General features: G+C 43.3%; 2 protein-coding genes across 4 annotated transcripts in view; one reads left to right on the top strand and one right to left on the bottom strand.

Annotated features, from left to right (window-relative positions):
• The window catches only part of pola1 (polymerase (DNA directed), alpha 1), a gene marked incomplete at its 5' end in the record, with an annotated part of 231,094 nt that extends 217,672 nt beyond the window's left edge, over positions 1-13,422 (top strand). Inside the window, 1 exon segment of the mRNA XM_055645304.1 lies at positions 12,514-13,422. Within this exon segment, the coding sequence (XP_055501279.1) occupies positions 12,514-12,662 (149 nt within the window).
• Positions 13,423-23,302: 9,880 nt separating this feature from the next.
• On the bottom strand, positions 23,303-52,058 carry arxa (aristaless related homeobox a). 3 transcript variants are annotated; one of them, XR_008724413.1, is made up of 6 exons: positions 51,526-52,057; positions 49,521-50,067; positions 48,603-48,648; positions 46,803-47,131; positions 23,663-28,630; positions 23,303-23,533 (listed from the first exon to the last, which is right to left on the bottom strand). XR_008724413.1 is itself a non-coding variant. In XM_055644540.1 (6 exons), exons 1-5 carry the CDS (start codon positions 51,710-51,712, stop codon positions 45,326-45,328), a joined length of 1,155 nt encoding a protein of 384 aa, XP_055500515.1. In that variant the 5' UTR covers positions 51,713-52,057; the 3' UTR covers positions 42,334-42,463; positions 45,278-45,325. The 3 variants fall into 3 exon arrangements, 2 of the variants coding, with proteins under 2 accessions (XP_055500514.1, XP_055500515.1); XM_055644540.1 differs by lacking the exons at positions 23,303-23,533; positions 23,663-28,630 and adding exons at positions 42,334-42,463; positions 45,278-45,371; XM_055644539.1 differs by lacking the exons at positions 23,303-23,533; positions 23,663-28,630 and adding an exon at positions 41,130-42,463 and having other exon boundaries at positions 51,526-52,058.
• Positions 52,059-72,089: the final 20,031 nt, after the last annotated feature.

Genomic DNA, 72,089 nt, shown 5'->3' with positions numbered 1-72,089 from the left:
CGTATGTAAAATCCACATAAATCATCCCTAAAATTTTGGATGATTCTTGAATACTGTATCTTTTGAAGACTGCACTACATTGATCCAATTAAAACATGAATCTTTTCTGCACCGCAGATTAGGCGAGTTACCTTATTCTGTGATCTTCGGGGAGCCGTATGATGAAAATTTTAAAAGCTTGCTGTCTTCATATTTGCCGTGTGAAACCACTCAAATGTAACAGTGAAATGGCTCAAGTTCACTATCAACCCATTCTGCTTTGCTGGTGCATAACAAGCTGAATTACTCTTTCTGCGAGCAAAACACACACAGAGCATCGACTGGAATAAAAATAACCAACAACAATGTCAGGCCATTTAGTTATGTCACTGATTGCAAGGGCAAAGTGAAATGGGGAATCGAGACTTCAAAGGGGAATTAGTCCACATTTACTATTTCACTTTTCTTCTTAAAAGCACCTTTCCGTTTTTTATCATTTCTTTTCTAAACAGATTTCTCCTCCTGCTGTCATATTTCTGATTAAAGACAAGGCAACAAAAATAGATTGAAGCAGCACTTACTAGCAGTTGAATTATTGAGAGCAATGAACATAAAACAAATGTTACATTGAATCTCATGGAACAGAGGTCAGGCAAGACTTCTTCATACAGTTTAGTGAGTCTAGTAATCTCTGCCAGGGTGAACGGTTAGAGTTATGTCATCATTGAAGATTACATCAAATACATTGAACAAAACAGCATTAAACGTATATGGTAAATGTTAACTGTTTGCTGCTGATATCTATTGATAAAGTATGAATTGCTTTGCCACATTTAAATTGATTTGAAATTGTACAGAATGCATTGTGCAGAGTTGCATTGTACGTTCTCCCTGTACCGCATATTTTGCTCCGGGTGCTCCGGTTTCTTCCCACATTCGAAAGACGTGCAGGTTTGTAGGTTAATTGGTTTGTGTGAATTGCTCCTAGTGTGCAGGATGCGAAAAGTGGGATAATATGGAACTAGCATTCAGGTGATCAATGGTCTGCATAGACTTGGTGAGCCAAAGGACCTGTTTCCACACTGTGTCTGTAAACTAAATTAAATGTAGAAATTGGAGAAGGTTACTTAACTTTTCAAGACTATCAGCTGTTCTTTGAGATCATGAGTCTTCTCTGACCGAACTCCATACACCTGCCTTGACCCTTAATCATTTGCTATTTCAGCTCTGCAGCGGACAAAGTTTTCATTAACTTACAAATTGACAATCAATTTTCAGTTACTGAAGGGAATCCCAAACTTTTCCACTTTGTCAAGAAATGGTCCAAAAGTTACAATTCCAATTTTTGGACAGTGCTGCCGAGACTCCTCAATCTGTGAAAGTAATTCTACATCCACTCCAACAGATCCCTTATCAGCTTGAAAACTGATCAATGCAACTAAATCTTAGCGAGTACCATGCTAGGTTGAGTGGTCTCAACTTGAAAGATTACTTTTGCAGTCCAATTATCATTCTGGCCAGTGAATACTCAACTTCTTTCAAGTTCAATCCATTCTCCATAAAAGTAGGTGATGGTCGAAGCAAAGGCCAGAGTTTAAAAAATGGTGTGAGACAGAAGCCATGAGGAGCTACGAATTGTGAAGCTAAAGGAAGGAATGTGGGGGGAGGGAGAGGTCAGAAATAGGTGTGAGTCCAAGTGGGGCACAGATGAATGGTAATTAGTTGTTCTGGGGGACACCAGTTATTACATGCTGTTTATTATCCCTAGACTGTCTCTGCTGCTCAATCAGTTTCTCAACTAGATCAATAGTTTGTTCTCAGTTCCATGAACTTCAGTGTTATAATATGAAGGAGTTTATCAATTGAAAGTTCTTGCATTTATAACAAAAATCAATTTGTATTCAACAAAACAAATTGTCAAAATTGTGAGGCATTACTTGGAGATCCATGCAGCCTCACCTTTATTTGCTGAAATTTCATGCTGTTCAGTATTCTTAATTATATTCTTAATTTTTCCTTTGTTTGCTCTCACTGGACAGTGGTGGCAAGGCCAACATGTCTTTCGCAATTCTAAATATCCACATGAACGTGGTGGTAAGCCTCTACGCTGATCTTTAACAATGTTGGCAAAGTATTAGGCCATGTCACCCTGGACCCCTCTATTGTGTATTTTGTTTTAAAAATCTCTGGCATGACACTTGGGAACATCAAGGAAACAACGAGCTGCAGATGCTGGTTTATACCAAAGATAGATACGCAATGTTGGAGTAACTCAGCCCGGTCCTTGGTCTTTTCTCTCCTCCAGCTCCTCGCACCCCCCTCCCCAATTTCTTTCCTAAGGATTGACCCGACATGAAACGTCATCCATCCTTTTGCTCCAGAGATGCTGCCTAACCTGTTGAGTTGGATTAGGCCTGTTTTAGAGAGAAATGCAAAATGCAGCATCTCTGGAGAGAAGAAATGGGTGACATTTCGGGTCTGCAGAAAGGTCTCGATTGGAAACGTCACCCATTCCTTCTCTCCAGAGATACTGCCTGTCCTGCTGAGTTACTCCAGCATTTTGTGTCTGTCCCCTGAACCAACTTCCATTCCAACCGTAGAACCACAGCTGTTCCTTTCAGAACTCTTAAGGGCCTGTCCCATATAGGCGATTTTTTTCGGCGACTGTCACAGTCGTAGCAAGTTGTTGAAAAAGTGCCGACTGGACCCCCACGACAATGTCTACGACAAGCTATGACAACCTCCCACCTAGCTGACATCAAGCTCCGCCAAGCTACCTACAAGCGCCAACCCATTAGGATGTCCACCTACGACCACACCTACAACAACCGGTGACAACCAAAGTCAACCTACGTCCACCCGCGACAAGCTACGACAAGCAACGACCCTGTCGGTGACAACTGAAGACAATTCAGTCGCCGGTACCTGTTGACATAGGTAGTCACCAATGGAATTCACCGAAGTCAGCACCCAGCGACAACCAACGTCACCTGGCGACAACCTACGACAGCACCTACGTCAGGAGAAGACAAGCTACGTCAAGCCCACAGTCGGCAAAAAGTTTTGAGCATTTCAAAATCCAGCGGCAACCAGAAAAATGTTACGACTCTTTAGGCGACTTGAGGAGACTACTCACGACCATACAGGCGTCACCCCACGACCATGTGGCGACAACCTAGTCACCTAAAAAATCGCCTGTGGGACAAGGGCTTTAGCCACTCAACATGATCCAGACGTGCGTTAAATGGGAATTGCAATATCCTCTCTGCTTGGTGAACATTTATCAGTTTGCAAAACTGTCCCTATCACAGGTTCCACTCGACCTCCCAATCATTTCCAGCATTTACTCATTTCATTTCAGACCTCCAACATCTGCAATATATTGCATTTACTCTAACTTTGCCTGACGTGTTCTGTTGATAGAATTTTCTAATTAGTTGTCCTGCTTGATCCATTTTTGCTACCTATTAGCAATAAGGTTTTTTAAAAATTTGTATAATTATCTTTTCCTTTATTATTATGTGCTGACACTAACTACCGAGTTGTGTAAAAGCAACAGATTTCATTCCTCTTATTGGTCTACAGATGTTTTAAGCCCATATATCTGAATATTGTAAATATTGTAAAAATGCATACCTCCAGATTCAAGGACAGTTTCCTCATAGCTGTTGTCAGGCAACTGATCTGTTCTCTCAACAACTCGTGCAGTCCTGACCTCCCATCTACCTTAAGGGGCTGTCCCACTGATTCAAGAGCTCTCCCAAGTTAAAAAAAAAAATTAAACTCGTGGTAAGCACGTAGAATGGACGGAGCGGGTACGTCGGAGCTCGGGACGTCTGTTAGCGGCTCGTGACGCTAACGGCAGGTACTCTGGGAAACGCGGTAAGCTCGGGAAGACTCATGAAGATTTTTCATCATGTTGAAAAATGTCCACGAGAGCCCCGAGTACCTGCGAGTGGCTATTACCGTAATTCTCCGAGTTCGAATCAGGAGAAACTCGGAAGAATTCTTGAATTAGCTCGTACAGTGGGACAGCCCCATTATTGCAGTCTTTCAAACTATCTTTAATTGGATTTTACGAGACTTTATATTGCACTAAATGTTATACCCTTTATCCTGCCTCTGTAGACTGAACGGCTTGATTGTAATCAGGTGTAGTCTTTTCGCTGACTGGATAGCACAAGACTCAAAAGCTTTTCACCGTACGAAGGAACTGCAGATGCAGTTTACTCCGACCGACGATAGACACAAAAATACTGGAGTAACTCAGTGGGTCAGGTAGCTTCTATGGAGAATAGGAATAGATGTTGTTTCAAGTCAAAACCCTTCGTCAGACAGTCAGGGGAGAGGGACACTAGAGGTATATATTTTCATAATTAAAACGTAATGTGAACATGGTTTGAATTCTGTCAACAGCTCTTGTTGCTTTTTGTGGGAGTTTCATTTCATTGGAACAAACTCCTTTACAGATATCTTGACTGATAAGCATTATGCAGGCTGACCTTGGGGACATGTAGCTCCAGTGTACGGTTACCCAGCATTGTCAGTGGAATTGGATTTCAGTGGACCTTTTGAAGGTTTTGAGTCAGCCATAATTGGAACTGCAGTGTTTCCCTTGGTGATCGACCTGGGGTCAGTGCGCATATATTTTCTCCAGTACAGCAATGCTATCACAACACTGAGAAGCCTGGAGTTTGGATTATATCGTGCAAGGTTGCCTTCAGATATCTGTGGTACCGATCACCTTCCTTGTCACATTCGCTCGAATGGTGTCGCTCCATGTTTCTTCGTCACAGCGTAAAGTGTTTAAGGGCCATTACGGCAGCTTGTATGACCAGCTAGCATGCAGGGTATTAAACATTTTTGACTGCACTGTCAACAGTATATGTCGGAATAAGATGATACTCTAACACCGCTACTGCTATGGGATTGTCATGCAGAGCTAAAGAGATTGCAAAGGTAACGTGTTTTGAAAACTTTCTTTTAAACGCCACGTAAGCAAGGTGACATACGAGCAAAAATTATAGTTAGTCCTTCGAAGAAATCATCACAAAATGCAGAAATATAGGGGCAAGAGGCACAAAACACTAGACGTGATTCAAATAAATAGCTGTCTTGAAATTAAAAGTATTTTTATGTCAATTCGTACCACTTCTGACCGGGGAGCACAGACAAAATGCCATTGCAATTAAGCTGATTTTTTTTTTCATCCTTGCCTCAGAAGAACTTTCTCACCACTGCTGTGCCAGTGTGGTTTTTGTTTTCGACTGTTCACACCAGCATTTCTTAGGCCGTTCTGAATGACATTCCCAACTAAAAGTGAATTAGGAGGTCATTTATGCTGATTCGTAAGTTCCCCATCAACTTGGGTTGAGAGAGCCAATAGTCACTTTTGTATAGAACCTTACAAACACAGAGAAAACTTTAATCCTGTTGGTTCAAGTTGGATTTGGACGGCTTTCTCAAACTTAGAAGGACAATCTCAAAATGCCTTTGGCAGATTACCACGCGATAAAAACGTGAACAAATAAAAATCTATGTCAATAAAATAATTTTTCTGTCAAATATTGATATTTTAAGTATGATTCGAATACGTTGTCAATCAGCGTTCATTATCATGAGAGTGAATCCAAGAATACTTCCTAATGTCCACCTCTGAAATCTAATGAAGAATCATGGCCTTAAAGCAAATGAAGGATATGGTGTTGCAGTACCTGTTCTAGGTTATGCATGCAGGCAAGCTCTTTATGCATCCTCAGAACTTTAGTGTCAGGATGGGCGTCAAGCAGGGATGTCTATTGTCACCATTCCTGTTCCTCCTAGCAATTGACTGGATCATGGTGGAAACAACTGAAGGGAAAAAAATGGAATTCAGTGAACAATGTGGGATGATCTTGACTTTGCAGTCGACATAGCTCTCCTTTCACACACACAGATACAAATGCAGGCAAAGACGGTCAGACTCTCACAAGCTGCAACAAAACCTGGTCTTACCCCCAATACAGCAAAGACACAGGTGATGAGGATCCACTCCAAAACCAGCAACCCTATCCTTATGCACAGCACTGCTCTAGAGGAGGTAGGCAGTGTGTGGACATCACCGGAGGGGCAGAGGCAGACATAACAAGTAGAATCAATAAGGCTAGGGTGGTGTTTAACATGCTCAGGAAGATCTGGAGCTCAAAAACCCCCAAGGAAAAAGGAAAAGGCCCAAGGAACAGCTGGAGAATAGGTGTCCAGACAGAAATGTCTGAGAGTGTGCTCAACTGTGGAGATCTCGAAAGAACTACAGGTGCACAACCTTTTATCCGGAGTTCCGGAAACCGAAAAACTCCGAAAACCGGCCATTTATTCCAGATGTCGTCTGCGCACCAAAGCTCGCGTTTGGCGCCAAACTTGACCCGAAACGACCCACGATCAACCCAGGTCTGTACTACTGTAGCGGCTGCCTCCTCTCCGGAGACCGGGAGCCGCTTAAACATCTGTAAATCATTGCTTAAATGTTAGTCAGTTAGTTTGGAGGGCTTTTATGTGAAGGGGGGGGGGGTGAAGGGGTAAACTTTAATTCTTAGTCCCCTACCTGGTCGGAGAGGCGGGGAGCGGTCAATGCCTTACCGGGTCGCCGTGCAGTAATCTCCGCAGCGCTGTGGCCGGTGGGGCTGCGGGCGGCGCCGGTTGTAGCTCCGACACCGACAACGCTACCCCTGGCTGCGAGGCGCTCCAAATCCAGCGTGGCCCGCGGCCGGACGCCCCAGCTCCGCGAATGTTGGGAGTCGGCGGCATCGCAACGCTAGGATACCAGCGGGGAGCAGGCAATGCCTTACCGGGTCGCCGTGCGGCAAGCTCCAGAGCGCTGTGGCTGCCGACTCCAAACATTCACGGAGCGTCGCTGGATTTGGAGCCGCGCAGCCAGGGGTAGAGTTGCCGGGGTCGGAGCTCCAACCGGCGCCGCCCGCGGCCGGATGGAGCCCCCAGCTCCGCGAGGTTGGGAGTCGCCGACCAGGTAGGGGACTAAGAATTAAAGTTTCCCCCTTCACCCCTACTCCACCACCACCACATAAAATCCCTCCAAACTAACTGACTAACATTTATGCAATGATTCTCCCGGTCTCCAGGGAGGAGGCAGCTGCTCCAGACTTTTCAAGCCGCCCGCGCTACCTACCTAATCTACGCTAAAAATCTTCCATTCGGAAATCCGAAAATGTCCGAAATCCGACAAGTGTCTGGTCCCAAGGCTTTCGGATAAAAGGTTGTGCACCTGTACCAACAACCGAGTGAGGTGGAAGACATTTGTCAACGGCCTATGCTCCCTAGAGGAGCAAAGGGTTTAAGAAGAAGAAGCAGTACCTGTTCTAGCTCACTAAATGCAACATATTCACATGTTGGGGCGTAAATTAATTGTGAATTTTAATTACCACTATATCCTCTCTGGCATTAAAAATGAACTTTTACATGTGTGCTCTCATTCTTTCAGAGTTTAATTTTGTTGCATATTTAAAAGGTAAAGTAAAATTTGTTTTGCAGATAGATGTTGATACGTTGTAGGTGTAGTTTAACCAAATTGCCAGACAGGTTTTAAGGGCTGGATGTTCTACTTTCCCAATGCGTTGTGTGGTCCAATTGAGGGGTACCTCAGAGATGACCTTGGTTCCAATATCTGATGATGGATCTGATGAAGTTGCAAACTCACAAAGATGCATAGATCCATGGAAGAAATTTGTAATATTGTTGCATTTTTTTAGATCTTTTGAAAGTATTTTCCTACGAATATATCATTGTTGTAGTTCTGCGGATAAATATAGCAGCCTACAGACCTTGCAGAAGGGAAAACAAAGAAATGCGTGCCAAAACACACGCACAGAAGGAATTGCTACAGGTCAAGTAGCATCTGTGGAGGGAGATGGAAATGTGACATGGAAAGATGGAAGAGAGAGCTGGGAATTGGGCAAAGCCTGTCAAGTGATAGGTGGATGCAAGTGAGGGGAGGGGGGTGATTGACATAGGTGGAGATAGTAACAAACAAACGCTAGAGATGAAAATGAGACAAAGGGTGTCTGATAAGGGAAGATGAACTGGAGTGCAATATATAACCAATGAGAGGCGAGGGGGGTGGGAGAGGGGATAAAAGGAAATCTAGGACTTGGGGATTGGAGAGGAGTGCACGTTGTGGAAGGAGGGTGCAGGGTGACTGGGGTGATAGTGGTTGTTGGTGGGTGAGATGGGTACACATTGTGGTGGTGGTGGGGGACAGGTTGAAAAAGTGGGCTGAATTACTCAAATGGGTGAGCAAGTGATTTGCTTTTGTTGTTTAATTATCAGAAAACTGGTCCATGAATCTAATGTTCCACCACTGAGAAGGTGGTGGAGGCAGGTGTTCTCACAGCACTTTTGCCCGAGCCCAAGGTACAGCAGCTACACATCAAGTCTGGTAAATGGGACTAATAAATACAGATTGAACTTAATGGTCAGCATGGAGGGCTGAAGGGCCTGTTTCTATGCAGATGACTCTGTAGCAGTGTTTATATTCATTGGTGTAAAGGATTAAAGCTTCAATTTAATGTTTAATCCAAAATGTCATCGATCTAACAGCGGCACTTTTTAATTGCGGCATTATGGTGTCCGGCTGGTGTGTGCATGGGTAAATGTTTATAGGTTACATCAGAGAAAATGTGTCCATTTAAATGCTTAAAAGTGAGTATGTGTACAAAATCATGAGAGGAATAGTTCAAGTAGACGCACAGAGTCTCCTGCCCAGACTAGGGAAATTGAGAATCGAGAACCAGAGGACACAGGTTTAAGGGGGTGGGGGGGTATCATTTTCAGAGGATGGTGGGTATATGGAGCGTCTGCCGGAGAAAGTAGTTGAGGCAAGTAGTATTGGAACGTTAAAGAAACATTTGGACAAGTACATGGATCGGATCGGTTTAGAGGGATATTGGCCAGACAGAGGCAGGTGGGATTAATGTAGATGGGCGAAAGGGCCTGCTTCCACACTTTATGACTCTGACTGAGTTCTGTTTCAAGTGTAACTAAGTGTAAGTAAAATTAAATTATAATTATTTTAGCCTTAAATCATTTGTACAGACGTTGTTTTTTGCATTGGCCATTCCAATGGAACAAATGGGGTTAATTTTTTAACAGCCAGAGAGGCTAAGTCCCTGCATGTCAAAAGCAAAATTCTGCCCATTAGGCTGTTAAAGATTGCAGAGAAGTTGCCCGAGGTGGTGACTAATTTCACCCATCTCAAAATACGTGCAAAATGTGGGAGCTTACCCAGTAAAGAATGCAGTTCCCTCTGCAACAAAATTTGGGTAATCTTGTGAAAAAATGCCCGGGTCCCGACCGAAACGTCACCCATTCATTTTCGCCAGAGACGCTTCCTCACCTGCTGAGTTATTCCAGTATTTCTAGTCTATCTTCTGTGTTGAAGAGCTTGGATGTCAGCGTTGTTCTGCTCAGTGGCCTTGACAATCCAAAAATGTGTCTCTTCCATCTCTTTAATTTATTAATTCAATGAAATCAATAGATGGCTCTGCAGTTGGTAAGCTTTGGAAAGCTATTAGGTGTTTGCACAGACTATCGTTGCACGATTGAAGGAAGGCAGTGGATCATTCACTTCATTCACTTCTGCTGTAGCATATTTTACCCTGATTATGACAGGAAGATTATAGTACAAACAGCCTTTTCCAGCTCCGTAGTCAGTGTTCAGCTGAATTTTGGTACAAAAGTTATTAACTGACATCTGTTTACAGCAGATGGGAGAACAATTTTAGAGACTTTAAGCTCCTTTCGAAAATATACACTAAATGTTTCACATTTTCTTTATCCTGCTAACTCTGGAGGAATATTGCTTGACTAGTGATTGAAGTGTTCATTACTTTGTCTGCAGAGATATTTCAGCTTTGCACAAGATAATCAACGTTACTGGAATAAAACCAGCTACACCATGAATGCAGTGTAACTGGCGCACAGTTTAGTAATGATATGCAGGTTGTAATTATACGGTTCAGCCGCCGGATTTGTCCATGTGATTGAATATACTTTTCCATTGACAAGGAGCTAAAATTTCTTTCAATGGCAGCCTCGCACTGGAATCACTTCACTGGGACAGTAACCGACTGATGTACTTACATTTTTGTATGATTGTGATATTTACTGATGGACAAGTGGAAGATTATAGACTACAGGTCAAATAAAGAGTATTTTGACGTTATTTCTTTAAAAAATTGATTGCACTATCACCGTTGTTTCTTGAGCCAATATTCCTGTGCCATTGGCCTCGATGGCACCACCTATAGGATGTTGATTAAAAAAGACAACGTGCTGGAGTAACGTAGGAAGGAACTGCAGATGCTGGTTTACACCGAAGAGACACAAAATGCTGGAGTAACTCAGCGGGACAGGCAGCATCTCTGGAGAGAAGGAATGGGTAACATTTCGGGTCGACAAGATCAGTCTGAAGAAGGGCCTTGACCCGAACCTTCACCCATTCCTTCTATCCAGAGATGCTGCCTGCCCAGCTGAGTTACTCCAGCATTGTGTGTCTATCTTTGCTGGAGTAACTTGGCGGGTTAGGTAACATTTTGAGTCGGAGTCCTTCTTCATACGTGAAACATCACCTATCCATGTTGTCCAGAGATGCGACCTTGAAACATCACCTATCATGTTCACATGAGAGTTTACATGTTCTCCCCATGACCTGCGCTGAGTTACTCCGGCATCCCGTGACCTGTGCTGAGTTACTACTCCGGCATCCCGTGACCTGTGCTGAGTTACTCCAGCATCCCGTGACTTGCGCTGAGTTATTCCAGCATCCCATGACCTGCGCTGAGTTACTCCGGCATCCCGTGACCTGCGCTGAGTTATTCCAGCATCCCATGACCTGCGCTGAGTTACTCCGGCATTTTGTGTCCATCTTCGGTGTAAACTAGCATCTGCGATTATTTCTTTCATAATAAGTCATTGTCATCAGATTTATTGGGGCAACAAATGCAGTGGTATATACTGAACCATGTAGGTATGTATAAAATGCTGAAAAACAGAGGGCAAAGGATACACCATTAATGCGATTGAAATAAATTTGTTACAATGAATATTTTTACAGAGGCGAAATTGTATTTTTGTAGCTCCGGAAGGCTTTAATGGTATAAGAGCAACTGTTGAACGCACAGACTTGTCACTTTTTGTTTTACATTGTGGGTGTACTGTAATTGGCATTCCACTGCTCACGCATTTAACATTAAAATATTCGCTCCTCTTCTGACAAAAATGCAAGCGTTTAAATGTTTAAGGCTAATCTTACAAGTATACAGAAATGTATTTGAAAGGAAGTTAAACACATTTTAGATTGTGTAACTATGACCAGGGAAAGACTACTAGAAATAACCCAATCTGCCATTGTTTTAAATAAATGGGAGTCACCCTAATACAGTGTCACTTACCATTGTAGCCAAATTATCATCATCATCATAATAATTTCTATTGAGGCTTGGTCACTCTTCATCCAGAATATTTCAGTTTTCTGTTAAACATGGTTACGGCCATTGCTTTTTTGTCACTATGCGCAGTTGTTTATGTTGCCATTTCTGTTACCAGTGAGATGAATAATAATTTCCTGGCTTTCTTCCTTATGATTTGAGCGTTATTAACGATTCACAATTCACTTCGTAACCTCAGTTTCTCATTTCCCAAACAAGAGAGAAATCCTTTCCTAATGCCCAGCTGAAGTTCATTTAGTTAGATCCATATCTCTGCTCCATATCTTATTTAGAGGAATAATGTGGAGTATGCCACAAGAATCTGACCAACTGTCTTACGCAGATGCACAGTTTAAATATAGACTCTCATATCTAGTTTATATTTCTTGTATCGCTGCTTCATAGAAACATAGGTGCAGGAGGAGGCCATTCGGCCCTTCGTTGTGATCATGGCTGATCGTCCCCTATCAATAACCCGTGTCTGCCTTCTCCCCATATCCCTTGAATCCACTAGCCCCTAGAGCTCTATCTAACTCTCTCTTAAATCCATCCAGTGAAGGGAATTCCATAAATTCACAACTTTCTGGGTTTTTTCTCACCTCAGTCTTAAATGACCTCCCCTTTATTTTAAGACTGTAGCCCCTGATTCTGGACTCGCCCAACATTGGGAACATTTTTCCTGCAATAGATTCAAGAAATTAAAAATAAAATGTGTTTAAATCGATGAGATTGGCGTTGGTGGTGTTGAATGCTGAGTAACAAACCATTGTGAGATGTGGTTTTCTTTTTTTAAAATTGGATGGATATTGAACAAAGAATGAAAAATCTTCAAGTTGATTAACGTTTCATTTATTTCAGTCGCATTAATGGTGTATCCTTTGCCCTCTGTATTTTATACACACCTACATGGTTCAATATATACCATTTCATTTGTTGACCCAATGAAGCTGATAAGAATTAATTGCTTTTTTTCTCTGCAACAGATGAAACTCTGAAAAACGGCAAATGTTTTGGTTTGAAAAAAATTCATTTCTGAATTTTGTTTTTCCTTTTCCAGAGCTCATAAAGAAACGGTTTGACATTGCAAGTTACAGTAAAGTTTTCAAGAAATTCAAAGGAATCGTAGATGACGTGCTGAATTGGAGCAGCTACTCAGAGGTGAATCTAAGTAAACTCTTCCAGCCTTTCTGTGCGATCAATAAGTGAAGGAGATGTGGCTGCCTCACCTTTTCAAGCTGAATGAACAACAAAAAACAAGAACATTGATGACTTTGGGATTCATGAGAGAATTCCTCTTTAAATGTAATTCGTACGCGTGTAAGTGGACCTGGAATCTGACTCGGGTTATGGAGAAGCAAGTCGGAACAACCAAGATGTTAGGAAAAGTCTCAATTGTCATTATAGAAACTTGCTTTAATAGAGAAGCTGATGAAGGAGGACAACACAAGCAAGAACAGCAGTTAAACTCATGAAGAGATGCAAGCAATCTATTAAAAGGTGGCTCGGATGATGGTGTATGCCTAATGACAGTTTTGTTCTGAAAGGGTGTTCTTTGAACGCGATTGAATTCACTGTGCAGTCCCTTTGTAGTGGTGGAACACAGGTATCATTTAGTAAGATCCAGTCTATTGACGCGATTGATGTACATTGGATTGGGAGGCCCACAGACAAACACAGTGGGATCCAAGTAGGCAGCTGCCAATGCATGAGGCAAGTACAACAATTATTTGATGGAGTTCCTTTCAATTTAATGCTGTTTGTGATTTCTATAAATATTTCTTCCTTTTGTTTTAAAAATAGATGTTATTTTTTATGTATGAAAACATTTTACATGAATAATGTTATCACATTTTGAATAAACTCAACTCGATGCTATTCCTGAAACATTTGAAACAAGTAATTCCTGTTTAAATAAGTGGATATTATCTTTTGTTCTGAAGTATTCTAATAAAGTTTATTAAAAGTATTTTTATTCATTGATGAATGTGCATCTGTCTAGCATTTGTAAGTGACAAACGTATGGATGGTCCACAACTGTAATGTTTTTTTAAAGCATTGTGATATTTTCATTATTTTTCTGTTTTCCAACTGACCGATGCAAAAGATTAACTTTACAATGATGGACTCGGGCATGAATTTTAGCCTGAAATTGCGAGGGTCAGAGTGTGACCAACACAAGCCAGTGGCACCAGCCAGAAGCCAACCAGAGGTACAACCCAAGTCCCTATTCATTCTGACTGATCCCATTGGTGGCAAAGTAGGTACAATGAAGTCTTGGAGAAGAAGTAATTAATCATCTGCTTAATGTGTTTGCATGTGATGGACACTACTTGTCTCCAGCAATGCCCTGTAAGGATTCTAAGCTAAGGATATTGAGGATATGGTCACTCTGGCAATAGCAACAAGGACTTCCACATGCTCGTTTACACACAAGGACACAAATTGCTGGAATAACTAACACAAAATGTCAAAAATTACAGCAGGATCTTGATCAGAATGGTTGATGGAATTTAGTACAGAGAAATATGAGGTGTTGCACTTTGGGAAGTCTAACATGGGCAGGACCTCCACAGTGTGGTAGGTGTCTGGGAATATTGTGGAGCAGAGGGATCTAGGAGTGCAGGTACATACCTTGTTGAAAGTGGCAGGACAGGTAGTTAGGGTGGTCAAAAGGGATTTTGGCACATTGACCGTCATCAGTCAGAGTATCGTATATTGTCTGAAGAAGGGTCTCGACCGGAACATCACCCATTCCTTCTCTCCATAAATGCTGCCTAGACCATTGAGTTACTCCAGCTTTCTGTGTCTATTGTATATAGAAGTTGGGAGGTCATGTTGCAGCTATTCAAGACGTTGGTGAGGCTGCACTTAGGAGAGTATTGTATTCAGTTCTGGGCATCATGTTACAGGAAAGATGTCAAGCTAGAAAGGGTGCAGAGAAGATTTACGAGGATGTTGCGAGGACTCGAGGGCCTGAGCTATTGAGAGACGTTGAGCAGGCTTGGACTCTATTCCTTGGAATGCAAGAGGATGAGGGGTGATCTTATAGAGGTGCACAAAATTATAGGAATAGATCGGGTAGATGCACAGATTATCTTGCCCAGAGTAGGGAAATCAAGAACCAGAGGACATACAGTTGGTGTAAGGCGAAGGGGGGAAAGATTTAATAGGAACCCGGGGGGGGCAACTTTTTCACAGATAGGGTGGTGGGTGTCTGGAACTAGCTGCGGGAGGAGGTAGTTGTGCCAACATTTAAGAAACATTTGGACAGGTACATGGATAGGACTGGTTTAGAGGGATTTAGACCAAACACAAGCTGGTTGGACTAGTGAAGATGGGACATGTTGGTCGGTGTGTGGGCAAGATCGGCCGATAGGGCCTGTTTCCACGTTGTATGACTCTGACTGCCTAATCTGTTTGTATGTGGTGGGGGTCTCGAAACATCACCCATCCATGTTCTCCAGAGATAACGCCTCACCCACTGTGTCTGTTTTTTCATCACTGATGGTGGGATGGGAGATTGCAACCTTCACGTGGTCCGCCCTATTTTGACTAATGCAATCAACCCGACGTGCACAAACAAATAGATCAAATAAAACAAGTTGACCTTCAACTTTAGGATGTGCACGCCATACGCAAGAAGAAGATCGCTGGTAGTTTCCATTAAAGTGTGGACACCTAATGCAGAGGGTCTTGATGCATGTGGCTGCCAATATGTCCGCTGCAAACTTACAAACCAACCCACCTATGTTTAAGTCCAAGACATTTGTGTACATCACACAAAGAATTGGACCCCTAAAATGAACTCCTTTTTCCCAGTGGGTAAATAAGGAGTAGTCTGCTGAGCAGTTCCAGAGAATTCATGGTTCATATTTTTTTCCTCTTGCAGGTCCCGCAATGTAGCAGAATATTGTAACCAGTGACCAATGCTGCTGGCCGAGGAATGAATAAGTGGATACTCGCAAAGTTTTGAAATTGAACCGCAAAGTTTGCATAATAAGTTAGTCAGATTCCAATGAAACATTCCGCTAAGTTTGCTGCGCCACTTCTCAGCGTAACATCTGCGGAGAAATCGTGTTGCAGTCACCCAAGAAGGCATCTGTGTGCCTGCTCACTTGATTGGCAGATCTGTCTGTTTGCTCATTAGACACCATTCACTGCCACCGCTGTTGGCTTGGTTTCACTGCAAATTTAGAAAACCAGTCCCAAATTGCTGCTAATATTGCTGCTAATGAGCCATTTAACACGTTGAATTTGTCAGCAGAAAGGGTTTTCCCCATGAAAATTTCAGGACACACAGGAGACTGCAGATGCTGGAATGTTGAACAAGCAAACAATCTGCTGGAGGAACTCAGTGGGTCAGACAGCTTCCATGGAGGGAAATAAACTGACAATGTTTAAGGTCAGGGTCTTTCCAGACATCAGTCAGAAGAAGGGTCTCAGCCTGAAAATCATTTGTCCATTTCCTTCCACAGATTGAGTTGGAGTCAAAGAGTGATACAGTGTGGACCAACTCTCCCACACAGGCCAACTATGTCCCAGCTACACTAGTCCCACTTGTGTATGCTTGGTCCATATCCCTCCAAACCTGTCCTATCCATGTACCTGTCTAACTGTTTCTTAAACAATGGGATAGTCCCAGTTTCAACTACCTCACCTGGCAGTTTGTTGCAAACATCCACCACCATTTGTGTGAAAAAGTTACCCGTCGGATTCCTATTAAATCTTTTCCCTCTTACCTTGAACGTATGTCCTCTGGTCCTCGATTCCCCTACTCTGGGCAAGAGACTTTGTGCATCTACCCGATCTATTCCTCTCATGATTTTTTACACCTCTATTAGATCTCCCCTCTTCCTCCTGCACCTCATGGATTGGAGACCCAGCCTACTCAACCTCTCCCTTTAGCTCACAACCTCTAGTCCTGGCAACATCCTTGTAAACCTTTTTTGAACCCTTTCAAGCTTGATAATATCTTTCATATAGCATGGTGCCTAGAACGGAACACAATATTCTAGATGCAGTCTCACTATATAACTGCAACATGACCTCCCAACTTCTATTCTCAATACTCTGCCTGATGAAGGCCAAAGTGCCAAAAGCCCTTTGGCTCAACTTCAAGGAACCATGCACCTGTACTCTAGATCCCTCTGCTCTACAACACTACCCAGAGGCCTACCATTTACTGTGTAGGTCCTGCCCTTGTTCGCCGTCCCAAAATGCAACACCTCTCACTTTGTATTAAATTCCATCAACAATTCCTCTGCCCAGCCGGCCAATTGATCCAGACCCTGCTGCAATTGTTCACAACCATTTGCACTATCTGCAAAACCACTAACTTTTGTATCAGCAGCAAACGTACTAATCTTGCCCTGTATGTTCTCACCCAAATCATTGATATAGATGACAAACAGTAACGGGCCCAGCAGCGAACCCTGTGGCACACCACTAGTCACAAGCCTCCAGTGTGAGAAGCAACCTTCCACCATCACCCTCTGCTTCCTTCCATGGAGCCAATTTGCAATCCATTCAGCTATCTCTCCTTGGATCCCATGCGATCTAACCTTCCAGGACAGCCTACCATCCGGAACCTTGTCGAACACCTTACTGAAATCCATGTACGCACATCTGCAGCTCTGCCCTCATCTACCTTTTTGGTCATATCTTCAAAAAAATCAATCACATTTGAGAGACACGACTTCCAACGTACAAAACTATGCTGACTATCCCTAATCAGTCCTTGTCCATCCAAATGCCTGTATATCCTATCTCTCAGAATACTCTCTAGTAACTTTCCAACCACAGCTCACCGGCCTATAGTTCCCAGCATTTTTCCTGCAGCCCTTCTTGAAAAGAGGCACAACATTTGTCACCCTCCAATCTTCCGGCACTTCTCCTGTATTTAAGGATGACTTGTAAATTTCAACAAGGACTCCTGCAATTTCCACTCAATTTCCCGCAATGTCCTCGGATGCATCTGATCAGGCCCTGGAGATTTGACTACCTTCATACATGACAGTACCTTCAGTACTTCTTCAACTGTAACACTGACTGCTCTCAAGACACTTACATTGACTGCCCAAGTTCCTCCGTCCTACTGTCTTTCTCCTTGGTAAATGCAGAGGAGAAATACTCGTTGAAGACCTTGCCCATCTCCTGTGGCTCCACACAAAGGTGACCAATTTGATTCCTGAGAGGTCCCACTCTCTCTCTAGTTACCCTTTTCCCCCTTATCTCCATAATTATAAAACTCTGATCATGGATGTGTATGTGTTTATAATCACATATGCTCGAAAAAACAACGCTCTAACGGTAAAATTTGTACATATTCTTGTTGAGATTTACCCTGTGGACTCCAAAATCGTCTTACCTGAAAAATGCATGCTTTATATCGAGTTATTTATCAAAATGTTCAAAAATCTGAAAACTTAGAAAAAATACGCCTTGCTTTGGCTGATGACGGCACAATGGATCTGCTTCGCACGGCCTGTGCTATGTTCCACGTGCTGCAAGTGACATCACCCCCCCCGACCACTTCCCCCCATACTCGGGCCCTGGAGCCTGCAGCCTCAAGCCTGCAGCCGGGAGCCACCTGCTATGAGCGAGGGAGTATTGCGTTCAGGAACCTACCGTCTCCTGTGACGACCCCTCCCCCCGGGCTCTGGATTTAAGCCGCTGAACACGCAGTCCTTTGGTTGACCCGCTCCCCACGCCCTTCCTATCTCCCCCCCTTCGCCTCTCCCCATCCTCCCCCCTCCTCCCCTCCCCCCCCCCCCCCCCCCCTCCCCCCCCTCCCTCCTCCCCCCCCCCCCTCTCTCCCCCCCTCCTCTCCCCCACCCCTCCTTTCCCCTCCTCTTTCCCCCTCTTTCTTCTTCCCCCATCTTCCCTCCCCCTTTCCCCCCCCCCTCCCACCTTGCATTAAGGGGACGGGACCCAACAGGTCCCACTTGATCTAGTATATTTATTAAATCTTTTGGGATTGTCCTTAATGCTACTCGCCAGAGCTATCTCCTGGCCCTTTTTGCCCTTCTGATCTTTTTCAGTTAACTCCTTAGTTCCCAAAACTCCTCCAGGGATATACCTGTCCCATGCATCCTTCTTGTTTTTGCCCAACGCCTCAATTTCCCTCATCAGCCAAGCTTCCTTACGTTTGCCTGCTTTGCCATTCACTCTTAACGGGGACGTACATATCCTGAGCTTTCGTCAGCACACTATTAATCATTATTTCCTCTCAGGAATCAAAGCGGGCACCTCGTGTGGAGTCACACTATTAGTATTCCCACTTGGCCGATGTTCCTTTCCCCTCAAATAACCTGCTCCTGTCAACCTGAGCGAGACCTTCTCTCATATCCTCTAAGTTGGCCTTACTCCAGAGCATTTTAACACGTGGACTCTCTCTGTCCCTATCCATAACTATCTTAAACCTAATTGAACTGTGGTCACAAAGACTCCTCCACAAACATTTTATTAATTTGCCCTTCCCAATTTCCCAATAACAGATCCAGCATTGCCCTCTCACATGTGGGGGCCCCTACATACTGTTTAAGAAAACTCTCCTGAACACTTTTGTGGAATTGCACACCATTTAAACCCTTCACATTATGATTTTCCCAGTCTATATTGGGAAAGTTAAAATCCCCTACTACAGCAACCTTATTTGACCTGCAGCTGTCTGCATTCTCCTGACACATTTGTTCTTCTAATTCCCGTTGACTATTCAGGGGTCTGTAGTACACCCCCAACAAGGTGATCATCCCTTTCTTGTTCCTCAGCTCCACCCATATAGATTCACTAGACGAACCGTCCGTAATGACCTCTGATCAAAGCCGTGACATCCTCCTTAACCAACAATGTAACCCCCTCGTCTTTATCCCTCACCCCTGTCTCTCCTGAAGCTCCTGTACCCCAGAACATTGAGCTGCCAGTCCTGCCCCTCCCTTAACCAGGTTTCAGTCATGTCTACAACGTCCAAGTCACTCGTACCTATCCACGCCCCAAGCTCATCCGCCTTACCCGTCAAGCCCCTTGCACTAAAATACGTGTCGTTTAAACCAACCCTCCTTCCTTGCTCTCCACCTTTCACCTGCCTATTCTGTCCACTAACCTTTCCCACGCCACCCTCCATACCAACTTCTAGCCTCTCATGTGTCTCTGTCCCGTACAAGATCTCACCCCCCTGCCAATCTAGTTTAAACCCTCCCGTGAAGCATTAGCAAACCTGCCCGCTAGGATGTTGGTCCCCCTCCAGTTAAGGTGCAACCCGTCCCTTTTGAACAGATCACCCCTGACCCTGAAGAGATCCCAATGACCCAGAAATGTAAATTCCTGCACCAATTCCTCAGCCACATATTCATTTCCCATATCTTCCTGTTCTCACCTTCACTAGCACGAGGTACTGGAAGCAATCCTGAGATCACTACCCTGCAGGTCCTGCTTTTCAGTCTTCTGCCCAATTCCGTAAACTCGTGTTGCAGAACTTCCCACCTCTTCCGACCAACATGCACGAAAACCCCTTACTCTTGAGGATGCCGTGCAGCCGCTCCGAGACGTCCTGGACTCTGGCACCAGGGAGGCAACACACCATCCTGGAGTCTCACCTGCTGCCGTAGAATCTCCTGTCCGCACCTCTGACTATCGAGTCCCCCACCACTATGGCTCTGCCTGATGTCACTCTTCCCCGTTGAGATGCTGCCGGACCTGCTGAGTTCCTCCAACGGTTCTTTTCAATGCTTTTAGGAAATGTACCAAAGGGAAGGCCCCATAGCAGAAGCGTCCATGTCACGGGGCTGGAAACTGGAAGTATCCTGAGCTAATTCTGCTACCACCATCACCTACTGCGACAAGCGATGGCTTGCACTGATTGTCGCCGGAAGCTTGCGTCCTTTTCAGGACGGACGATGAAAGCGAGGTCAACATTTGTAACAAGATGGACACGAAAAGAAGAAGACTAAAGGGAAAAACCTGGATACGTTGAGCAGGTCTGCAGTGTCTGCGGGAAGAGAACTGAAGTGATTGCTTTGAAGTGAACAATCTTCAACGGAACTGAAGAAAGTGAGTTTTAAATTTAGTGTTTAGTTTAGTTTGGTGTCATTGGCAGGTACAGTGAAAAGCTTTTGTTGCCTGTTAACCAGTCAGCATAAGGACTATGCATAACGACAATTGAGACATCCACAGTGTACTGATGCATGATAAAGGGAATATTGTGAATAACGTTTAGTGCAAGATAAAGTCTGATCAAAGATAGTTGGATGGTCACTGATGAGGAGATAGTAGCTCAGGACTGCTCTCTAGTTATTGGTGGGGTTATTCAGTTGCCAAATTGCTGGAAGGAAACTGTCCCTGAATCTGGACATGTGTATTTTCACACCTCTATACTTCTTGTCTGATGGGAGGGGAGAGAAGAGGGAATGGCCAGGGGAGACTCGTCCTTGATTATGCTGGTGGGGCAGGGATGGCTGACACAAGGGGAATGTACCTAACAGGCCGAGCGAGGCCAGGGCTGCCGGTTTAACACTCTGTTTCGGAGGCCACCTGATTGAGAGGTTGCTGAGCACATTTGAAGAGGAGAGAAAAATACAGAGGGAGGTATAAAACCTGTGAGGTCAGAGTTGGTGCAGAGAACTGAAATCAAAAGGAGAATGTTGTAAATGCCCAGCAGATCAGGGAATGGCTGTGGAGAGATAGAAACTGATTTAATATTATAAATGGATAACCTTGCCACAAAGCATATTCCAATCCAGCATTTTTGTATTGAATGATCAAAATGTGGTCACTTCTGTGTGGTGACTTAAACTGAGACTGATGTATTTGCTCCACTGACAAGACCAATGGAAATGAAGAAGAATGAAATGGAGTTCTTGCAATAATCAAGGGAGGGAAGTGGAGTGAAGGTAGTGTTGGACGTTTACTGGATGCTTGTTGTTATCTTTCCTGTGCGACAGAGACTGGGAGATTCAGAAAGAGAAAGGGTAGAGTCACAGATGGGCCACAAGAAAGTGAGAACATTGGGGACATTAGCAGAACATATAAAGACATTTTCAAGTTCTGAATGAATGCAGGAATCAACACCGAGTCATCAATGTAGTTGAGGCTGATATAAAGGAGAGGGCCTGCATCGGGCTGAAAGAAGGGTTGCTTCATGCATTGCAGTATGAGGCAGCTTGGGTTCATGCAAGTTCCCATAGCTGCAGCTTTGATCTGGAAAATGTGCGTGAAGTTGAAATAGTTTTAGATGCTGGTTTACCGAAAAAGACACAAAGTGCTGGAGCAACTCAGCAGGTCAGGCAGCGTCTTTAGCGATACAGCACTGAAACAGGCCCTGAAGCCTTGTGAGTCCGCACCGACCAACGATCACCCCGTACACCAACCAGCACAATCCTACCTACACTCTAGGGGCAATTTACAATTTTTAACAAAAGCCAATTAACCGACAAACCTTTACGCCTTTGGAGTGTGGGAGACAACCGGAGCACCCGGAGAAAACCCACGCGGTCACGGAGAGCATGTACAAAATCCGTACAGGGAGCACCTGTAGTCAGGGGTCAGGGTCGAACCCGGATCTCTGGCGCTGTAAGGCAGCAACTCTACCGCTGCGCCACTGTGCTGCCTCAGACTTTTAACCATCTTTGAAGAACATTGATAGGTGAAGCTTCGGGTCAGGGCCCTGACCCAAAATATTGCCTATCCGTGTTCTTCAGAGATGCTTCCTGATCCTCTGTGTTACTCCGGCGCTTTGTGTCAAGTTGAAGAGTTGTTGTTCAGGCATTTCCTGATGTCCTGTAAGGTCTAGTCCATTTAATTTCCTGCTACCACATAATCCACTCCACTCCAAAGATCAACTGGTCACCAGGGTTAAAATTCCACCAGAATTCTCTGCAGTAACCCATTGATGAAAGACAGTTAACAAACATATTGAAAGGGAATTAAATTGTTGATGAGAAAATAGAGATTATTTAAAACATTTTGGAACTGAGCATGAGAGTGAAATTCAACTCAGAACATTGCGAAGTGGAGACCAGTACTAAATGGTTACAATATTGTGTGGCTTCTGTCTGTGGAATTGTGGGGATAGCCTTTACAAAAAGAAAATCAGACGTTCGAGTCGTGTTAGTCATTGTAATTCTGTTGGTATCTGTCTGGATGTACGTGACTCATGAGATAACATGCAAAGGTACCAATTTCACAAATGCATGTTACCAGCGGGGCGCCTCGCCCACATTTACAAAATCAATCCAAATATATTTGAGATTTGCATAGCGGCTGAATTAGCACACAATGAACATTTGCCTGAAAGTAAGCAGTTGAAGTTGGCGATATTGCAGCAGAAAACATCACTAATAGACTGCATCCACTGTAAACTTCCTGATTTTATTAAATAGTTGGAGAATTATTTTTTAGCCGAGACAGGGGCGTAGCTTTGAAGTCCATTTAGTCACAATGAATTATTGACTGCAACATGTTGCTAATCAACAGCTTGTTAAAGTTATGATTTTTATTGACAGCATCAAACACAAACTAAATTAGAATTTATAATTAAAATCTATCTCAAAGGTTGGATGTTGCCTATTGTTTAGAAATGCTTTTGTGGTTGCAGAATAAATTCTGGGATGTAATTAAAAGTTTGTCTTGAATGACACATGGCATATAATGTGCATAGAACAGCTTGGCTTGTTGACCAAACATTGATTTTCCTGTAGACTTTGAAATATATTGGCAGCAACAAGCTTCCTACTTGTAACCTAATTAGAGATTTGTTGTAGATCGACTGAATGCCGTAATATTGCTCAGATATAGCTTTGCAAAGATTGACTGTTAGTGTCAGAAGAATATAACCAATATGTTAATTCACCTTTAATTTCTTAAGCATTTTGTACAATAAGAATTAATACAATTTAATCCCTCAATCATGAATTGATTTTAAACAGTCAGTTGTGCTCCGACGTTCAAGATTCAAAAAGAAGACATTTATGCTCTTAAAAATATTTTATGGTTAAATAATTGTCATTATTAGTAATGCTGGATCTGTTGTATAAAACAACTCAACACTTTAGTAAGTAGACATAGCAACTCTTACTCCCAAACTTAGGAGAAATCTTAGGAGAAACCGCACGAGAAATCTGAAGAAGGGTTTCGGCCCGAAACGTTGCCTATTTCCTTCGCTCCATAGATGCTGCTGCACCCGCTGAGTTTCTCCAGCTTTTTTGTGTAACCTTAGGAGAAATCTTGATTGACCACAGTTACTGGAACAAGGTTCATTTTCATCCATTGTAAAGATTAATTTTCATCACGTGCATATACGTTTTTGAATTTCCACACAAGTAGGAAAAAGTTTTAAAAATCGATGCTTTGTATTTGTGCTATTGGGGAACCAAAGAAAGTTCCGCATGTAATAAAACGGAAATGCAGATGCTGGTTTATACCAGAGATAGACAAAATGTTATCCAGTCGGTCAGGCAGCAACTCTAGAAAATGAATAAGTAACGTTTTGGGTCGGGACCCTTCTACAAACAGCAAGGTTTTGCATGTATCTGTTCCAGTTGAATGTGGTTAAGGTCAATATAAAGTTTCAAAGTGAAAGAATAAAACTGTGGTTTTATATCAGATTCAGATTCAGATTCAACTTTAATTGTCATTGTCAGTGTACAGTACAGAGACAACGAAATGCAGTATATATATATATATTCCAGTCTTGGAAATTAAAGCTAAATGTGAGGAGTCACTAAATGGCTTGTCCCACGAGCATACGACTCCATGCGGCAAGCGCGACCTAATGTGCGACCACATTAGGTCGCGCTTGAGCCTTACGGCCTCGCGGGGCCAGTCCCACTTCGATTGCCAGAGCCGTATGGAGTTCCTCGCAGCACTCGACCTCTGCATGGCCCGCGCTTCCGGTTTGGTTGCGCTTGCCGCATGCAGGTCGCATGCTCGTGGGGCAGGCCCTTAATTGTATTATGAGCAATCTGGCACCCAATTAATGTACAGCAAGTTTGCTCAAGCAGCAGCGAGATAGACAGATAATATGTTGTGGAATGAAATTGGTTGAGGGGAGATATGTTGGAAAAAACATTAAAGTCTTTTATCACCTATCATTCTATTCACCTTTCATTCTTTAACTGGTGCTGTAAAACATTTCCAATCCACGGCAGAATGCACTGAATGAAATAACATCTGTAAAATACTTCACCGCTTCGACTTTGTATCGTCTGCAGTGAGACACGAGAAGAAAGATGCAAATACATACATTTCTGAATGCCGCACAGGAAAAGTAGTAATTGCTTAGTATTTGGAGACACAAGGAACTGTAGATGCTGGTTTGCCAAAAAAACACACAAAGTGCTGGAGTAACTCAGTGGGTCAGGCAGCATCTCTGGAGAACATGGTTAGGGCAATGTTTTGGATTGGGACCTTTCATCAGATGAATGAATCTTGAAATGTCGCTTGTCCATGTTCTCCAAAGATGCTGCCTGGCTTGTTGAGTTACTACAGCATTTTGTTGCTTTGGTATGTTCCCAATTTCAAGTATTTTGTGCGAAGTTGCTGCTACTTCCAGGTATCAGAATCTAGAGGATGCAACATACATCTAGACCCTCCCAAAGAGAGGGACACTGTTATGATCCACAAGCAGTTGTGAAGACATCAACAATCCAATCTGATGTTTACCTCCACAATTTTCTAACAAAAAGTATATATATCTTAGCTTTTCTCACATCTGAAACTGATGATCAATTAATTTGCATCATCAGACTTCCTCTTCATGATTTGTTGAATGGGATATTAAGTTTGTTCAATAATATATTGGGAAAATTCCCAAATACTTCTCACCTGCTTCATCGGAAAGACTCAAAGTGCTGGAGTCACCCAGCGGGGCAAGCAGCATCCATCCTTCTTCAGACAAACCTGCTACATCAACAAGTTTCCAACGCAGAGCAGTACAGGGAGCATTTCCAAATTTGCATAGGTAAAAAACATCTTTATATTGATCTGAATAAATGCACAAATGTGTTCCAGAGCATGAAGTCATGCAGTGATACTGCTTGTTGGAGATTCACGTCCGTGACTCAGATGGATATTGAGCAGTAATCTGTAAAGCAACAGTTACTACTGCACTTATCAAGTGAGGCACCTCTCTCTGAACCTGGTTACAGTCATACACAATTTCAAGCCAGCTTGTTCTTAGAGGCTTTAGAAATAAGATGCTGTTGCAGGTTATGCAAGGTTACTGTATATTTAAAGCCTGTACTTAGTAAGCATAGAGAATATAATTTTATTACAGGTTATATTTTATTCAGAGAGGTATGGATATAGCCTGGAGTTAAAGTTATGGTTATAACTAACATTTATTTTGTATTTTTGCACATGCGGAGGAGATTCATGAAACCCCACCCCTATAGAATCGTAGAATTATGCAGTATGTATACAGGCCCCCAGGGCACCACTCTAAATCTTTGCTTGGGACATGCAAGATGACTAAATGGAACATTTACATCCCATTATCTATCTGTATTGAGTGGTACCGTGGGCTCTTTGGTGGACTACCTGCAGCATCCAATATCAACTCTTTGTGTTGACTGCAGAACGTCAATGCTTTGTGATCCTATATTTGTTGGTGTGTGTGTGTTGGTGTGTGTGTGTGCGCATGTTTCTGTGCGTGTGCATATTTCTGTGTGTGTGTGTGTGCGTGCGTGCATGCGTGTGCATATTTCTGTGCGTGTGCATATTTCTGTGTGTGTGTATGTTAGGGTGTGTGCATGTTCATATGTGTGTGTGTTTACATCAACGGTGGAACAGGCGGAGGATGATGACTGACTTTAGTCAGACTCGTCACTGCGGTGGGAAGGCGGATGAAGGCTGCAGCAAAAAAGGGTCCCCGGCCATCTTGGACTCCATGCCACTGGATCCTGACCCAGATCTGTCAAAAACCATGTGGTGGCCGTCTGTGTACCAGTCTCCCCACGTTAAACAAAGTCACGCGCAAGCGTCCTCCCAAAAGAAGACAGTCATACTCGTTTCGAGTGACCGCCGATGATGATGATGCCAGGCCCTTCAGCCCACCTTGTCCGTGCCAATCTAGTTAACAAAGTGAGTTAGTACCATTTGCCTGCATTTAGCCCATAGCTCTCCAATCCATTCCTATCTATATATCTGTCAAAATATATTTTAAAAAGCCAGAATTGTATCTGTTTATATAGCTTCCTCTGGCAGCTCATTCCAGATATGGGCTACCTTCTGAGTGAAAATGTTGCCCAAGGTCTCTCTTAAATCTCTGTCCTCTCACCTTAAGTCTATACCCTCTAGTTTTACCATGAGCGGCGATCACATTATCTAGTGCCCCACATGATCTTGTACACATTGATAAGGACACCGCTCAGCCTCCTGTGGTCCAATGAAATCCAGCCCCTTCCTACAACTCAAACCCACAAGCCTAGGCAACATTCTGGCCATGGTTTGATACAGTGTGGAAACAGCCCCTTCGGCCCACCTTGCCCACACCGACCAACGTGTCCCAGCTACACTAGTCCCACCTGCCCGCGTTTGGTCCATATCCCTCCAAACCCGCCCTATCCATGTACCTATCTGTTTCATAAATGTTGGGATAGTCCCTCCCTCAACCACCTCCTCTGGCAGCTTGTTCCTTACACCCACCACCCTTTGTGTGAAAAGGTTGCCCCTCAGATTCCTATTGAATCTTTTCCCCTTCACCATAAACCTATGTCCTCTGGTCCTCGATTCACCTAATCTGGGCAAGAGACTCTGTGCATCTACCCGAGCTATTGCTCTCGTGATTTTATACATCTGTTCTGTGAATCTGTTCTGCACCTTTTCTAACTTAATGACATCCTTTCGATAGCTGACTGATCAGAACTGCACACTGTACTCCAAGTGTGGACTCACCAGCGACTCATGCAGCTGCATCATGATGTCCCAACTCAATACTCTTCCCAATGAAGGCAAGAACGCCTTCTTCACCACCTTGTCCACCTGACACGTCATTTTCAGGCAACCACGAGCCTGTACGCCCAGATCTCCCTGTCTAGCAACATTTTCCAGGGCTCCACCATTGACTGTGTAAGTTCTGCTCTAGTTTGCCATTCCAAATCACAGCACCTAACACTTGTCTCGAGTTCCATTTCATTTGCCATTCCTTTATCCACCTATCCAACTGATCTATATCCTGTATCTCACTGATTCAAACGCTCACCTGGTTTCTCCTCCTTTCAGTTGCCATTGGTTTCCTTCACGTTGTATTCTATTTTATGAGGGCATATGGAAAAGCAAGTTGTTGTAGTAATAGAAACAGCGGACATTTACTCCATAAAGCAGAGACAGCAGATGCTGGGATCTGAAGCAGTTCATAGAGCAGCTCCAGAAATACCTTTAAATCCTAGCACAACAAAATTTAATTTCATACCCTCAACTTTTAAATTGATTGGAGGAATTGGCAAACGTACAACTTCTTCTACTCTTTAAACTGCCCACAAACCTCCTGTGCCCCCATGTAGTTTATTCTTCAGACTGGCTTATCTTCCTGATCTTCACACCAGTGGTCTTTAAGGGTCTAATCACTCATGTACTCTACCTAAACTTTCCTTCCTGCTACTTTAAAAACCTGCTCCTATTCTATGGCATCAACAGTTAATCACCCCTTATTTTTCCTCGTCCCCCTGAATGATCCATGCGTTATGGGTGTTCGATGGATTCATAAAATAATCATAGACTTCACCTTTGGTTTATTACAAATGGGCAGATAATGATGCATACCAATTTTCATGAGGAGTACTCTATGCATCCGTCTCAAAGGATAGCTGAGATTTGGAGAAAACAACTTGTACTTAAGTAGCACTTAACATGCAGATAATGTCTCAAAGTGCTTTATAAAATGGAACTAGTAAAATACAATGGTTACCAATGTGTTGGAAGAATAAATATGAGCTTCAGACTGGTGACAGGAATATGATAGGAAGAATCGAGTCTTGAACTCCATCCAAACGAGATGAATGCGGTGATGAAAAGCAGAAAGAAAACACCAAAGGTGAGAAGGCGTGAACCAAAAAAGGAATTTCTAAATAAGAATAAAACTTTGCAGCAGTTTTCTTGACTCGGGTGCATTGTAGCAGTGGGACGGGACTTCGAACAACTCCTCTGATTGTCCTGTCCTTGATCCGCTTGTGGTCCAAAACCTACAAGGCAGAATTCAGTGGAAGTTAGCTACAAGGCTAAGTCAGTGAATTGTAATAGTCATCTAAAATCTCAACAGTCTTACGTGGTAATAGATCAGGATTCACTTTACAGAATGACATATTTACTTTACTTAATATTGTGTTCTGTGCTAAGCTAATCAGTTTTCTGAAAACAACCAAAGCATGAGAGAAAATACAAAAGGATTGGTTCCATTTAAAAAGAAAAACCCATTTTTTGTTTAGATTAGAGATACTGCATGAAAACAGGCCCTTTGTCCCACCCAGAGCGTGCCGACCAGCGATCCCTGTATACTAACGCTATCCTACACACTGGGGACAATTTATAATTCTTACCATAGCCAGATCAACTTACAAACCTGCATGTCTTTGAGTGACTGGAGAAAACCCACAGTTACAGGTAGAATGTACAAACTCTGTACAGACAGCACCCATAGTCAGAATTGAACCCGGGTCTCTGGTGCTGTTTTAGGCTTTAGAGCTACAGTGTGGAAACAGGCCCTTTGGCCCATCGAGTCTGCACCGACTATCGGTCACCCTATACACCAGCACTATCCTACACACAATGGACAATTTACAATTTTACTGAAGGATGTGACATCAAATGCTGGATTAACTCAATGGTCAGGCAGCATCTTAGTTTAGTTTAGTTTACTTTAGTTTTAAGATACAGCGTGGAAACAGGCCCCTCGGCCCATCGAGTCCATGCAGACCGGCAATAACCCCGCACGCTAGACAATAGACACAATTTACAATTTTTATCAAAGCTAACCAACCCACAACCTGCACGTCCTTGGAGTGTGGGAGGAAACAGGAGAAACCAGAGAAAACCCACGTAGCCACAAGGAGAACAGACAAACTCCATACAGACAGCACCCGTAATCGGGATCAAACCCATATCCCTGGCACTGTAAGCCAGCAACACTACCGCTGAACCACTGTGCCTCCCCTTTAAAAAAAAAATGTATTATTCATTATGATCAATGTTAATAACAGAAAGGAAACCTGAGGGGCAATAAATTCACTCAGATGGTGGTGGTTATATGGAACAAGCTGCCAGAGGAAGTAGTTGAGGCAGATACTATAATAACCTTTAACGGACATTTTGACAGGTACATGGATAGGATGGTTTTAGAGGGATATGGGCCAAACATAGACAAGTGGGACTATTGTAAATGGGACATGCTGGACGGCATGAACAAGTTGGCATCAGTAACCCAGGAAGTTATTATAAATTATTCATCCGCTGCAAAAGACCACTCAGAATGTCTGAGAACCACAGCTTTTGTGTCAAATTTTTAACATATTTGTCTTCCAGACCACGTTGAATTGAGTCATAATTTCAACCAACCTTCCAATCCTTAATGAACCATTATAAATGTCAAAGCTGGTATTGGCTGCGTCGATTTATATAAGTTGGCAATTAACAAACATTTTAAAAAAAAATCTAACGGACGACACAATAACTGGAATTTTTGTCAGGTCTTTTAATGAACTTATTTATGTGAATATGGATAAAAGTAGTAATATTCAAATTTAAATAGATTACTGCAAACACAATTATTTGGCAACAAAGTTGTGGCAGAAAGGCACAATGGTGATTCTTTTCATGAACTTAATGGCAGGAACGAGAAATGTTCATGACAAATTTCCATGTGAAAGTCAGCTTTGCCGTAATTATTTTCAGTGAAACAGTCTCCTGAGCAAGACAGCTGAATAACTTGTAGGGGGGTGTTTTTGAACTTCTGCTTCAGAAACATATTTTTGTAAAACTCCAGGATTGATTGAAATTGCTTCGTTTCTTTGTGTTGATTAAATACTTTGCTCATCTTCCTGGCCATCCATCATTCTTATATGATTTGTTTACCATGTAAAATTTCTGAAGTAAGCTGAGTATATAACAATATCATGGTTGGCTCCTTCTGCCCGTTCAATTTACAAGGACAAAGACAGTCCCTTAACAACTGAGAAAAGCAAAAAACATTCCTGTCATCTTTTAGACCAAAATGTTGACCAAGATAAATTTGTGCTCTGTAAACTTCCAGTTGGGGACTCTTACTCAAATTTCTAAATGGAGAATAATGGAAATTTTGCAGGATATATCTAAAGAATTGGGGTACATATAATCACAAAGGGTTAAGAATACTTCGTCCTCTTTGATGATAAACCTTCAGAGAAAGACATCACAGAATTCGTTTAATGCTGATCAGTGCTGTAAAGACTCATCTAGATGTAATGGCATCGAAAGGGTTAATGGTGCGGATTCATAACACTACCTACTGCCAATGTAAGCCTGACCAAAGACTTCCAGGTTTGGAAAGATTATCTCAATCAGTGCAAAAACAAAAGAACACTTTCATAGCATTTGTTCACCTTTATCGAAGGTGCATGAAGACCTGACATTGACGTATCTGGCCATATCTTACGGCTAGTGCATTTTTGTGATTCTTTTCCTATGTTGAAGATGTTTTACGCACAGATCTTGATGTGAATTGGAAGCAGGTCTGATATACATATGTCAATCCAAAACACATCGGCCACATGCTGTGCTGATCAACAATTGCATAGGTGCTGGAGCAGTTTGAATAGTGCTAAAGTAGGGGCTGATTAGGAATGGCTTTCATATTACAATTAGTTTTTACTATCTTAAAGGAAAAATCTAAGTTTAAACTGGTAAAAGTTGTTAGCATATTTCAAAAGTTAGTAAAAATACATTTAAAACAACAAAATCTTAATTTTGTCGTAAAAGTAGTTGCCTTATCTTGAGGAATGGTGATAAGCAGAGGGTCGCATAGCAATATTCATGCGAGTAATAGATTGGTATAGATGCACAGAATCTCTTGCTCAGAGTTGGGAAATCTAGGACCAGAGGAAATAGGTTCAAGGTGAAGGGGAAAAGATTTAATAGGAATCTGAGGGGTAACGTTTTCACACAAAAGATGGGTGTTTGGAACAAGCTGCCAGAGGGGGTAGTTGAGGCTGGGACTATCCTAACATTTAAGGTACAGGTACATGGATAGGACAAGATTGGAAAGATATGGACCAAGGGCAGGCAGGTGGGACTAGTGTAGCTGGGACAAGTTGGCCAGTATGGGCAAGTTGGGCCAAAGGGCAAGTTTCCATACTGTATCACTCTGTGACTCTATGACATAGCAAAATTCCTTTATTAGTTTGAAATCTTTTTATTTGAATTTCACATCAATTTGCATACATACAATGATAACAGACAGTGACACTCAAGGCATAATTGTACAACAGTATGTAAGTGGCCCTCAAAGCCCTTACCCTTACCCACCTTCAACCCACCTAAATCAGGTCGGAATCAAACGGGGACAAACAACACTCACATACGTACACATCCACACAAATACATAGAGATAAACAAAACCAAATGTACTGGGAATATTCCTTTATGATAATATTTTTAGGCAGATTATCTTGATTCCCGCACCACCATACTCATGAAGGAGGACAGCCGTTGTTTCGGATGTGTCCTTTAATATTTATAAATATTAAATTTATAAATATACAATGCATTCAGACCCCTTCACTTTTTCCACACTTAAGAGCCTGTCCCACTTATGCGACATTTACAGACTGTATGGTCGTGATAGGTCTCCTATGGTCGTGAGAGGTCTCCAAAGAGTCGTAGCGTCCTTCTGGTCGCCGCTGAATTTTCAACGTTGAAAATTTCGGCGACCTATCATGAGTGCCGGCAGTCGCCTGTAAAGGTCGCATAAGTGGGACAGGCCCTTTATTTTAAAATGGATTCAATTATTTTTTTTATCATCAACCTACACACAATAGTCAACAAAATAGTGAGAGAACAGAGGAGATTTACTAGAATGTTGCCTGGGTTTCAACAATTAAGTTACAGAGAAAGGTTGAATAAGTTAGATCTTTATTCTCTGGAGCGCAGAAGGTTAAGGGGGACTTGATAGAGGTCTTTAAAATGATGAGAGGGATAGACAGAGTTGATGTGGATCAGCTTTTCCCTTTGAGAATAGGGAAGATTCAAACAAGAGGACATGACTTCAGAATTAAGGGACAGAAGTTTAGGGGTAACATGAGGGGGCACTTCTTCACTCAGAGAGTGGTAGCGGTGTGGAATGAGCTTCCAGTGGAAGTGGTGGAGACAGGTTCGTTGGTATCATTTAAAAATAAATTAGATAGGCATATGGATGAGAAGGGAATGGAGGGTTATGGTATGAGTGCAGGCAGGTGGGACTAAGGGAAAATAATTGTTCGGCACGGACTTGCAGGGCCGAGATGGCCTGTTTCCGTGCTGTAATTGTTATATGGTTATATGTTATAATGCCCCAGAATGAAGAAACGAAAACAGGTGTTTAGAAATTTATGCAAGTATTTAAAAGGAAATAACTAAAATATCACAATTGCAAAACTATTCAGACCCTTTGTTATGACACTCAAAATTGAGCTTAGGTTCATCCTGTTTCCATTGATTATCCTTGAGATGTTTCTACAACTTGATTGGAGTCCACCAATGATAAATTAAATTGATTGGACATGATTTGGAAAGGCACACACTTGTCACTCTGATAGAGCTCCTCTGTGGAGATGTGAGAACCTTCCGGAAGGACAATTATATCTGCCGGCACTCCACCAATCAGGCCTTTAAGATAGTGGCCAGACAGAAGCCACTCCTCAGTAAAAGGCACATGACAGCCCGCTTGCAGTTTGCCAAAAGGCACGAGAAACAAGATTCTCTGGTCTGATGAAACCAAGATTGAACTCTTTGGCCTGAATGCCAAGCGTCACGTCTGGAGGAAACCAGGCACTGCTCATCACCTGGCCAATACCATACCTACGGTGAAGCATGGTGGTGGCAGCATCATGCTGTGGGGATGTTTTTCAGCGGCAGGAACTGGGAGACTAGTCAGGATCGAGGGAAAGATGAACGGAGCAAAATACAGAGAGATCCTTGATGAAAACCTGCTCCAGAGCGTTCTGGACCTCAGACTGGGGTGGAGGTTCACCTTCCAACAGGACAACGACCCTAAGCTCACAGCCAAGACAATGCAGGAGTGGCTTTGTGACAAGTCTGTGAATGTTCTTGAGTGGCCCAGCCAGAGCCCGGACTTGAACCCGATCGAACATCTCTGGAGGGACCTGAAAATAGCTGTGCATCAACGCTCCCCATCCAACCTGACAGAGTTTGAGAAGATCTGCAGAGAAGAATGGGAGAAATTACCCAAATACAGATGTACCAAGCTTGTAGTATCATACCCAAGAAGACTTGAGACTGTAATCGCTGCCAAAGGTGTCTCAACAAAGTGCTGATTAAATGGTCTGAATACTTATGTAAATGTGGTATTTCAGTTATTTCTTTTTAATTACTTTGCAAAAATTTCTAAATACCTGTTTATCGCTTTTTTATTATGGAATATTGTGTGTAGATTGATGATAAAAAGAAGAATTTAATCCATTGTAGAATAAGGCTGTAACGTAACAAAATGTGGAAAAAGTGAAGGGGTCTGAATGCACTGTATACACATTATAATCTTTAGTAAATCATTTATTGGATGGTTTAATGATGAAGTAACAAAGCACTGGATACATTGAAATAAGTAAAATTGGTAATTCAAGGACCGGACCCATTACCTTGTCCTTCCGATCATCTTCACAGCACAGTGACAGAATAGGTTACAACTTCAGTCACTTTTTTTTTAGATGTTTAGCTACTCTCCTCTGGAAAGAAAGAGTTTGTAAATTAGCTACTATCCTCTGGAAAGAATGAGTTTGAAAATTGAGGTACTATATGGGTGGGTTGTTAAAGGGAATTTGCTCTGGGGATTGGGCAGGAAACATTTACTACAGATCGAGACTAGGAAATGGTGTCAGTGGGAGTGGGCTTATTGAGATGGACTGAACAATGGAAGGGCATAAGACACTGTGGGGATTGGGCAGGGTCAAGGTACAGTGGGAATTGAGCAAGGTTAGGCACAGTAGGGACTGGGCAAGGTGAAGGTTCTGTCAGGTCTGGACTGGGTGTAAGTTCACCAGAAACTGGCAGGATGAAGGTGCAGTGTGGACTGTACAGACTGATACACTAAATGGGTAACTGGTTATCAAGTAACAATTTCATCATTAATGAACGTAATTGAGAATATTTTTACTTGAGTCAGCCTCCTCAATCAGGTTGGAAGCGGCATGTTGTACTTTCAAACATAGGTTGAATGCATGGATAATACATGGATTTCAGTAAGGCATTCAACAAGGTTTTACACGAGTAGGCTGCTCTGGAAAGTTAGATCATATGGGATCCAAGGAGATATAGCTGAATGGATAGCAAATTGGCTTCATGGAAGGAAGCAGATGGTGATGGTGGAAGGTTGCTTTTCGGACTGGAGGCCTGTGACTGTTGGTGTGGCCTGGCCCGTTACTGTTTTTCATCTACATTAATGATTTGGTGGGACTAGTGTAGCTGGGACATTTTGGCTGGTGTGGGCAAGTTGGGCCGAAGGGCCTGTTTCCACACTGTGTCAATCTTTGACTCAATAGAGGCAGTTTCTACATTTAATTTACATGCACATTACTCGAGGACGTCTACAAGGCAGGGCCTACACGGTGAATGGCAGGGCTCTGGGGAGTGTTGGAGGGCAGAGGCATCTAGGAACACAGGTGCATAATTCTTTGAAAGTGGCATCACAGGTAGATAGGGTGTTCAAGAAAGCTTTCAGTATTTGGGCCTTCGTTTGTCAGGGTATAAAGTATAGAAGTGGGAAACTTATGTCACAGTTGTACAGGACATTGCTCAGGATACATTTGGAGTATTATTGGTTGCCCTGATATGTTGTTGAGCTGGAAAGGGTGCAGAGAAGATTTACACAGATGTTGCTCGGACTTGAGGACCCGAGCTATAGGGAGAGGTTGAGCAGGCTATGACTATTCCATTGAGTGTAGGGAAATGTGGCATGATCTTATAGGTGCATAAAGTCATGGGAGGTTTAGACAGGATAAATGCACAGTCTTTTTCTAGAGTAGGGGAACCAAGAACTAGAGCAGATAGATTTAAGATGAGAGGGGAAAGATTTAATAGTAACCTGAGGGGCAACTTTTTTACACAAAGGGTGATAGGTATACGGAACGAGCTGCCAGAAGAGATAAGTACTATCACAGCTTTTAAAGAAACATTTGGATAGATGCATGGGTAGGATATGTTTAGAAGGATATGGGCCTAACATAGGCAGATGGGGCATATTGGTTGGTGTGTGGAAGTTGGGCTGGAGGGCCCAATCTCTGCACTTGCACTCCGCACTCTGGGACTAATGTTATGCCACATGCATAAAGAATCACAATATTGAAACAATTAGGTACTATGTTCCTGCCTATGACCAACTCTAATTGATAAAGTAATTGCTGAATTCAAACTACTAAAGGTTCAATCACAGCCATTGGTTAATCTGTTCAATTACAACCACAATGCAAACTCATTTCAGATTTTAAAAATATTGAGATTTTGTTAAAGGCAGCACTTAAAGCCCCACCTGGCCACACATGCAAACAGTCTAATCAGAGCACACAAGCAACTCTTCATTAACTCTCTCCAAGTGATGCCAGCACATGAGAAGTGCGTCTTGGTATTCTGGGCAATCATTCAATGTACTTGAAGATAGACACAAAATGCTGGATAGAAGGAATGGGCGACGTTTCAGATCGAGACCCTTCTTCAGACTGAGTCGGGGAGAGTTGGGGTGGGAGATTGCAGCCTTCACGTGGTCCGCCCTATTTCGATGAATGCAATCAACATGGCGGGCACAATCAAATAAGATCAAATAGAACTACTTTAGGGTGAGTATGCCATATACAAGGAAGACGAGGAGGAGGGGAGAGTTACAGAGATATGGAAGGCCATTCCAACAGGCCCGTACCAAAAACAGCTTTATTGTTAACCCCATGCACAGACCTGCGCCAAATAAATTAGAATACTGTTATCACATTATGTAAGACCAATATTGAAAAGATGCCCTGATATTAAATGCAATCCTGAAGAAGTAGTTGTCAGATTTGTCCTTCACCGTTTGTATATTCCCCTTCCCCCACACATTGGAAGAAAATAAGATATTCGATAACTTTGTGTGCAATATCCTCTCCTTCACTAATCTGATATGTTAATTCAACCATCGGGATAGTAAGTGACATAAGCACTTCTGTGGCCTCCCTGACGTAACATTGAGGAATTGAAGTTTTAACTCCGAAGACTATGGCAGATGAACATGCCAGGATGCCAAAAATGCATCTCTGCTGCAAAACCAATTTTTGGCATTCCCACACAACATATGTCGTTCTTGCAACTAATGTAGGTGCATCGCCTTGGGTTGGATTTAATGTTTGCGCACTTTTTTTCCGCCTTGAATGGAAAAAGCATTGAAAGAACAAGGAACTGCAGATGCTGGAATCTTGTGTCAAGCATTGAATGCTGACGTTTCTCAACGGGTCAGGCAGCGTCTGTGGATGGAATGGATAGGCGACGTTTCAGGTCAGACCCTTCTTCAGAAAGAGGAAATAAACCGCTCATTCTCAATACTTGAAATAAACCCAACAAATATTGCAAAAAGTGCCGCAGCCTCCGCAAGGCGATAAGATGCGCTTTCCTCCTCCCATGTAAATCTGTTTCCTCGTCCTGTTAATAAAAATATGGCAAAGCTGTGGAGTAACAGCGGGACAAGCAGCATCTCTGGAGAACATGGATAGGCGACGTTTTGCGTCGGGACCCTTCTTCAGATCCATATTCTCCAGGGATGCTGCTTGACCCGCTGAGTTACTCCAGCACTTTGCATCCTTTTTATGTGAACCAGCAGCTGCAGTTCCTTGTATCCACACCCTCTTCCTGCAATCTTGGGATTCCCCATTGCTATAAAATGCACATAAAACGGTTAATAAATTATGGACAGCGTGGCAAGGGAGTGGAAGCAAACTTTTAATGATACGCGTGTGTGTCCTCCACATTCATACATTAGTATTCGCAGATTCTGTTGGAATTTTGTACATAATATCTAGCCGCCCGTCCATTTTCGGGTTTGCTGCCGTAGGACATCGCTTTTGGTCATTTATCCCACTTCATCTGGGATAAATAGCTTTAAATCACAGCAGCCGTTTGAAAACACGTTGATTGGAATTGACCAGATTAGCTCATCTCTCTGATTCAAATTTCAAGTCTGAATTCCTGCACCAATAAAGCATTATAAGTTGCGGGAGGCTGTTTTCAAACCTGGTTGAATACCAGTGGTTTTGCATTAATTTACTACTAAGCTAATAAGGAGGTTTCGTTTTGTTATGCTAAGCTTTATTGCTTTCTTTTATCGGAATAGTGTTTTCACCAAAGCGCAGACAAGGCGTTCTTTGATGAGGGAATTAGTGTTCTATTATTCCCCTATTATTCATAGCACACTAGAATATGTAAGTACCTGAGGGTGTAAAAGGAGAACAGAGTCCGTTGCAAAGTGTTCGGCTTGTTTCTTTGTACAGCTGAGTATGAGATGATAAACCGCTTAATACGCTGCACTAATTGGATGAGAGCAAAGAGATGGGAATTAGCGAACCCAAAGAAGACCGTGCTAGCAGTTTGCAATGCTGCTTTCTTCCGTCTTTCTTTCACAACTTCAGCAACTCCAAAGACGGCAGAACCTTAGCCACCCTCCCCCCCCCCCCCCCCCCAAACCCATCTCACCCAACCCCCCACACATCCTCCTAAAGGACTTTGGTTCTGGTACCGGCTTTAAAAAAAAGACTTGGAATAAAGGGGACTCGCATTCCATTTGGTTGGCGTTTGATAAGTTACTACTAGAATATTAACCTGCGACTTAAAAGGTATTTCATTGTGTCCTATCTATAGGAAAAGGGAAAGGGCAGCAAAATAAGACGATAGTTAAATACGTTTCAACTGAATGTACAATGTTCATCCATATGTTCATCTGTACACAACGTTTATTCCCCATATGGTATATTTTAATATTTTGTTTTAAGGGATCTGGTTTAAGAAAGGTTTAAAATAAACTATATCGGCATATCCTCCAGCACATAAATCAACACAATTTTCCAGGGGTGTATAAATATACAACGGTTCTTTCTTCCTATGGACACACAGGAAAATGTACACGCATTTATATACACTGCTTATCACACTCCTTGAAATACCTCCAAATCTGAAAGCTGTTTTTTTTGGGAACAGATGGCGGGAAGCTTGTCAGTGAAACGTATGGGGCTGAAAACTAGCTCCCGTGCGATGCCGCCTTAAAGACTTGCTGGATGCTGAAGGCAGCATAGAAACGCCGGGGAGGTTTGCTTAAGGTTGGGAGGTCACCGTCATCATGTTTTGTATCAAGAATTCCCAGATATTAGGGCCAAATTGGGTTGCTATTCATTAATAACGTTCACAATGAGATTAAATCGTTCTGGAAAATCTCGTAAAACCCTCTAAATACGCTTCACTGCTTCTTTCAAACGAACTCATTCAACACTTGGGGAGGTTTGGATGAGGAGAAATTGGTTTCTTTGCTAATGCCTTTTTTTTTCCAAACACACTCAGAATTTATCATGCGTGACATGTCAAATGTTTAATATAGACTTGATGGGAGTCATCGGCTGTTAACGTGTGATATTTATGGTGAATATTTAGCAAAGAATGGTTGCTTTACCAGCTGCGAAACTTGAAAGAATAGTCTCAGATCTCCGTGTTTGCACCATGACTGTGTGGTGGGATTAATTGTGAAGCGAGGCCAGTGAGAGGGATATGCTTTCATTCGACTAGGAGAATTTTAATCCGGCAGGTAATTCCACGCAATTTCAATTTGGAGTAATGAGTGGAGTGACTAACGTCATGGAGTGGATCAAATCAGGGAGGAATAGATGACTTAAACAAAAAAACGTCCATTAACGAAATAATGAGAGGAATGTAGTAGAGATTTTATCTAAATCCATCTCACTCGAAGTAGACATGTTCTCGCGTTAACCGTTACCTGATTCGGATGGTTATTAATGAATTTATTGCAATTTCACTAGAATAGGGCATCCACTCTCCAGGATGTATGCATCTATCTATGATGTTTGGAATCGGAGAATAGCAAATAATTTTCAGTGTGTTCTCGAGCTGGCCCACAACTGAACAACGTTTTCTACTTTTAAAATAAAAATGCCTATCCCTCTTCGACCGACCATTTCACGTTTATTTTGTTTGGTGTAATCTTTATATCTAGAGAGGAGTCATTCAAAAAAATATATATACTGGGCAGTATGCAGCACTTACATCCAATGTTATTAAAGAAAACAAAACAGGAATAGGTTGAAATAATGCTGGGAACTGGGCGGATACTTTCGTTAGTTTGCTTTGAACAAGAATGAAGTGGCTATTACTGGGTTATGTTACTTCATGAAGCACAGAGCCAGTTCACCGTTGTAATCCGAGGATTCAGTCTGTTTTTATTTAAACATAAATTGCAAATTCGTTTATTTTACTTTGGAACTGTGTACTTGCAATTCACCCGCTTTCGGATATGTGGATTTGTGTTTATGTTAACAATCAACATTTGGAATATTGTCTAAGACAGCGATGGTATTTGTAAGGTGATTTGGTTCCCGCGTGTCATATTCTGCAAGGTCTGTACTGCAGGAAACGTGTAAACGGAACCCATCTGAAGCAGCTCATGGTGAACAGATTTTTCAGCTAGCTCGCTTTAAACCAGGGTGGATTAATTGGACAAGGCGGCGCCGATTGGAAAGCAACTCTGACGATCGCCACCAATTACGCTTAATGGGGAAATTGCTAACTAACAACGTGCAGTGGTGTGTGCTTTGAGAAGCATATTGAAGCAACCTCCAAACACTAACGGCTGCTTATGGGATAGAAAGTCCAAAGGGGATGGGTGGCTTTTGTTGGAACTGGAAATAGATTTGGAGCGAATAACCAAACGCCCCCTCGAATGTTCAAATGGACGAACACAAATACATCTTTCCAAGTCATTCCATGGACTTTGTTTGGAGTGAAAAATATGTATTTGTGTTAGTTGTGTCAGCCTGTAACACATGTTTAATTCTTGACAGCATTCAGCCATCACGTGTTGATAACACAGTTAGAAGACTGCGCGGAAAGTTTTATGTAAATCTTGTTCCCGTTCATAATTATCTATCATGCATATTAACAGGTCAAACTAGATTCAGGGTCAAAGAGTGATGCTGTTAAGCAACCCCTTGTGCTGTTGTACTTTTTAACGTCTATATTAACAAGATATTTTAATGATGTTGTAAAATTTTGTACAGTAGTATTTAAACTGACTTCTTAAATTGACCAGCACATGCGCACATATAGCCCCAGTTTGTGAATGAACGAAGCCCGAACCTGAAATTGAACCGTCGCTGTCTGTGAGAATCTATGTGTGATTGTACCTGTAAAAAAGGCGGGCGCGTTGTAAACCATGGACCCGACAAAGCACATGGACCCCACAACCCACAATGTCACTACATCTGCAAACATAACCGGGACACGGTAAAGTTTGGTTTCCAGTTCTGATGTTGAGTAGGTTACACATAACTGGTTAAGAGTGAATTTATTGGTTGATAGGAATCTTTTTTGTTAAAAAAAATACTCGAGTGTTTAGAATAAGCGTTTTCTTCCATGAGCTTGTTAGGCATAACATTTTATTTCAGAGCGTTCCCGCTCTTCTAGCCCATAGCAAGAAGTTACAACAATACACTTAATGTAGCCACTTGGTTTTTTTTTTATAAGGTTTTCGAAACCTCTATAGTTAATAAGTTAAATAAAATGTTTGTCCATAAATAATTATTCTAGGAAACTAATGCATCCACAACACTATAATAAGATCTGCTCGGTAATTCTAGAGAATAAACTTTCACAACACACGGAGTGCAATTTTTCGTTTTTTAAAAAAAAATGTACAATTATTTTCCTTGGAAATTCTGAAGAGCGACCATTATGTACAGAAATCGATCACAGTTTAGTGACATAAGCAGTCCACTCGGATTGGCAGTATTTTGTCCCTTTGGTTTAGTAGCGAACCTCTGGTTGGCTACACTGACGTATAATAGTTTCTTTAAAAAAAAAATCTCAGGCATAACCGAAGTGTTTCTGCACATGTCCGCTGCCGCCCAAAGTCAAACATGTCTCAATCGGGGACAGTATCCCTTACAACGGCCCCGACAAGACTAGAAACAGGAAAGCTATCATTTGTCAAATCTACATGCGCGTGTGCTGAATACATGTCTTTCTCTTTGCAAAACGGGCCCGATTACATCCACCCCTGCAGTTTGAAAGCAAGTGTGAGTGATAGGATCAGCTATACCCCTAAATAGACTCCACAACCTCTCGATCCTCTTCCAGAGGATGTACGCGAATGGTAGGAACGTCACAAATCTATATTACGAGAAGAATGTCAAAGTGTGTTGATTTTAAATGTGGCCTGTTGATGCGATGAGAGAGATACTGACTCTAGGAACATGCACAGTCTGGTAATTCAATCCAACGCGGAATAAATGGTCCAGTTTGTGAATTTGGTCTTGGGTCAACAAACAAGCTGTGTGGAGCTCCGCGGTTGGGTGGGTGTTCAGCACACTTCCTTGCCGGTGGAAGGCGCGGGGAGGATGTTGAGCTGCGTGAGTTGGGCTGCATGCTCCTTGGCTTTGAGTCTGAGTGCTGCGATACTGGACGCTCGTCTGTCCGCTGCTGCCACCGCGGGGTCGGACAGGGCGCCGGCTTGTACTGCCCCATCCACACCTGAAGCCGCCTGTCTCAGCAGTGCGGGGCCAGAGGAACCTGTCAACGGGCCTACTGTCGAGAAGAGCCTGCAACAGACAAGGGTTTTCGACATTACAAAACGGGAAAGCGTTTAAAATCAAATATGCAGGAAGGAACTGCGGATGCTGGTTTATTACCGAAGCTGGACACAAAGTGCTGGAGTAACTCAGCTGGAGTGACTCAGCAGGTCAGGCAGCATCTCTGGAGAAAAGGGATGGGTGACGTTTCGGGTTGTAACTTTTGTTCAGTATTTATAGGGGGGTGGGGTGGGATCTGGTATGATCTGCTAATTTAATAATTAGTGGGCTATTGCTGAATATGGTAGTTGTATCAATCAGGAGGGTGGATGAGGATGTACGCGACACAATGCGTCAGGTAGCACACGACTCACCTAGCCAGACCTGCCATGTATATGTCCGATTGTAAACTCCATTACAGTCTACGAGCAAGTACACTTGTTTTGAAACGTGGAAATAATTTGCCTGAGATATGATTCTAACACCTGAATCTCCCAATATGGTTTGCGTGTCGATCGCTTTGCTGTTAAATTTGCAAATGCATTGGTGAATGACAAGTAACAAGGACAACTGCAGCCGAGAGACATCTTTACTCCAGGAGTAAGAGTTGATAAATGTCACAAAGCCAAATGTTACATTTACGTTACCGTTGTTTAAAAATAAAAGCTTTTGCTGGAATATAGCAACCGTGAGCTGCCGGGTAATTTACAGCAGGCCTCACTACAGCCCCGGTAATATCGCTGCCGGAGTCGGCGGGTCAATTATACCGTCCGGCACAGTGTGCAAGACGCACGCCGCCCAGCCATCTCTCAACGCAGGTCCTGAAACGCTCCATCTCTTCGTATTAGTGATCTGTCACAATTGTAGACCACACACTACAGTTTCTTAATTGAGCACCTTTGCAAGTCATGTAACAATCGTGACCTCAAGAACACACATCATCTAGGGAACAATACGATATAACATTGCATTGTGCTCTGCCCCCATAAACATACTGACATTGATTCCTGGTGTCTGTGAGTATTAAATCATCCACTTCGTGTTCGCCCCTCTCGACAGTATACCACCCAGCTTCATCCTTCCCCGTCTCGATAAATGGCACTCGTGAAACTTTCAGCAGGCACGACTGTTTTCACTTTAATTGATAGTATTTTATACTTCATATTCCATATTCGGATAAACCACGTTATTAAATAGTCTTTTTTTTTAAAGAATCGAGATAAGGGATAATTTCCATAATTGGATGAACAATGTCCACCCCCTTTCCTTCCCGATTCTTATACACTTTGCATTAGCTATAGTTTCCCTCAATGAGTGCAAGGCATTGATCTGAAGGAGGATCCCGACTCGATAAGTCGTCTATTCTCTCCCCCCAGATACCGCCTGGTCCAGCATTTTGTGTTTTGCTCAAGATTCCAGCAACTGCGGTCTCTTGTGGCTTCACTGATCTGAATGCCTACAATGCTTGAAATTCACCCATTGTTGCAGCGAATGTGGGTGAAAGTGTGAAACAGAAATGTGAACCTGTGACCGGTTGTCTGGCCCCACTTCTCCTGGTTGGTAGAACTCTTGGATCGCCTAGTCTCCCCGTCATAGTTTATTAGCTATCAAAAACACCAGGTTGGGAGGTTGTGGAGAGGATGATTCCATTTGTGGGAGAGTCTAGGACCAGAGGCCATAACCTCGGCATAAAAGGACGTTCCTTTAGAAAGTAGATGAGGATGAATCTCTTTAGTGAGAGGGTGATGAATCTGTGGAACGCATTGCAACAGACGGCTGTGGAGGCCAAGTCCATGGATATTTCTAAGGTGGCGATTGACAGATTCTTGATTAGTAATGGTATCAGGGGTTATGGGGAGAATGGGGTTGAGAGAGAAAGATAGATCAGCCATGATTAAAAGACGCTGTAGACTTGATGGGCCGAATGGCTTACTTCTGCTCCTGTAACTTATGAACTAATGAATTAATGAGAGGTGCGCTCCCCATACAGCTGACCAAGAGATGACCCCAACCTAATAGAATCTTAAAACGACTGCTTGGCCAAACTTTTATTTTTTATCAGGGGACGGAAGAAAACGGGGCAAACTGCAATGGAGGTTGTTTCCATCTAGTAAATGTAGAGAGGCAACTGCCTGTACCGGGCGCGGTGAAAAGTTACCGAGATGAGCCCATATTCGTGGTAATGGGCTCGTTTTAATGATGAGGTATGGGAAGCTTCACGTCCATAGACAATGGACTGGGATTGTCCTCGGTTGGTTCAATGGGTCTGCAGCTCCACTCCAAGTCGACGGTCAGTCAAGAATGACTTTCCGCTCAGACACCTAAACGTTGGCCCTTACCCCTAAAGGCTTTGGGTTTGTTTCGTTTACTTTAGTGTCGAGACACAGCGTGGAAACAGCCCCTCCGGCCCGAGTGCACGCCGACCAGCGATCACCCCGCCCACTAGCTTTATCCTACACACTAAGGACAATTAACTTACGACCGTGTACGTCTTTGGGATGTGGTAGGAAACCGGGGCACCCGGGGGGAAACCCACGCGGTCACAGGGAGAACGTGCAAACTCCACACTGACTGCACTCGTAGTCAAGATCTAACCCGGGTCTTTGGCGCTGTAAGGCAGCAACTCTACCGCTGCGCCACTGTGCTGCCTAGATAAGTGAGAAGAGAGAACAAGTGTAGAATATATACATATAAACACGATGATGTGTTCTGCACATGACAGGTCCTTAACTGATCAAAGGGAACGTTTGACAAAGTGCGGTGTGACTGCCGCACAGTTAGCTATACACGGGAGTAAAATGTTTGGGAAGAACCGTGCCCTGCAATGTCAAACCGAGCATATACCTTAAATGAAAAGTAGTAGGAGCTCCCAATCAGTGGCCCTATGCTTTGCTACAGAATCAATTTCCCATCCATGCTAAAATACGTCCCGCACGAGCTGCAAAAGATTAGAGCATTTTCAATACAGCATAGATGTCGGGCAGCCACGATTACAAATGATGACAAGTTGAACAGGCCCGGTGGGATGGAGCGAGGTATTTCCTTCGCCACTACCCCCCCCCCCCCCCCCCCTCCACCACCACACACACACACACACCTGCTCCACCCCGTTTCTGTAGTGATCTGTACCGCTCATAATCTCTTTGTCACACCGAAGACAGGCACAGAATGCTGGAGTAACTCAGCGGGTCAGGCAGCACCTCTTCCATTTCTCCACAGATGCTGCCTGGCCCGCTGAGTTATTCCAGCACTTTATAACATATTTGGTGTAAACCAGTATCTGCAGTTATTTCCTGCACTTCTCTGTCACACCTCGTCAGCTCATCGATACAAGACAGAGTCCTCAGGTTACATCACTGCAAGCGGATAAGGAATAAATATTTTCAGATTTTCATTTCCATTTACCAAAGGCAGTCCAAATGAATAACTGATTCCGAATCTGTTGCACGCGTTTGTGCTAAAACAAGAATAAATCCCATGAAATAATCAGCCACGCTGCATAATACCATTTAATGTAGAAACTACAGTAGATGACTCTAACCTACATCTCGGATGAAAGTTGTGGGGAGATTTTGCACCGTTTTAGTGATGGCGAATGTTATGTTCCGCTTTCAATCTTAATGCAAGCTGGCGCATTAATTTCAGAATAACATTGGAATAGAACCGAGTTTGTATGAAAAAAAAATCATTTTGGAAATGGACGAAATGAACCTAGTTCAGCTCCCCCTGTAAGCCCGGAGTTGTATCCCGCCCTAAGTCCGGTGCTCCTCGCTGTATCCTGGGCCATATCCCGGCTTCTTTCACTGAACAGCGCAAGTCACCGAGAGCTCTGAAAATATTTAATCTCGGCAACTAGAAGATGCGCTTCGCCCAAATACACCAACACGTGGAATGTTGAAAACGTTGTTAGTGTGGGTTGTTACAAAATATTATCACCCTCGGCAATGATGTGCTTGGTCTTGTGAACGTATGGCCCCCTGGGCGATTGTTTTAAGTTTGTTCCTCTTGTTCTGAACTTTGCTGCCATTTATAATTGCGTGCGGGCGATTTGCAAGAATGGTCGCCTGTTTTCATTTCCAGTGAAAGTGGGGTTTTTTTTAAGCATAGTGATCCTATTTCGCTGACTTCTAATACTGCAGGTGTGTCACTGTTGCTATTTTTGTTTAAAATACCTATGCACCAGCTCTGACTCATGTGGAGACTGGCTTTTCCCGTTTGATAAGGGTATAATTGCCGCTTTGCTTCCCCTGGCGATGGAGAATGGACTAACTACCCCTAGAATCGCTGCGCCTGAGCATTTGGGGATTGAAGTTACTGTTTGTTGCCCGCGGAGAGACGAACGGGGAGGGTCCCCGCTCCGAGCTCTTACCTGCCGAAGTGCGGGGCGATGAAAGGATGCCTGAACATCGCCGCTCCCAGGAAGGTGCCGAGGCCCAACGGGGCTCCACCGGGAGAGAGAGCCGCCGCGCCAGGTGGGGGTGGGAGGCCGGGGAAGGCGGCGGCGGCGGCGGCAGCAGCAGCGGCGGCTGACCAGGCGGACTCGAGGCTCGGGTGGTGTCCGAAGGGACTGGTGTCAAGGTAAGGTCCCAACGGGTGGCCGGCTCCCAGGGGACTGGGGAACTGCAGGCCTCCGGGATGGTTCTGCGCTCCGGCTTTCTCTCGCTTTCGCCATTTGGCTCTGCGGTTCTGAAACCAAACCTGGAAAGAAAGGAGAAACTCTTCGATGTAGACAAAATATCCCGAAATATTATAGGAAAAATATGCTAACATTAAATTATTACAGTAAATAAGGTGTAAAAACTCACATTGCAATGATTATTTATTAGCGGCGTTAACAAGAATAAAGCGTATGATGACAGGAGGGATAGTGTTATAGAATTATTGTAAACATATCACTGAACAGTTACACATCTCACCGCGCACACGCATAATACACATCGCCCGAATCAGGCATCAGATCAAAATACTTGTATGTTGTATTCGCGCTCCCCAAAAAAATCAGCGCACGAGAAATCGAAAATACACCAAAATGCGACCAAATAATGGATTTTAGTGATGTGATTATACGAAACACCCCTCTGAAATTGCGAGGGCTGTATCAGTAATATTATATGTATTACTGTATTAAAATATATATATATATATATAATATATATATATATGTCTGTGTGTGTGTGTGTGTAGACACGATTAACTTTTTTTCTCGTTCATTATATTGTTTACAGAGTACTATGTTTACATATTCTGTTGTGCTGCTGCAAGTATGAATTTCATTTCTGTTTGATATATATGACAATAAAATAATCTGCTTGGTAATAATACTGGACCTGACATTCCGTAATTGCAACCTGTAAAATGCCTGCAATCCTCGCTTAATTATCCTTAATTAATTTGGATAAATCGACCTTAAAACGACGCCCAGGAAAGACGGAGAATAGTGTTGTGATGAATTTATACTAGAAGATTTCGCAAGATTTATTGAGTTCAAACCGGCTTTTGAAAATGAAGTTTGGAGGGGGGTGGGCGGGGAGGAAACATTATTTAACTTTCCCACGACTGCCTGAGCGGAAAATAATCATTCTTGGCTGCCTGTCACGTTGGGTATTTGACAATAGACCAACGTGTCAACAAATCGAGGGAGAATGTCATCATTAGCAACAAGCTCGTTGTGTAGTAAATGAGCCATATGGAATTTATTGGGTCTTATCAGCGCTCGGTTGTAACTGTAAAGTGATTTCCCCGGCCTTTACCTCGTAACATATGTTTTATGTCCCTCGCGTTCGCAATAAGGCATCGCTTCTAATGTTTATCGTCGCTTTGGTTATGGGACTCAGAGAGAAAATGCACCGTGGTATGAGGCCTATCAACTTTAACAGCACTTCACTGGCGCTCCCATACTCCTGTTCACTAAAAGCCAAGGGATTCAAATCCTCCGTTTTAATGCACTCGGTTGCCGAGGCAAGAAGGTATTCCCATTATTCGCATTCGCATCTGTAGAAAGTGTGACAGCAGTATATTGCGTCTGGCACGGTCTGAAATCACCACCTCCATCGATGCACGCTTACATCAAATGACATTGAGGGCCTGCAATTTTATAAAGGCAGCGGCTAAATAAATAAACGGAACTCCGAGAGAAGACTTAGACACAGACATACTGATTACGACTTACTTGCACCCGGGCTTCAGTCAAATCGAGCCGCATTGCCAGTTCCTCCCTGCACAAAACATAGAAATAAGTTTAAATACACCGTAGACACAGCGATGTCTCGCTGCACCTTTTGAGGCAACACAAGCTAAACGTGCGAAAAGAAGAGCAGGCATAGCCTAGCAACCGTTTACAGGGGCTCTCCAATCCTTCCTGTTGACTTGGGACACACAGAAAAGCAGCCGCAAAAGAGTGTGCAAACAAGGAACAAATCAAGCAGGCCATACCCGACATTATCAAAATGTAGGATTCAGCCCAGTCGCCAGTATGATTCAGGAGAATGCACAATGCAATGTGAAAAAAGTTATAAACCCGTCAGCTGCACAGAGTGCAAAATTATTGAAAGTGATTAAAACTTAATTAACACAAGATAAATCTTATTTTAATCTTTCCCTTCGTAAACATAGCCAATAACAATATGTTTATCGCTCAAATCGTACAATTACACCTGCACAGTAGCCAGAAGTAGCTTCAAACCAAAACAATTCCATCAGCATCGTATACTCTCGCCTACGGATGGGAGGTCACCAGAATTTGTCAGGTCTCTATAAAATCCACCGAGAAATGCAACAAAAAAGTAAAGACACCACACGAGTTTCACCCATTCCAAGTTGGAGCTGTCGTGTGAATGATGCCTTGAAATTTCAAGGGTGAAATTAAACCTTTTAGCCTCGAATAAATGGGACGTGAAAGTTATCGCCTTCCTGCAGTGTTCCTACTCGCGCTACCAATTATTTGCCCATTTAATTTTTTTTTAGGAATCTGTTCATCAGTGTTTGAATCGGTCGGAACCAAACACAGACTGGGGAGTGTGTCATCTTGCATTTCAGACCCTTGTTTGTGTGAGTATGTTGTGAGTTTTGATGTGGGGTGTGCAGGTACCTGGTGAAGACATCAGGGTAGTGAGTTTTCTGAAAAGCCCTCTCTAGTTCTTCCAGCTGGTAGCTGGTGAATGTAGTCCTATACCGCCGCTGCTTTCTCTTTAGCATTCCTTCCTCAGAGTCACTGCCGGCCGACAAACACAAACTGTCCTCGCAGTCCTTCACGTCCACGTCTGTCTGAGCTTCCTCCACTAGCTTCGGGGACAGGTCACCTTCCACCGCGTCCTCTTTCGCGGCGCCCTCGGCCCCTTCCGCCGACTCCAACCCCGGGGAGTCGGGCAGGTTGGGCGCGTTGTCCCCTTGAGCTTTGGCCAAACTGAAGTTCACCTTGTAGGACTTGCTGCGACTGATGCTGACTTGTGGAGCCTGGCTAATCTTCAGGTCTGTGTTTCGGAATGGTTCCGAGGACCGCTCTCTCTCCAGTTTCTCGTTACCGATCTCGTTAAATCCTCGGGAGTCCAGGATTTTTCCTCCGTGGCCGTATAGTCTTCGGAATTTCGGAGGGAGATGGAGCTCGGCTTCAAACGACATGTTTTCCTTGGGCGAGCCTGGATGTATACAACAAGCACATGGATTCACACATTTGGTTAAATCACGGACATTTCCTCACATCAAGCTAATTATCAATTGGTCACGTTTTACGTCATTTGCCGAAATTCCCATTACTTTCTTTATTCGCCTCTCGGTTACAACGTGTTGAAACACACGACCAGCGCTCGATTTACCCGGGACGCGAAGTCACAATTGAGAGTGAAAAATGTTGGGAAAGGTTTTTTTGTTAACATTTGGCAAGCTCTCCGCTTCATGAAGATTGAGTATCTGGGAGAGAGCAACTAGTTAACATGCTACAATGAATATAAATTGCCCTCACTCCCACAGTGTGCTGTAATTAATAAGAACGGCAAGACCAGCAGAGAAGGCCAGAATCTGGACATCACCGCGCATCCACCGAAACGGTTTATTAAAAAAAAAATCAGCGCCTTATCCCGTGAGCAAACTTCTTTAAATACATGGCTAAATTTAGGGGATTGTCGGTTTTTGTTTTGGGAAGTTTGGTCCACGAAGACCCTCCATAATACGAAGCATAAGAGAAAATACATCGCAAACTCTGCAGAGAGTCGATTAACAGTGATGTGGAACGAGAGCGGTCATATCAGAACACTCTCCAGCTAAACAACGAGTTGCAAGGGCCATTAGTGTCCACAGATTTTACACTATGCATTCTCAATTTCAACTAATATGGACCATTCTTTTATATGCCCTGATTTAATTGGGGTTGTAGAATGGGAACTGGAAATACCCATACTCTCACCTTTGTAAGAGAAACACTAATCCACTAACCCATCTTGCTGAAGTCGTCTCCTTACCGCCCTTCTCGTGACTAGCTAAATAAGAACGACTAATACTGAATGTCACAATGCCAGTTATATTTTAAATCAAACTGGATTTTAGAAATCCAGAATAAATCCCTAAATGCTTCCTGTAAACCCAATCCATTAATGTCTAAAATGCACATCAGACGAAATATCGGCGATAAGGAATAAATATATGAAAGTTTAGGGATTGGGATTCGTTTAACAGCGAACGGCGAAATTCGATATCCTTTTTAAGACTATTTTGTGAAATAACCAATCGCAAGCACTCGACTATTTTCAAATGCAATAATAACTTTAAACACATGTCCGCGGTTTTACATACATGTAAAATAAACCATTGTACCTAAATCTGTAATTTAATCTTCAACATTCCTTGTAATAGATATCCCTAGACCGAGCCGGTGTTTGGACTGTGGGAAACTACACAGTATTTTAAGGTCTTGTTTTACTGTACGCCTTCGGCAACTTTTAGTGCAAATACGCAAACAAGGTGTGGAGTTGGCGGGCCAACGCTTTCATCTCTGCGGCAGAAATATGCTGTTTTAAAGGTGGAAACTGCAGACTGGGTCTGCGGTCCTGTCATCGATTGAAGGCTTCCACCCCTCCCCCCGCTGAACTAACCAACCTTACCTCCACTCGCTGGGTCCGGGTCATTTCTGGCTGTGACAAGCGGCAATGCTTGTGCTCCGATACACCTAATCTTGCAGGGACTTCTCCTGCCCAGTATACTGTCGATGCAGTAAGAAGAAAGCAAAGTTGGCGATTTACTTTTGCACTCGGGTCTCTCGCAGATCTCCTCCTTGTACTGAGTTGTCATGGTTCGAGCCTGGCTTCGGTGCTTGCCGCAGGCTGCGGTTCTCCCACTTGTACAGTGATCGCTCTTGATCTGATCGAGCTACTAATGACATTTGTATTGGGCTGTAATTGCCTTCCTCTCCATTCTCCAATGCACGTGCTAAATCCCCTGCGATTGGCTCGCCGAGGTCTGCGGAGACTTTTTTTTTACTTTCCTCCAACTCGAAGTTTGGGCGAAGGAGAAAACCGGAGCTGGAGCTGAGCAGGACTGAACCTTGTCGTAGCGGCCGATTGCCCCATGGATCAGCAGCGCAGAGCGGCTGCCGAGAGTTCTGACCAGGAGTGGACAGGGGGCAGATTGATATTCGCCGACCACAGGGGCGGAGAAGGGGGGGGGGGAGGGGGAGGTCTAGATTTCACTGGCCAGCTTCGCCAGGAAAAGTGAATCATCTACTTTTTTCACTGTGGTTCCAAAACGCTCTTAGGATCGCGAGTAAAACACAAAGTGCCGGAGTATCGCTGAATCTTGTAACTTGGGGTACGTTTCACGTGTACTATGCTTTCCGTATCTGCTATTTGTAAATGACAACCCGAGCCGGCGCGCTAACCTCATAAAGTTTGCAACAATAAAGTACTGCGTAAAATTCCATCTATTCACTTTGTAAAGTATTGTTTCCCGAATCCAACGACCCGTCACAACTTCAAACCAGCCCCTTGTAACTAACGTTAGCTACTGCAGACGAAAGAGCCACGATTAAGTAAATGCAACTTTGTGATGTTTGCTCGATTCCACTGTTTGTTGTCAGAAGGCGAGTAACATAAAACTCCTCCGGGATGTATGGAACTGTTTTGGAAACAGTTTCAGCCCACATACTTCCAATGTCTGTAAACCCGGCTCCCGCGTTACACACTCCATAACAGGACTTCGTAACCACCTCCTCTTCACCCATCAAATTAAAGGATAGATTAACTTGTAATGTGATATATTAAACGTTCGCATTCGTATCTGAATGTGTTTTCCAATAATACCGGTGGCCGTGATTTTTTTTAGACACGGATCTCGTCAATGAAGATTCATGTCTACAGACTACAATGTAGTTCGGTCACATAGTTCATCTATGTCGACGATATTCCAACCAATTCATCAACTGACGACCCTTATAAAGAGACGATTTGTTCAAGTAGACCAATGTAAATTGCTCAAACATAACACTATTAGGCGTGAGAATTAACTTGATTAGCGTGTACTTATTCTTTAAAAAAAAACGTGCAAACGGCGTTGTGCAGACAATTCTCGGGGATGAATTTATCTCTGATAACACTTCACGACCAAAAAAAGGCGCACTCACTGCGTGACATCCTGGGGGGAGCCTGAAACGTTTTTTTGTTGTTGTTTCTCTAGCTCAGATCTCAATGTAATTACTTAGCGGAAACAACGAGCTCATCCCCATATCAACATTGTAATGTCAAACAACACGCGTTCGCTACACAAGCTACATATGGGGTCGTCCCTTTAAAGAGGACAGCATATAAGAATATTTTCAACTTTTGGAAAGTAACATTTTAGAATATGAAATATCCGGCTTTAAAAAAGCCCTAGAATTCCTATCAAGAGTTTAGCTAGGTGCTATTTAAGATCGACACACAGTACCAGAGAGAGGGATGAGGGAAAGACTCAATAATCACCCAGAGAGTGGAGTTTGACTGCGAAGATCTCTCTCTCTCTGCCCTCCACACATGTCCATATGTAAAACAGTAGCAAAATCTCGTTGATATTTAACTCCTGTGTGGAATACATTCACTTTAACAGGTACACATTTGTACACGGCTATATAGATACACATTCGCAACGCCGTTCCGACTATATCTCGAAAAGGAAGGTGAGCATCGGGAAACCGTAAGCGATATATATTTAATATAAAATACACTTTTAATTAACAACGGCAAACAGATGGCTGGCTTATTTCGCCGTACCTGTCTTAAAATATAGCGATTAGAAATGAAATAATAAATAATTGCGTTAGAGTCTACGACAGGATTGCTGAATTCTTGTTGCGATTTATTAAAAAAAATGTACATGTTGTTAGTTTGGATTCTGAACAAGAACATCGACCCCGTCACAATAAACACGGGTTAGTTTGGGTGTACGGAGTGACGGTTCGTTCTGTCTGTCTCGGGAGGGTTTCTGTAAACTAAACATCAAGCAGGAGGTCTGTTAGGGTGAAGATAGACACAAAAAGCCGGAGTAACTCAGTGGGACGGGCAGCATCTTGGGGTTGTGGCACAAGCACTGAGAAGGCCTGGTTTCACCTGACTGCCGGGTGCCGACAGCGCGGTGAGTCTAGTCTAAAACACAATGCGGCTTTTTATTCGTTTATTAACAGGGACGAGAGAGAGTGTCTGGATGTGCGTGCGCGTCTGCCCGGGAAAGAATTGGGAACGCGATGCTTGAATTGCTCCTCTCTCAGAACGAACGAAATTGACGCAATGACATCGTCTGGGCGATTAAAAGTGCCAGCTATGTTAATGCAAAGTGCACTATTAACACTCATAATTAACTCGTCGCTTCTAATCGAATTTGTCCATCGTACCCAACACAGACACAGACAGACACGGGCTAATGACGTTGGAGCCAATAGATGCTGATCGTTTGAATTTATGCCATTTTAAAAATAATTTATCTAGCAAAAGAAAAACAAAACAAATTCCTTCCAGGATAAGCGCCAGGAGCATATGTTGGGACTGACAAACATTGCCGTGAAACATTTGGCTTGCCTTACATTGCCACTGCTGGTCGGCGGTTGGATCTCAAATGAGCCGCATCATGTCTGCAGTACGAAACAAATGCCGACTTCCCTATTTACTAACATGGGACTGTATCAACCCCCATTCACCACATCACCAATAATAAAATCACACCGACACCCGTCTCCAAATATTATCATTTGCTCGGTCTATCTAGAAGCAAGTTGAAAGGAACAGCCGAATGCCAACCGCAGCGCAATATATATATTTATATATGTGTGTGTGTGTGTGTGTGTGTGATATATACATACATATATATATATACATATATATATCTGTGTATTATATTATATACATTATAATGAATTGTTTAATATATATATATATATATATATGTACACACACACACATATATAGTAATACTATGTATTATATATATTTAATATTTTATATTCGTGTTGGTATAAATATATATATAGTATAGCCAATGTGAAGCCAATGGCACAAAAAAGGAAGATTAACATATCTTAATCAAAAACAACAGTGTTAGTGGAACAAATACCAATTGGAACTGATTCCAATTTGCCAAGTATCCAGCCCTCGTTGTTACCTGCAGGGAACTACAAAAAAACCCCAGAACCCTGCAATTTATGCCGTGACAATTATTGAGCATATATCCGTGCAGGTGAACTTTCAGCCCAATACCGATGGTATTGAAAATGTATGGACGAAAATGTCACCGAACTACACCAGTCCGATTTCACTTTAGCGCCATTCGCTTTTACCTAATTGACGCCGCATCAACCGATGTTTTCAAAAGAAGGGCAGAAAAAAGAAACCCAGGAGATAGATCACTCTACCAGGTTAGCTGCCGACCTTTTCACGAATCGCACAAATGCAGAGGTTCCAATCTGTGTGCATCACGCGAATATTTATTTGTAAATCGTTTTGCCTTTTACAAACTATTACATCTGAATCAAAGTGCGTGAAAGTTGCATCAGTAAGGCGCGCATCATGCGCTGATGTGATATTAAGCAGCGCCCTCTGTACAGGGACAGTGTGACAGGCGGGAAGGCGGTGTATAAAGGGCCTGTCCCACTTTCGCGACCTTTACAGGCGACTGCCGACACCCGTGATAGTTCGACGAAATTTTCAACATGTTGAAAATTCAGTGCGCGAGCAGAAAGACGCTACGACTCGTTGGAGACCTCCCACGGCCATAGGAGACCATAGGAGAGGTCACCTGTGACATGTCGCCAGTATAGTCGTGAGAGGTCTCCAAAGAGTCGTGGCATCTTTCTGGTCACCGCTGAATTTTCAACATGTTGAAAATTTCAGCGACCTATCACGGGTACCAGCAGTTGCCTGTAAAGGTCTCGTAAGTGGGACAGGCCCTTTACTGTTGATCCCTCTGCTTTGTGCTTCCTCTAGGACATATTTCTCCCACTTCCGGGTAACCCTAACCACCGTTCCCCCTAAAACCTCTATCGTGATCCATTGATTAAACAGCACGAAAGCTCGGGCATTTCAACACCGAGCATGAATTACATCAATATTTATTGCACTTTATCATTTAACACAGGAGACTATCTGGAGCTTAAGGTCCAAGTTTTAGTGGTTTGATTGCTATGACCTTCAATTACCTTTACATTTCATTGATTTCTGATGGGCACCTTTAAATGTTGACATAGTTAACATTTATTATTACGATTGGTTTCATGCGTTGAAAATACAGTACTGAGTTTATTGGCAGTATTTTTTAAAACCTTCAAGTAAACACTTCATATGGCGTACACAATAATCCCTGGGACTGTTACCGTTAGCGACGCCTTCGTGCAATTCCGCTCTCCAATCCAAAGAAGTTTGCTCATCAATTACGGATGGGGGATAACTCCATAGTGAAACTCTCCAATGATAGAACACAGAACAGTACAGCACAGGAATAGACCCTTCAGCTGGTGATGCCCATGTTGAACATGATGCCAAGTTAAACTAATCTCCTCTATCTGCACATGATTAATTTCCCTTTCATTGACTGTACATCCATATGCTAATCTAAAGGATTATTAAGTGTGCCTATGTATCTGCCTCAACCTAATACTGTATCCCAGCCACCCACCCACCACTGAGTAAAACAACTCGCTCAGCGCACTTCCTTTAAATGTTGTCCCTCTCACCTCAAAGCTATGCCCTTTAGTCTTTGACATTTCCACCCCGGGGGAAAAAAGGTTCTTACTGTCTACCCTATCTATGTCTCTCATACTTTTATACACTTTTATCAGGTCTCCCCTCAATCTCTGACGTTCCAGAGATGAGAATCCAACCTCCCCTTGTAGCTAAATACCCTCTAATCCAGGCATAATTTTGGCAAACTTGTTACAGTTGCAAGACTGAACTGTGGAACGGTCAGTGTGTGGAATTCGCACATGATCTTTGTGACCGAGGGTCATCCAGTTTCCTCCCACAACTCAAAGACCTGTGGATTTGAAGATTAATTGGCCTTCTGTAAGTTACCCCTTGTGTGCAGGGAGTGGATGAGAAAGTGGGATAAGCTAGAACCAGTGTGAATGGGACAGCATAGATTGAAGGGCCTGTTTCCATGCTGGATCTTTGAGTGGTTGCATTAGTATATACTATACTATATGGGATTATTGCATTCCTGGAAGGACAATCAAAAGCTTGCGCTTCATCCAAATTTTGTTTCGGACCAAAACAAGTCGGGTGACACGGTGGCGCAGCAATAGAGTTGCTGCCTTACAACGCTTGCAGCGCTGGAGATCCGGGTTTGGTCCCGACTATGGGTGCTGTCTATATGGAGTTTGTACATTCTCCCTGTGACCTGCATGGGTTTTCTCCAGCATCTTCACTTTCCTCCCATACTTCAAAGATGCACAGTTATGTAGGTAAATTGGCTTGGTAAATGTAAAAATTGTCCATAGTGCGTGTAGGATAATGTTAATATGCAGGGATCGATGGTCGTCGCGGACCCGGTGGGCCGAAGGGCCTGTTCCCGTGCTGTTTCGCTAAACTAAACTAAAGTCTGGAGTATCTGGAGTAAAGTCTGGAGATGGTGGAGAGTCAAAAACCACAAATTCCTGGGCGTGCATATTTCCGAAAGTTTTTCGTGAACCCAGCACACAGATGCAATTATAAAGAAGGCACACCAGGTCTCTACTTCCAGAGAAGATTACGGAGAGTCGGTATAGCAAGGAGGATTCTCTTGAACCTCTACAGGTGCACAGTAGAGAGTATACTGACTGGTTGCATCGTGGCCTGGTTCGACAACTTGAACGCCCAGGAGTGGAAAAGACTGGAAAAGTTGTGACCACAGCCCAGCCCATCACCGGCTCTGACCTCCCCACCATCGAAGGGATCTATCGAAGTCGCTGCCTCAAAAAGGTGGCCAACATCATCAAAGACCCACACCATGCTGGCCACACACTCATTTCACCGTTGCCATCGGGAAGAAGGTACAGGAGCCTGAAAACTGTAACGTCCAGGTTCAGGGACAGCTTCTTCCCTACAGCCATCAGACTATTAAACACGACAACAAATAAGCTATGAACTACAACAGACTATTATTATCATTGCACTGTATTTGGTTATTTATTGAGTATGTGTGCATGTGAATATATACACACTGAACTTTTTTCTCCCGTTATGTACTATGTTTACATATTCTGCTGTGCCGCAGCATGTAACAATGTAATTGTCCTATCTGGGACACAGGACAATAAAACACTCTTGACTCATGAAATCAGTGGGCCAGGCAGCATCTTGGGAGGGAAATGGACAGGCGATGTTCAAGTTTGTGCACCTTCTTGAGATACAAGTTTTGGACCAGTTCTGAACCGGTGCAGAAAGGTGTAGCTGAAGCTAAACTACCTTTAAACATTGAACAGATTGTGAGATGGGAACTGTGGGGAGACGCCACGGTTAAGGACTGAAGGGATCTGCTCACTCATAACATGCAAACAGGAGCTAAAGTAACAAAACTACCCATTCGCAACTAATGTATCTGAATACATTGATCTACTTAAAACAAAAGGAGGATGTTTTTCAACATTGCATCATCCATGCCAACAATCACTGCTCTTTCCCACAAGCGAGCGAGTTGGATTGCTGTGCTTTCTGTGTTTTATGTAGTTGTACTGATTTTTGAAACAAGTGTTTTATACATATATTCATACATACATACACACACACACAAGTATACACACACATATGTATATATATATATGTGTGTGTATATATGTGTGTGTATGTATGTATGTGTGTATGTAGGTGTATATATTGTGTATGTGTATACATATGTGTGTATGCGTGCGTGTGTGTATGTATGTATGTGTATATATATTATATATGTGTGTCTGTGTATATACACGCACCAACATATATATACACACATATATTTTTTATATATATATGTGTGTGTATATATATACGTGTGTGTATGTATGTACAGGTATGTGTATATATATATATATATATATATATATGTATGTATGTGTGTGTGTGTGTGTGTATGTATATATGTGTGTGTGCATACGTGTGTGTTTGATAGCTTGATGGCTGTAGAGATGAATAAGCTCTTTATCAATTCTATATAAAATGCTTTGGAAATTTGTTGTCAGTTTATGATTTATTTATTTACTGGATGTACTAACCGCTGGTCCAGTTTGCAGGGCACCTCCACGGCATCGCCTGCAGGTGGTTTGGTAGAGGCACAATCTTTTTCCTCCCGTGCCAAGACGCAGCAGAAAGCCAACAATGGACTGTTCCCTTGATCATCCTTACTCTTTTGCATATCTTTAAATCATTTGTTCTATATTCCTCCATATCACCGTCAATATCTATTGTTTCCCTTTCCCCTGACCCTCAGTCTGAAGAAGAGACTCGACCCGAAACGTCGCCTATTCCTTTTCTCCAGAGATGCTGTCTGGCTCGCTAAGTTACTCCAGCATTTTGTGTCTATCTTTGGTTTAAACCAGCATCTGCAGTTCCTTCCTATCAAACGCTTTGAGAGAGTTGGAATCAGAAGATTACCAATGAGATGTCTCCCTCTGGTGGCGGGAACACTGATGGACAATTTGTCCGGCTCTTCCTGCTGCATGGTACGGTGCACTTCCATCTATTCTTGTCTTTATTTCATTGGCAGACTGAACCAAACCGAGAATGAATGCAGAGTCGGCCGCCGTTGTATCTTGGTCCATGCTCATGTTTATGTTCACAAGTCATAGGAGCAGAATTAGGCCATTCGGCTACTCCGCCATTCAATCATGGTATGAATGAATGAATTATACTTTATTATCCCACGTGACACATCACAGTGAAATTCTTTGTTTTGCATATCTTACACAAAGTATGTAAAGCGTCACCAATTAAAGGGCACCGACAGAGTTAAAAAGTGTTCAATGTAGCCCAAGTCGTCCCTCTTCATTCTCATTCTCGAAACCCCTTCACATTGGGTCCCTATTTGTTCTTGATGCCCCCCCCCCCCCCCCCCCCCCCCCCCATGCTGGGCCCCTTCGTCATTTTCGGCAGCCCCCAATGCCAGGTCCCTCTTTTTTCTTGGGAATGGTTCAAGGTCTTTGAAATCTGAAACGACGAGCAGGAACTAAAGTTAATTCCATCAGATAACAGAAAAGTAAATTTCCTCTCAATGCTCCTCCAAAATGTTTTTCGGAAATGGAGTAACTGAATTGATTTTAGAATCTTTATTTAATTTCCGTACAATTTTTGGAGTTTTGTTAAACATGGTCCAGGCTACACCATGTGGTTCTCAAAACAGGAGACACAGTATAAACCTTGATAACATAGCATAAAGCACAAATGCTTAAGGTGACAGAGGCTTTGAGATGCTATAACCTAGAATACTCTTTGTTGCATTACCCAGATCCATGAAAGGGCATTTGCAAATATGGTCATGAAACAAAACTATATAAAATGGAGAATGGTTACTTTGGGTCCTGAACCCTGATCCACATTACAAAACAATGTAATAGTTGATTCCAAACATAATGGCAGCTTGAAGTATGATCACTGTGTAAATAGTGTGTAGTTGAAATTCAAGAGTGAAAGCAAAAGGGCTTTCCAACACTGATAATCAGCCATGGCTCAGCTATTGTGACTCTTATGATATCAGTCAATTTCAGCATTTCTCCGTCCACTGCCTGCCACTGTAACAGAAAGCATGATTTACATAGCTAGGTGTAATTGAAAATTTCTGGCAGACCTCTTTGAGACTCTTTCAGTATTAACATAGCTTACAGTGATTGAATCGAAATGAAATTGAACTGAGCAGAGTAGTCATATTATCTTCTGATAGTAAGTATGTTTTCATACTTCATAAAGAAATATGACTGGATGAATCTGTTTTATATTATCGGTCACGCTTGTTTCATCTGAAGTGTATGTGGGAAAGACTTGCTCATTTGTGTTCTGTTATTTTCCTTTTAACAGGAATATTACTGATTATTTCTCCTTTTTTTGTGCTGGAGACATGGTTGGAAATATGTGATTTATTTCTGTTGTAAGTAGTGTGGTCGCCCTCTTCTGGACATTTTGAAGACTGGTAGGAATATCTTTGAGTAATTGCTTTGCTCCAAATGCATCACGGAACATAGCATAGAATATTACAGTACAGAGCCGGCCCTCTGGCCCACAATGTCCACTGTGAACATGATGCCAAGTTAAACTATTGTCCCTCTCAAGGGTATTGAAATCAGAATCCTTAAATATTTTTAAGGCGAGAGATACTTGATAAGCAAGGGGTAAACTTAACTTTACCACAGAACATTTCCTATTTGAATGGAATTGCGGGTCAGTTAAATTTAGTTACATTAACACCACTTTTAAAAGTACACCTAATGTCAGAGATGGATAGGATAGGTTTAGAAGCATATGGGTCAAACGCAGGCAGGCGGGACAAGTATAGATGTAGCACATTTATTAGCATGGGCATGTTGGGCCGAATGGCATGCTTCCATGTTGTACGACTATATGATTCGAAATGCTTTGAAGTATCCATATCCATATCCATATCTATATTACTAAAAGTCTGTTCTTGACCAGTTTTGGCCTTCTGTGCTGCGATTTCCGAGAGAACGCCGCCACCTACGGCCATCATTTTTGGCCACCTTGCTCAGAGCCCCCCTCCGCCATATGTGTGCCGAGGAATTTTCCCGTCGATGAAAAATGACAGAGATATTAATGCTTTTACAAAATTCCCCATTCTCTCTGCTGCTCCTGCTGGTGGGAGGGGGAGGGACTATAAAACCAGGAAGTGGTGTGCCCCAATCAGTCTCTACAACATGGAGGTCTGAGCTCTGAATGACTGAACAAATGTCTACACAGCTGTGAGTAAGTACCCTTAATTTGGTTTGAAAATGAAAATATGGTTATGGTTAGTTTGAGGAAAAAAGCACTGCCTGCAAATGGTTGTTTGGGGGGTTTGGGTTGAGTAAAAAGGCATTCTCTCTCTCTCTCCCAATCCCTCTCTCTTCTCTCTCTCTCTCTCCCCCCCCCTCTCCCTCTCTCTCCCCCCCTCTCTCTCTATTCTCTCTCACCCTCTCTCTCTCCCTCTTCCCCTCTCTCCCCTCTCTCTCTCTCTCTCTCTCTGTCTCCTCTCTCTCCCCCCCTCCTCTCCCCCCCTCTATATATATATCCCTCTTCTCCCTGTCTTTCTCCCCTCTCCTCTCCCTCTCCCCCTCCCCTCTATCCACCTCTCCCTCTGCTTCCCCCCTCTCTTTCTCCCTCTCTCTCTCCTCCCCCCCTCTCCTTCCCCCCACCCTCTCTCCTCTCCCCCCCTCCTCTCTCCCCCCTCTCCTCTCTCCCCCCACCCCCCCCCCCCTCCCTCCTCTCCTCTCTATATAATATAATATCAAGGGGGTTAATTAGCGTGAATGCGGGGGGGGGGGGGGGGGGAGATAGTTAATGTGTGTGACGCTGCATGCCGCCTCCCCCCCCCACAACCACACATTGGGGGAACAGACCCGACGGGTCTGCACTTGGTCTAGTAACTATTAAAAGTCTGATCTCGTATGTGGATGTGTGTGTGTGTTTACTTGTTTGTGTGTGATCACATCTTCTCGAAAAAACGATGCGCTAATGGTAAAATCTTTTGTAATACTCCCTCACTCCAGCTCCAGGATCAGCTCCAGGATCTGCTCCAGCGCAGGTCCAATCTGCAGCAATAACCTGCCCACCAAGCGCCGACCCGAGGACCCCCGAGCGAGGGGTGCACGGCTGGCGACCAAAGGACTGCGAGTTCGGTGAGTTCATCTCCGGCAGCATCTTTTGAATAATGCGGGGGGAGGGGGAGGGGGGGGGGGAGGGGGAGGGAGGGTGGGGGGTGAGGGTCAGGGACGGGGGGGGGGGGGGGGGGAGGGTGGTCGTCAGCGCGAGCAAGACGGCAGCAAGCAGACCCATTGTGACGTCATCAGTGAAAGACAGCCTTTTTTCACGTTTTTTTTTCCAATTTTTGAACATTTTCATTAATGACTTGAGAAGTAAAGCATGAAATTTTAAGATAAGGCGATTTTGGACTCCAGGGGAAGAATCTCTACCGGAATATGTAAAGATTTTACCATTAGCGCATCGTTTTTTCGAGAAGATGTGATCACACACAAACAAGTAAACACACACACACACATCCACATACGAGATCAGACTTTTAATAGTTACTAGACCAAGTGCAGACCCGTTGGGTCTGTTCCCCCAATGTGTGGTTGTGGGGGGGGGGGCGGCGGCATGCAGCGCCACACACACTAACTATCTCCCCCCCCCCAACAGGATTATTATTTATAATGATTGACTAGATCAAACTATATTTTAATTGAGATGCTTTCAGAGATTTATTAGATAAATTGCAGGGTTTTGTTTCCGGTAATGTAACACTCATGAAAAAAAATCACAATGAGTTCAAGTTCGCATTTATTGTCACTTAACCAACTAAGGTACAGTGAAATTTGAATTATCATACAGCCATAATAAGTTAAAATAACACAATACACACGTAAAGTAAATTTAGCATAAACATCCACCACAGTGGAATCAACATTCCTCACTGTGATGGAAGGCAATACATTTCAGTCATCTTTCTCTTTGTTCACTAATGGTCGGGGCCTTGAAACCTCTGCAAAGCTGTTGTCGACGGTCCGATGTCCAAACCCTCTCGTCGGGATGATCGAAACTCCGGCGTTGGGATGGATTGGAACACTCCGTGGCATGGAGCTCCTGAGTCGGCCGCTTCTTACTGGAGACCGCAGGCTTCACGTGTTAAAGTCCACAGGCCCCGCGGTCGGGGCTCTTCTTCTGGCAATCCTTGGCAAAGGATCCCTGGCTCCGCAATGGTAACATCCAAACTGTAAGAAGAATCAGTTTCAGTGGATACATTGCATCAATTGGCTGGTTTCAGTGTGGTATATTTGAAACACCCTTATACAAAGAACAAGGGGGTTGATTACTAGGGCATGCAGAAAAATCTGGAGGTTGATTGTTTTGGAATCATCTAAAACATCAATCTTGTATAATCTTGGAAAATGTGTCTCCTCCACTGCTGTCAGCAGTACATTACAAATGCAAGCTCATACATCAGAGAGATTTATTGCAAATTGTGATTGAAAAAATGTTTGCAGCAGTAATCTTGCCTGATCTTATCAATGAGTAGAGAAAGCCACAAAGTGGGAATATCCTGCATTTCTATTAAACCTTTCTTGAAAGCTTGCCAGCACAGTCAATATCTTATTTGAAATAAGTTAATGCATTTCCATAGCTGGGGCTTTAAAGCTTTCTGTGATCTGCCAACAGAAATTGGAAATGCCGCAATTTTGACTGATATTTTTTCATCGAATCTCTTGAATGTTAGGGAAAATGCAGATGTGAGAAAAATACCTTGAAATGTTTAATGCTGATTTAAAGTTGTATTTAACTGCTTTTTTTGAGAAGAGTGAGATTAATGGTTCAATTGCACTTTATTGTCACGTGTAGCTAAGGAGAGTGAAAGTCGACTTTTGCATTCAGTTCAGCGGCAATCTTACGATGCATTAGGCACAATCATACTAAATGTAAGAGTGCAAGATAATAGACCACACTGAGAGTACACAAGAGTCGTCACAATTTAGGTGCCATCTTGTATCCTTCAAGTCCAAATGAAAAAAAAAATGAGTGTCTTATCTTGGCCATAAAGGCCAGTTGTCCTGGCAGCGGCACTTGGTCGGTGTTGCAGGGGTCGCCCTGGCCAGACGATGTGTTGGTGTCCTCCACCACTACTCTGCCGCTGCAGGCCGCTGCAGGCCGCTGCAGGCCGCTGCAGGCCGCTGCAGGCCGCTGCAGGCCGCGCCGTTCCGCATGCTTTGGCCACTTGGAGAGGTAGCGGACCTAATTGAGTCCCAGGCTTGGCCAGGGCCACCAGCGGCCCACTCCGCAGATGCGACTCACTCCGATACCTCCTCAACATTGGCACTTGACCGCACCGTCCCTCACCTCCGATGGCCATTGCTCGGCCTACGTGCCCCAGGGCACTTCCTGCAGCCCACCCAGAGCAACACCAAGGGCACGGGAGGTAAGACCACAGCATCCGCTCACCAGCATCCATCTTTCCTTCCATTCGCCACCGCTGCTTATTATCTTAACATTAAAATAATAAAACTACACTGGAGTGGTGTAGCTGTTGTACTGTTAGCATCTCTCGTATCACCTGTGTGTGTACCTTAACTGAAGTCTATAAAAAGTTTGTTCCATGGAACAAAGAATTCTAACCATCTTCTACCAATAAAAGTGGGACAAATCAGTCATAGTTAATGTGGGGTATGGGGGAGAGTGCTGTCTGTGTGGAGTTTGCACATTCTCCCTGTGACCGCGTGGGTTTTCCCCGGGTGCTCCATTTTCCTCCCATACTCCAAAGACGTGCAGGTTTGTAGGTTAATTGGCCTCTGTAAATTGTCCCTAGTGTGTTGGATAGCACTAATGAACGGGGTGACAGATAGTTGGCGCGGACTCGGTGGGTCAAAGGGTCTGTTTCCACGTTGTATCACCAAGCTAAGCTAAGCTATTGATAACAATTCAAAATATTTGAATCTGGAGAATGCGTTAATTTGTTATTCTTTAAAAAGAAAGTGGTCCATGGCAACGATTCCTCAGCTGGGTGCTCAGTTTAGAGATACAGCGTGGAAACAGGCTCTTCAGCCCCACCGAGTCCGCACCAACCAGCTATCCCCACACACATACACTATCCTACATACACTAGGGACAATTTACAATTATGCCAAACCAATTGACCTACAAACCTGTACATCTTTGGAGTGTGGGAGGAAACCGGAGATGTCGGAGAACACCCAAGCGGTCAAGGGGAGAATGTACAAACGTCTTACAGGCAGCACCCGTAGTCGGGATCGAACCCGGGTCTCTGGCGCTGAAACGCGCTGTAAGGCAGCAACTCTATCGCCACCGTACCACCCTGATATCTTGCAATTTAAGGGTGACACAAACCGGATAGTATAATTTAACAAGAACTGAATATACCAGCTATGTAAACTTCCTTCACCCAGTTGCTGAAAACTGGGATAGCCCAAAGAATTAATGTTAGATCTTTGGGAATAGTTCCAAAAGCTGCTAAGAGCATAAGGCAATCAAAATGCTCTTAAAATGGACAGCTTTTTCAATTAGTTGCTGGAAGAAAATTAACCCAGGTTTGCCAATGTTATTTAACCAACGCATAATTTAGCTGAGATGTGCGACTGGGTATTCTTGTCGAGAAATTTGATGGTGGGTCTTGTAATGGACTTGGAATTAAAATAGTGCAAAGTGAGGGCTTCAGAAGCTTCAGGCAACTTGAATCCATTGACTTCTGCATTTAATTCTCAGCATGTCAGGCTATAACCAGGAACTCGGAAGAGGAGTGAAGGTGGCAATCAAAACATGTTAGATGTTGTTACATAATCGATTAGCTGGGTGTGGCACAGTGGCGCAGCAGTAGAGTTGCCACTTTACAGTGGCAGAAACCTGGGTTCAATCCTGACCATGGGTGCTGCCTGTACGGAGTGTGCACATTCTCCCTGTGTGCGTGGGTTTTCTCCGGGTGCTCTGGTTTCCTCCCACACCTCAAAGACGTACAGGTTTGTAGTTAATTTGACTTTGGTAAAAATTGTAAATTATCCCTAGTGTGTAGGATCGTGTTACTGTATGGGGATCGCTGGTCGGCGTGGACTCCTGGGTCTGTTTCCGAGCTGTATCCCTTGTCTAAAGACTAAAGGCGGTTTGCAACCACAAGGTGAATGGAAAATTGCTGCAAAGCTGCCATAATATTGCTCTTTCTTCATTGCCTTCAAAGCTCAGAGTAGACAAGGAATAGTTGCCTGAGATAAACCCACTAAAACACCCATTGAACTCTCCAATTTCAGGTCACCTCTAAGAAACACCCCTTCCTTCCTCCCTACTCTTACTCCTCCATGCCACTTCCTTCTCCCCTAGCCACCACCTGGACCCACACCCCATTTCCCCCCCCCCCCCCCCCCCCCCCCTTTTGTCAAGGTTCATTGCAAACAGCTGTTTAAATGCATAATTCTGCACAATAGGCTTGTTGGAAGGTCCAGAACGTGCTGGTCTTCTCATACATGGAGCTGTCCACACCTAATGTTGTGTGTATGGGCACATTCTAAGGCCCATGAGAGAACTGATGAAGCTTTGTGAACTGGCCCAAATATCTCTCGGATAAGGGGACAGTCTAAAGCCCTCTCACTATTGCACACTGAGCAGCTGGAACCCGTGTTAAAATACCTTGGACTGTTTATTCAAGGAAAATGGCAAGGGCAGCATGGTGGCGCAGCGGTAGAGTTGCTGCCTTACAGCGCCAGAGACCTGGGATCGATCCTGACTACGGGTGCTGTCTGTACGGAGTTCGTATGTTCTCCTTGTGCCCACATGGGTTTCTTCTGGGTGTTTAGTTTTTAAGGCCTTCGGCCCACAGAGTCCATGCCGATCAGCGATCCCCGGGTGCACTATTCTACACACCAGGGACAACTTACAATTTTTTTTACCGAAGCCAATTAACCTACAAACCTGTACATCTTTGGAATGTGGACGGAAACTGGAGAAAACCCATGTGGTCTGAGGGAGATCATGCAAATGCCATACAGACAGCACCTGTAGTCAGGATCGATCCTGGGTCTGTGGCGCTGTAAGGCAGCAACTCTATTACTGCGCCACCGTGCCGCCTTGGTGCTCTGGTCACCTCTCACATTCCAAAGGCGTACAGGTCTGTAGGTTAATTGGCTTCTGTAAATTGTTCCTCGAGTCTAGGATAGAACTGGTGTACGGGTGATTGTTGGTTGGCGCGGACTCAGTGGGCCGAAGGGCCTGTTCCCACGTTGTATCTCTAAAGTAAACTAAATAAACTAAACTAAAGAAAACATATAATGCTTTGATCTCATGCCGAGGTAATGTAAATGTTGCAAGAATGATATGATTGTGCTGTGAGCTATAACATTTGAATGCAATGAATTATATATTTGCAAATTTTATGAAAACTGTATTTTAATGGAAATTAAATTTCTGTCTGAGACCTGGAGGTAATTGAGGTTCATTGTTTTTTCTTCCCTTTGTCCAGTCACGGACCATTGATTGTGGTGGGAAGGATCTTTGCTGCCAACTCTTCATGTAAAGCTGGAGACTTAGTGCCAGTACACCCTGCCACACATACAGCTGCAATGGGGAGAAGACTGTCATTCATTTCATACCACTCTGTGTGTCAAGATCTGGAAAGTCATTCAGTGTTTTCAACATTATAGTCATACAGCACGGAAACAGGCCCTTCGGCCCAACCTGTCCATGTCAACCAAAACGCCCCATCTAAGCTATTCTCATTTGATCGCATTTGGCCCATATCAGTCTAAAACTTTTCTATTCATGTACCAGTCCAAATGTCCTTTTAAATATTGTTGTCATACATATCTCAATTACTTCCTCATTTTTATATACCCCGCAACATTGTGTTAAAATATATCCCCTCAGGTTCCTATTAAATCTTTTCCCTCCCACCTTAAACCTGTGGCCACTGATTCTTGATTCCCACATCCTGGGAAAAAGACTTTATGCATTCACCCTATCTATTTCCCTCATGATGTTATACACCTCTATAAGACCAGCCCTCAGTCTCCTGCACTCCTAGCCTACTCAACCTTTCCGTATAAGTTGGTCCATTGGGTCCCGGCAACACCCTTGTAAATCTGCTCTGCAAGATTTCCAGCTTAATAGGATTTTTCCCAGAGCTGGGTAATCAATTCTGAGCAATTACTCCGTGCAACCTCACGGACACTTCGCACAATATCACCCCGACTTCTGCACTCCACTTTATGACTGATGAAGGCCTGCATGCCAGAAGCCTTCTTCATTACCCTGTCTGCAGGGAATGTCACTTTCAGGGAACTGTGACTTGGACTTTTAAATCCCGACAATACCTCCCATGGCTCTGTCATTCACTGTGAAGGTCGTGTCGTGGTTTGAGTTTCCATAATGTGGAACCAATCTATGATGGGATGGTGGCATAGCAGTAGAGTTGCTCTCTTACAGCGCCAGAGACCCGGGTTCGATCCTGATTACGGGTGCTGTCTGTACGGAGTTTGCACGTTCTTTCCGTGACCTGCGTGGGTTTTCTCTGAGATCTTCGGTTTCCTCCCACACTCCAAAGACGTACTATGTCTTTGTAGGCTAATTGGTTTGTAGGCTAATTGGTTTGGTATAAATGTAAAGTGTCCCTAGTGTGTGCAGGATAGGGCTAGTGTGCGGGGGTTGTTAGTGTTAGTGTGCACTAGTTGGTACGGACTCGGTGGGCCGAAGGGCTTGTGCCACGCTGTATCTCTAAACTAAACTAAACTAAACTAAACTAAACTAAACAGCACATCCGTCTGAATTAAACTCCATTTGCCATTCCTTGGCGCACTTGCCCATCTGATCTCAACCAATGAGAGCCAATCTCAACCAAAAGCATCCCTGACCTTTTCAAGCTCTTCAGCCCCAGTTGCTCCTTAACAGGCTGCTGTGGAGAGTATGAAAGCATTGGAAGGAAATAATTTATTGCTTATCTGATGATCTAATTAAGCACATTACTGATAAACCAAGAAGAATTTAAAGTATTAGTGATTAGATGGTAATCAGGAAGAAAGGTTAACATTTTAATTTTCACAGGAGTTGCAGGCATCCAATATCGTAAAATAATGATAATAATTTGTCAAGCCTAATAGATCATTTTCCATTTGATTACTTTCCATAGGAGCATATTATACTGCAATCCACTTACCATTCTATGAGAAAAGAGTAGCTTTGTTGTGAACAAAGACAATTAATAAAAATATTGCTCTCCTTTTATTATAAAATGTTTAAGAATGATAAAATGGTTGTGAATGTATTAATTCAGTATCAGTGTGCTTCACTGGACTGATTGTATGCCTTGTTGACATCTTCCCCTCAGCTAACAATGAACCATTCTACATTTCCTTGATCAACTTCTAGTTTGATGTCTTTTCCACGCCTTACCCATCCATATCTCTAGCCTCTCTCTCACTTGACTCTCAATCTGAAGGAGGGTGTCCACTCGAAACATCATCCATTCCTTCTCTCCGGAGATGCTGCCTGACCCGATGAGTTACTCCAGCATTTTGTGTTTACCTTGTCTATTAAGAAGGATCAGAGAGAACATTTCCAGGTTTGCTTCCCATTATTAAATTTGTTTATTTTGTTTCCTTGCCCTCTCCAATGTATTCTATGAATTTTGGAAAGGGTAGGGAGGGTTTAAGAGATGGACAAGGCACCAGAGTTTCATGTGGGACAGGCTGGATGGGCTGAGCTTTTTTGCTGCTATTGTTCATTTGCCCAAAGGATTCACATGTTTCCTTCTGGCAGTGAGGGTGTACAGAAAGGATTTGGAAATGGCTCGATCAAATATAAAGAGGAACAATGAGAAACTATTGAGGACGAAGTCCAGCAAGCATTAGCTCACTGAGAGATGAAAGTATTAAACCCTGCCTAAAGGAAATGTAACTTTTGTAGGCAAAGTGGCGCAACAATGGAGTTGCTGCCTCACAGCAGCAGAGACCCAGGTTCAATCGTCACTACAGGTGCTGTTTGTACAGAGTTTGTACGTTCTCCCTGTGACCGCGTGGGTTTTCTCCAGGTGCTCCGGTTCCCTCCAACATTCCAAAGCTTCCAAGGTTTAGACGATGATGTTAACTAGTCCAGGAGATGCTAATTGGATGAGCAACGAGAATAAATATAGAAAATGGTGGGAAATAATATAGGACTAGTGTGATGGGTGATCGATGGTCAGCATGAACTACATACAAGTCAACATAAACATCCATCACAGTGGATTCTCCACATTCCTCACTCTGATGGAAGACAAAAAGTCCAATCTTTAGTTAGAATGGAGAAGATATTTTGAAGTGTTAATCCAATTGATAAGCAGCCTTAGACATTTATCTTTGATGCTTTAACTCGCATCCATAGCCTTAGTAAATCACAACTCAGGTAAATTTAACGTGCTATTTGTGTACAACGACATGGTGGCGCAGCGGTAAAGTTGCTGTCTTACAGCGCTTGCAGTGTTGGAGACCCGGGTTCGATCCTGATTACGGGTGCTGTCAGTACGGAGTTTGTACATTCTCCCCGTGACTGCGTGGGGTTACTCCGAGATCTTCAGTTTCCTCCCACACTCCAAAGACGTACAGATATGTAGGTTAATTGGCTTGGTGTATGTGTAAATTGTCCCCATTGGGTGTAGGATAATGTTAATGTGCGGGGATCGCTGGTCGGCACGGACAGTGGGCCGTAGGGCCTGTCTCAGCGCTGTATCTCTAAACTAAACTAAACTCAATAACACTTACATCGATAAGACTAGCAATTGTGAAATATTGGGGCAGGAATAATTAGGATAAGAAGTATTTTACAAACAGCAGGAGTTTACAATCTTGATGAATGTGCTCTGTGGTTTTTAGATAGAAAACAGTACATCATAAATGCATAATTACATTAAGGTCAAATGCTAATTTACAATCTCATTCAATCAGTCTTCATCAGTATGTAAAAATTCCAAACTACCGGTTAGATGTCATAGCTCTCAACTCCCCCGCCAATTAATATTTGACGGAAGACGTTACCACCAAAGGTGTAACTTACTGTTGTTAAAATACAAGTTTTCTTTGAATCCTTTAAAGATATGGTTTACAGATCTATTTATAGCCCACGGGCTCCTGAATCAATCAGAGTGTGGAAAGAGATCCCTTGCCACAGTGCCACTGAGCTGCAAAAAATGAAATGGCCTATGCTGTTGGAAAGCAAACTGATATATTTGTTATAAAAGAACAATAGTCATTCACGACCTGGGACTGCGTATCTGAAGGGAACACGGGTGGCACGGTGGTGCAGCGGTAGAGTTGCTGCCTTACAACGCCAAAGACCTGGTTTGATTCTGACTGCGGGTACTGACTGTACGGAATTTGTGCGTTTTCCCTGTGACTGCGTGGGTTGTCTCCGGGTGCTCCGGTTTCCTCCCACACTCCAAGGACGTACAGGTTTGTAGGTTAATTGGATGCTGTAAATTGTGAATTGTCCCTAATCTGTCGGATAGTGGTAGTATACAGGGTGATCGTTGGTAGGCGTGG

The sequence above is a fragment of the Leucoraja erinacea genome, chromosome 13, assembly GCF_028641065.1.
Source record: "Leucoraja erinacea ecotype New England chromosome 13, Leri_hhj_1, whole genome shotgun sequence".
NCBI lineage: Eukaryota > Metazoa > Chordata > Chondrichthyes > Rajiformes > Rajidae > Leucoraja > Leucoraja erinaceus.
Note: the sequence above shows the minus strand (reverse complement) of the source record. Positions and strands in the feature narration are given on the sequence as shown.

What these genes read in the sequence shown, in the direction of transcription:
- arxa (XM_055644539.1), bottom strand. Translation starts at nt 51,712, where the DNA reads ATGACAACTCAGTACAAGGAGGAGATCTGCGAGAGACCCGAGTGCAAA. An exon ending in TACCCTGATGTCTTCACCAG is followed by an intron (nt 48,649 to 49,520) that starts GTACCTGCACAC and finishes TGTTTTGTGCAG; the next exon opens with GGAGGAACTGGCAATGCGGC. An exon ending in ATCGCCCCGCACTTCGGCAG is followed by an intron (nt 42,464 to 46,802) that starts GTAAGAGCTCGG and finishes TGTCTGTTGCAG; the next exon opens with GCTCTTCTCGACAGTAGGCC.